This window comes from Glycine soja, chromosome 3 (genome assembly GCF_004193775.1).
Source record: "Glycine soja cultivar W05 chromosome 3, ASM419377v2, whole genome shotgun sequence".
Lineage (NCBI taxonomy): Eukaryota > Viridiplantae > Streptophyta > Magnoliopsida > Fabales > Fabaceae > Glycine > Glycine soja.
Genome location: NC_041004.1, coordinates 35,084,491 through 35,156,579, shown reverse-complemented (window position 1 = coordinate 35,156,579; position 72,089 = coordinate 35,084,491). Strand labels below are relative to the sequence as shown.

Genomic DNA, 72,089 nt, shown 5'->3' with positions numbered 1-72,089 from the left:
AAACAGATAACATTTTAGACGAGGGATATTACTAAAATCCAAACCCTTCAAAGACGAATAATTAATAATTGAGAAGAAGGAGTGAGGAAACAACGACCAATGAAGGAAAAAAGAGATGACGAATGCAATAACGCAATACTTTGAAAGCTACGTTTGGATGAAAAGGAGATACAGATGCCATTGTGCCCCACAGCTAAGCCAACTTTATCACAAAAAAACGTTTTTCGTCCAATGCGGAAGAAGAGAAAATTAGAAAAGGAAAGAAGTAAGTTGTGTATAGGTAGGATACACCCACTCATACGCTATTCCTTTCTTTTTCTTTTCCATCTCCCAAATTCTTTGCACTAATCATGCCATTTTTTTTTAGTTCAAGATCAATTGAAGATTAGTATGGGGTTGGGGTAGATAAGATAAAGGAAAATTCTACTCCTCTGTCATATTACAATGATTTGGCCTATGCTACTTTGTGGTTATATACATTATTAGAAAATATGATTTTAACATCGATTATTAATTAATATTGAAAATATCAACATTGAAAATAATACCGTTAACATCGTTTTACAAAATCGATGTTAACATAAAAATGACAACATCGGTTTTGTAAAAAATCAATGTTATATAATAAGAAAAATAAAAAAAGTCATATATATCTCCATATCAACATTGGTTTTTAGGAGAACCGATATTAGTAGTCAGCCAACAACATCGATTTTTACTAAAAATCGATATTATTTTCTGATAATCGACATCGGTTATTGGTAAAAATCGATGTTGTATGTTCACCAACAACATCAGTTCTATAGAAACTTATGTTGTGAGTAAAACTTAACATTGATTTTTTCAAAAATTGATATTAATATATACATACAACGATTTTTACTTAAAATCAATGTTGTTTTTTTCTTAATGTATTGTCTGTTTTTTTAATAACCTCAAATTAATTTGTAAATTTAAAAGCAGAACCATAGAAGAGATAATTTTTAGTCTGTTTTCAAACAAATTTTAACAGAAATTCCATAAAAAATTAAATATTTACTATGAATTAAAAGAATATTTAATGTGCATATTACATGAATTGAATTGTAAAAAATGTAAATTAGTTAAACTACAATTCTAAAATTACTTAAACACTAATTGTTTCATTTTTAACTTTCAAATAATAGGTTGTCCAGTGGATGCGAAACACCTTCAATCTCTCTGGTTCCAATAGTCTAGCATCATTAAAATACTGTATGATATAATAAAACATAAGTTAATAATATATAATACCAATCATAACAAAATGAAATATGTTTGAATTAAATAATTACCGTTTCCCAATTATTGTTGAAACTTCCTACGATTATAGTTGACATCCAGTGCGTAGCGTAATACCCACACTTAGTGCTACCTTTATGTTTATTACACTAAATACATTATGAAATTTAGATATTGAATGTTAAGTACAAATTAGTCTACACAATATTAAAATATAACTAGAAGCTCACATATTTTATGAAATCCATTTTTCCTTTCAATGCAGGTGTGGTGATCAAGAAGCTCACATGTGCATAGTATCTAATAGACTGCACATTACATACAAATGCAACAACAAAGCATAGTGACATGGAGAAACATTTGATTGAAGAATTAACAGAAGTTTTGTTGCCATAAAATAATTTGGTATCAAAGTCATTGCTTGCAAAAATGCCAATGTCACAACCCACTCTTGGGACATGACCGGCGCACAGACTATGACTTCCTTAGTCTGGCCAGCCTATCCTATACAACATAACCTGTAAAAGAACATAATATACATATATATATCTAGACAAATCCATATGCTGGTATCTCATCTCATCCATTTAATAACAAAGTGGATTATAATTACTAATCACCAAGTGTCTCAAAATATCATAAGTTCATCATCATCATATCTACAAGAGATAATCATTTACATTTCAAAATATAAGAATTCTCTCTAAATCTCCTACTACCCTCGCCCCTATAGCTGCATTATACTGGAGTTACAACCAAAATATCCATCAGACACAATGGGGACCTACCAAAAAGATAATCAAGTTCCTGGGTGTGTCAGCAAATCCCAGGAAATCGGTTACTCCACTACTGGGTACATGAGAAAAGAAGTAACATAAAGGGGTAAGTCACAAGGACTTAGTGAAAGCATAATATACTAAGCAGACATGAAAGAGAGCACCATTTAACATGAATCCTTCCATTTCAAAAGATATTAAAATGACATTTAAATAAATAATGAACGAAAGATACACTTGCTTTTAGAAATCCATGTACGCAAAGAATATACATTTCAGAACTTCTCATAACTTGGTATCCCAAAATAATTACTTTAAAATCAAGTACTTATTCTACTATGTGCACATAGACCACATTATCTCTTCGTTGTGGTGAACGGTAATTATATAATTACGACATTTAGCTCATAGGCTGCATTATCTCTTCGTTGCAACGAACGAGACATATAAATATACTATGAGAATTTAACTCATAGGCTACATTATCTCTTCATTGTAGCAAACAACATATATCATTTACTATAAAAAAAATCAACTCATAGGCTACATTATCTCTTCGTTGTAGCAAACGAAAATATAATCATTATATTATGAGAAATCAACTCATAGGCTACATTATCTCTTCGTTGTAGCAAACGACATATCCTTCATGAACTCAACATAAATAAAATTAAACAAACAGTTCAACATTCATCCTTATATATTATCAAGATCTCAAAATATATATCAAAGCTCACCAAAAACATATATTTTCGGAAGTATACTTGTTCCTCCATAAAAGAACTTTAAGGAAATCGCTAAGTATATTAGCTACTCACCTAAATAACGCAATCACTGACTTCTACCGCTGTTAGGAAGGTCAACCATTGTATTTTCCACAGAACCTAAGCATTTACATAATAGAACAAGGGATTAGACAAAATCCCCAATTTTAGCAAACCTAGGGTTTTGAGAAAATCACAATAATCTCTAATACTTGGTTTCTAACTCTTTTTCTCACAGCCCATGACTAATCAGTGCTATAACAAACTCATCTAACATAATGGGTCATAAACATTTACCTTAAAGAGATCAAACAGAAAAACCTAGAAAATGTGTAGTGTTTTCCCCTTTTTCCCGTCACCTCCTCGTGCTTGGAAAAACCCAAAGGTATAAAAAGCTTGCAAATTTCGAAACCATGGGAGGAGATAAGTGAAAAATCAAAAGATTAAATTTGGGGGGGGGGGGGGGAGAAGGGATAAGGTCAGAGAGGTGTGGCTATTGCAAGAAGAAAAAGAAAAGAAGTTTTTCGGAAATGGGGGAACTCTCGGGAGTTTAAAAAAAACTGCAGGGGAGTGGGTTTTGTTATATTATTATTATTATTATTATTCTTTCCTTTTTATTTAAACGGTGCGTTTCAGCCAATAAGTGAACTAAGAGTCATTTCTGTTGTAGCAAGAGTGGATGCCATGATATTGTTGCAGATTGTTTGAATGCCTAAAACCCCATTTTTCAAGGGATCTTGAAAACAATGCAAGGGAGTTTCTTGTGGAAAGTAAAGGTACACAAGTATCACTATCACACCATTGCTAGACAGGTGTACAGAAAGTAAAGGTAGCTTACAGGGAATTATTATGTCTTTGTCAGGACAAGTCTTTTGAAAATGTAACGCATAATATGTTGTATATGATACAACATAATAAATTTGCAGATATAATAACTATCTTGAGTTCCCAATAAATTATAATAGCCATATTTTACAGAAGAGCCTCCAAAGAAAATAATCCCAACCAACTTTCAACAAGCTAAACTCTAGTGAGATAAACAACAGAACATGGACCAATAAAAAAAGTAAGCAGAAGATTTGCTAAATTGAATTACAAAATGACTGGAACCTCAAATCCACCAATGTTTCTTTCAATAGTTTTCTAGTGACTCATTTATTGAGAATTTTTCATAGGTCAAGTCTGATTCAAATTCAAATTTTCTTTTAATGAAATTTTCCTTATTGATATTTTACTTGGCCATACTTGCAAGTTGCAACCTTTATGGATCATTTTATTTATTCTATACACAAGAAGTCGGTTTTAACTGGTTGAATTATTAAAGGTATAAGTTCATATCAACCTACACTGTCTCTGTGCCATACTTTTTCCCTACCACTAAACATTTACAAAGCAACACCTAGCTCTCCTTTTCATTCCTCAAAATCAGCCCCCCTACAACAATATGACATTTATTATTTTTTTAAGGTCATACAACAATATAACCTGACTTCTATAACCAGCATAAGCTAAAGAAATCCTTAACAGGATTTTAGTGTAGGTATGTGACAAGTGTCAGACCCTAATTTCATCCGGGTATAATGTTTTTATTCGGATATGATGTTTTGATCATTGCTAATCGAGTTACGATGTTTAACACTAGTTACAGTGCAAGACCAAAGGGTCGCATAGGGTTTTAATGGTTGTTTGTCAGTTCTAGAAACAAAAGCCACAAGGAAGGGGTAAAATGGTCATTTCCTAGAGTTTTTAAACCCTAAACTCGCCCAGGCTAGCATCTAGCTTTCCTAGGCCATGACATTTCTTTAGCCCTAAGCAAGCTACTCGCCTGGGTGAGCTTTTCCTGCACCAAATGGTTTTTTTTTTCTATAAATAGCCATGCAGAGGGAAGGGTTTAAGGGTCAGGAACTGAAGAAAACAGAGGAAAAACGCAGAAGGAAAAGAAGAAGAAGAAGAAAAGTAAAGCCGAGGTGCTGCAGAATTATGATTATGGATCATTTCCTTCGTCATTTCTCTTGTTAGCCTTGTGACCTACGCAATGATCGATTAGTTTTTCTTAAGGATCGGGTGTAATCTTTGTACCCTTATGTACCCCTCTTGATATTATATATGTAATATTTTCTACTCAAATATCACTTGAGATCGTTTCAAGGTCCAACGCCTTAATGAGTCTTTGTATGCAATTAAAATAAATCTTTTAAAAAAAACATAAAACCAATTCAACACACAAACATTCAGACTTAAAGAACTACGTAGGTTTGATTTCCTCATTGCACCTGAGGATACGTAAGAACAAGGATAACACCCTTGTCGATTAAAAAAATAATATTAAATAAATAAAAATAATATAATAAAAAAAAAGAAAAGAAAAGAAATTCATCGCTCTTGGAAAAATAATTAATTTTGTAGTCACATTATTTTTATTGTACACTCGATCAAAGGTTTTCGTTCTTCGTGACAGGTGCGTGGGGTGCTAATACCTTTCCTATGCGTAAACAACTCCCGAACCCTTATTTTCAAAATTCGCAAAACTCTTTTGATTTTTCTAACATTTTTCTTGAATAAACGTTGGTAATAACTCCCATTCGTTTTCTCCCTAGGAGACGAATGTTGCTTTCTTTAATTTGCTTTTGTCATCCTATCGTAAGGTAGGTTGCAATAGAAAGAACAAGACTAGTGTCAACTTTTATATATTACCAATGTGGATGTTCAAAGAGGGCAGAAGATGGCAAACAAAACAACGACAACATGTTTAGCATACACATAATGACTAGGTGCATGGAGACTTGTGCATCAGATCAATGACTATGAGCCTGTATGGTTCAATATATACTTTAGTAAATAACTTTGAAACATACTACAAAATCAATCCAGAGTTGATTTTTTAATAATTTAGGTAAACTACATGTCAAAGCTTTTCAAGGACGTATAATACCATATAAAGGGACATAAGCAACTGATAAATGAGCCTATAAAAGTCAGACTATAACATGGTTGAATACTTGAATATCTACTCTAGAACATCATCTAATGAAGTAGTGTTTTGTATTCATCAGTCCCTACCATGGATCTCTAGTCTCTATTAGACATTTACCAGCTACAAACAACTATTTGAACTTTTCAAAAGTAAATGTCTAATTAGATGAGATAGGATAAGTTAGCTATGTGGCCTACTAGTTAACTAAACAAAAAGGCTTAAGGAATCACTTAATACTCAATTAAAAGCCTTTAAATCATGGATTCGAGTCAAGAACAAATTCAATAAATCACTAGAAGGCACTAACAATAACAGCTATCTCTGGGAGTTACAATCTTACATTGTTTGAATTGTTATAGCTATCTCAGGGAAAAATCAATAAATTTGAAGAGAAAATGATTCAAAACTTACAGAATAAAAAATGTCCAATGGAACAACGAACTCGCGAACCTACTGGACAAGTTTTATGTTCACAACATTACCCTTCCTACAAACTCACGAACCCACGAACTAGGAGCCAAGAGTGCGTCTAGAACCTATGAAACAACGAACTCACGAACCCACTAGAAATATTAATAGCAGTGAAGAAGAAAGTCTTTACCTGATTCTTCAGCTCACCCGTGATTGATGAGCTCACTATGTTGTGTCTGTCGTTTCTTTTGCTTCAGATTTTCGATTTTTACTAAACAAAAAAAAGAGAATAGATGTTTAATGGAATGAAGAAGAAAAAATAAAACTTTTGAGACCAAGATGCATGTTTGAGCATCCAAATACCTCAATCGTGGCAGTGACAAACCCGAACTCATGGAGGAGCGCAGTTGCAGGTTGAGCGACAGTGACACGTAATACCGGTTTGCGGCAGTGACACGAACCTCAATGGCAGGTTGAGCGGCACAGTGAGGAGGAGACGACGGGGAAGAAAATTCTTTTGAGCTTGAGCGATGAGGAAGAAAGGGAGAAAGGATTTGTGAGACTGAGCGCGCGGCGGGAAAAGCATTTGGGGTTTTAACTTATGGATAACACAACATCGGTTTTTCAATAACCGATGTTAACGTTCTAAAGTTAACATCGGTTTTTTTGAAACCAATGTTAACAAATTAATGTTAACATCGAGCTTTGGCTAAACCGATGTTAACATCAACTAGTTAATATCGACTTTTCTGAAACCAATGTTAATTAACTCAACTTATTTACGAAAATGTCATTGTACTCTTGTTAACATCGATTTTTTAAGAAACCGATGTTAACCTTGTGATGTTAAATCTATAAATTCTAGTATTGATAGCATGACAATGGGTCCTATATTTGCAATATTAGTTATATTTATGTTGTATGATTGACAACAGATAATAACACCATGAAACTTTGCCATCAAAAGATTAATAATGGAAGCAAGAAGTTCTAGATTAAAGCAGGTTTGTGGGGACCCAATTGAGGCTCTTGCACGCGACATTATTCATAAGGTTATTTATATCCCAGTCCATTATTAAAAGCTTAATAAATTCATATTCATAACTAACGAACTAAATTTAATTAAGATAAAAATCGTTGCTCATTATTTTGTAATTAGTAGAATAAGTTTGTTTGGCATGATTTATTTATTATTTAAACATGCAAAACAAAATTAGAAAAAATTTATCTATTCCTTCAATTCTTTATTTTGACAGAGAGATTTGTTTGCTTAGTGACAGTCTTCATACTTCTGATGAGACCTCTTCAGTTTCAATCCGCTAAGAGCATTTTCTACCCACAAATCCACTAAAGTTTCTCTTTTATTTTTTAATAATATTTCACATTTTGTTATGATATCACAAATCCGCTAAGACCTCTACAGTTTCTCTTTTACTTTAAATAATTCAATGAAATTTTGATTCCAATCAAGCAACTCACAAAAGTTTCTCAAATGAATCACACAACAATTTATTGTATCATTTTGTTGCAAACATGACCCACTTTGTGAAAGAAAAAAATGTGCTAGCAAGGATAAACTCATTAATCAAATGGGTTGATTTCCAATGGTTTAAATTTGCATTCACGATTTGTCATACTTTGGAAGTCAAAAGAGCACTCCCCATTGAAGTTTCTCTAAGCGAAAAGAACTTCTAGCTTAGTCTCCAACTTATCACATGTCCTCTTTTGTATAAAGTTTCTCGCTAAGCGCAAGGATCACTCATTGAGCGAGCAGTCTTTAGTTCTCATTCTTTGACTCTTATTTTAGATGCACTAAGACTATGTAAAAATAGAACACAAACCTAATAAGTTTCCTAAAATTAACTACATAAAAACTAAATCCTAAAAAAAGGTAATTCTTGACTAAATGGAGCCCAACAATGCAATAAATAAGAAGAAAATAAGATAATCGTTGTAAAAATTAAGTACAAAAACAAGTATGCACAACAATTATCAAACACTCACCTAACATATAAAAATATTGTCTCTTATGTTTAGCACAAATGTTCCAATGTGGTCCCAACAACTCTTGATCAGGTTAGAGATTACTTGATTCAATTTAATAGTGATATTTTTAGAAAGTTGAAAGTCATATAAAAGGTATTCATGAGCAAACTCCATAAACATTAATTCTATGTTTCTCATTAACTTTCGTTGAGAATTAAGAAGAGGGTGTAATCTTATTTTGTCCTTGGAAAGACTTTCCTAGTATCAAAAGTCCATAAATTGCTAGGTCAAGTTAGGTGATAAGATTATCAAGTTTTTTTTTACTAGTAGTGATAGCCAGAAATATAGTAAAACCAATTATTACATAATTAGAAATATAACTCCAATTTCATGCATTGAATAAATTTTGAAGTTTGTTTTTTTTTATTGTTTCAAATTCAAAATTCAACCTAAAATTGTTAAATGGTTTGGTTTTAATTGTTCTTCATTGTGATTTTTTTAATAAAAAGGATATTATATTATAAAGTTTAATTTGCAAACTTCTTTTAGTATTCCTATGCTAAGTTATTGGTTGTTGAATCTTGGCTCATATTGTTAAATCCAAGAAATAATTGATTAATTTTCTAACATTAAAGAGAATTAACCAAGTAACAAAGTTTTCCATCACATATCCACTTACACTTATGGAATCTCAAAATCTTTGCATCATTTACATTAGCAAACAAGCATTTTAGCCTTGGTTTTGTTAAAAAAATGTTACAACCTATGTATAAAAATGTCACTACACAAGGTGTCTTACATATTTGCTTGCACAAAGGTCTCACCAATATCACGGATCATGTCCATTAATGGATCTCTTATATGTAATGATTCTCTTTAAGAAGAATTGGACTTCCCATTATGACGAGAAACATTTCTTTGAGAAGTTTTCAGAAAAATGTTTCACCTCACTCTTGTATTGGTCCGTCCCTTGTGTAACTACCATTTATTTAGGTATGATCTATAACTATCTAACAAAAATCACAAGTTGATAACATTCATTACTGGTTCATAGTGTAAACAACATGCTATTTATCACATGAATAAATAAAACAATTAACAACACATACATATGAATAAATCACCATTTTATGATGTTAAAAAAATCATATTGCTATGACTCAAAATAAAGAAATAAAAGCTACATGGTAGTTATAGCAAGAGTTTTAACACAATCTTAAAGATTTGACCTCTTTAGGTCCCAACAACCAAGTTTTTCTTCAACTTCCTTATTCAATCTCAAGTTTTCCCTGCACACATACATGCAACATAAAAAAGATGTTGCAATTTAGTCTTGAACTATAGTTGGATGCACTCAGTAATCTAAAGGTATATAAAAAAATCACCAATATGTAATTTAAGAAGGAGATGAACATGTGAGAGTCACATGTTGAGTTGAGATTGAAAAACTAATTATGAATACTGGCCAAGTTGACTTACACCATAATAGCCACTGCATAACTTGCTAAAATGACTTTTTGTCAATTATCTCAACACTTAACAAGGACATCCCAACAACATGGATCAAAATAAATAATTATAGAAATATAAAAATAGATAGTTGTTATACGATATAAAATGATAAAATAATTATATTATAACAACTAGAAACGTATTTAAACTTGTATGCATATGATTGCTATCCTTAGTCATTCAACAAAACTGTTAAAGTGCAGCAAATGCATCCGAAAGGTCCCCTTAAAAACCGATTCATAAGGGGGTGACCTACCCAGCTATATAAGCACTTATCATTTTCGTTAACCACCCGATGTGGACCACTGGGCAGAACCTAGCTCTGATAGGATGTTAAAGTGCAGCAAAGACATCCGAAAGGTCCACTTAAAAATCAGTTCATAAGGGTGTGACTTGCCCAACTATATAAACACTTATCATATTCGTTAACCACCTGATGTGAAACTCTTAACAAAAATTAATATTCTCCTTGAGAATTTGAATATAATCAAAGGTAAAAATATTGTTCCCATTCAACCAAATTTTCTTTATAAACAAGAGTTAGAATTTAAATCGTTAATCACTTAAGGGATATAAGTCCATCATCACTACTAAGATTAATTAGTTATTGATAAACATAATTAAGCCAATTTGATATTATTAGAGGCAATCTTAGCTAATTTATTATTATAATATTAATTTAGTAGTATCTCTCATACTCATATGTGATTTTTATAAACCTATTTAAATACTTCTATCAAAATTACTAAACTTATAATAAAAACTCTTTAATCAAAATTACTTCCATTTAAATATTTCTATCAATCTATCCCATATCCAACCAAACACATTCCATTGAAAGACCGATCAAGACTTTTCCAAACAATAGAAACATTGACAAATACTATTAATCAAAACAAAGTAAACTAATATTGGTTGGTTTGGTTGAAAGTCATAGAAGGTGGGCTGTACTTGATGTTACAGTGTTGTTGTCTTATGCGCTATACTCCCGCCACGGTGAGTCACCCTCACACCATTCACACGGTGACACGCCCACAGAAAAGGCTCAACGTGGATCCATGCATGATGATGCATCTGACACCGTCCAATTTCATTCGCTATTAATCAATGTGGTCAATGGACGGTGCTGCTTCATTCAATTTACAACAGTAACAATGTGACATTGTTTCGTTTCCTAGCAAAATTTGTACACACAGGGGGCCACACAAAACAAAACAGCCCACGGTTTATAATAATCAAACACTGTCTTACGGGCTTACCATTTATTTTCTCTTCAATCAAGATATTCCCATAAGGTCATAATTAAAAATAATGAAACTAATCTTTGAAAAGTAACAAAGATTATTGAAATGAATTATATATTTTTAACAAAGTCTTCTCTCTATACACACTACTATCGAATTAAATCTCAATTTTAAGAAATTCAGTCAACTATTACTTGGATTGGATTTTTTAAAAAAAATTCTCTCACTTTATCTCTTTTTGAAGAATGGAATACTTAAATATTATAATATTAATTCATGTTTAGGTTATTGCGATTTAGTTATTAAAAACATGTGTTTTTATGAATATTTTTATTTTATTTTTATGCCTTAATTAGAACATCTCGTTTAATAATTCAACTTCATCTCTATGAAAATATGAAAATAATTAGAGCAAGAGAATTGTTTATGTCTAAGACAAGACTTACGAGTAAAGTGTGATTCAATATATATTCTAAATTTTGGTTATAAGACTACGAATTCAAATCACCTTTCGCATGACATAGCTCTTGTATCTTTTTCTTTTTTTATAGCACTTCTAGATTCTTTAAAGTTGGATTTGATAATTCCAATTAAAAACAAAAAAACAAAAGGTGAGGGAGAGAGAGAGAGAGAATGAAACTATATAGCAAGTTGATTAATTTGTATTCATTTCAACATCAATAAATACTTTAATTTTTGTTTTATTGATGACTCAAATATAATATCAATATCAATATTTTAAAATTTTAATTGAACTACTGGCTTACTAATTAAACAGAACAATGAATAATTTGTTAACCGATTATATTTGATTTAATTATAATTCAATCACAAATTTAATCAGCTATATCAATCACATCATTTATTGAAAAATTTACCACTTCAATGTATATATAGTTCAATTTTTAAAACATTATAATCGAAGTTGACACATTAATGGTTTTGATTAAAATGTGTAACATTTAATTTACATTAAAGAAATCACTAGATTAAAACAAAAACTATGCTCAATCACAAAAATATATATATTATATTATGTTTTATATAGTAGGATTTTATAAGATGAATTGCTGAGCAATACTCCATCTATTAGCAAAATTGCAAAAGAAGAATGGTTAGCAATTAGTACAATCAAACTAAAAATCACGAGGAGCAAAGAATAATCTAATTGGAGAGAGAGAATGTGGGGAGTGAGTGGTGTTACATGTTGACCAAAGTTGTAAAGGTGACAATGGTTGACGTGTCATGTGTGTGACTTTTAAAGGTTATTGTCAAATGTGTCTGTCTGGGTATCTTCAACACATCCTTTGTCTCTTCATAAATGGTGTTTGACAGGTGTGCCCTCATTATCTTCCTACTTCCATTACCTCATGCTTCCTTCACCATTGCGTAATAAACCACTACCATGAAAAATATGTATTTAAAAATGAACTTTGCCTTTGGAATAGATGGAAATTAGTTCCCAACTTGCGGTACTAAATAAATACAGTAGTATCTGCTATTAGTGGGGACAAATGAATTTAATATTTTGGGAATATTTAATGGGCAATAATGATAAAAAAGAGAAACTATTCAATGTACAAAATATAATTTAATGTATGTCAAAGATCAAAATATTAAATACAGAATAAAATATTTAATGTCATATTATATTGTTATAGTATTAAAGATGAAAATATTGTAAAATATAATTTAATGGGCATTAAATATGAAAATATTAAGTGCAGAATAACATACGTTGGTACAATATTGATAAATTTTGTTATAATATAGTTTTCAATTTTAAAACTCATCTACATAATCATTTATTATATATTTTTAATAAATTCTCCAACAGTCTTGAATATAGGCGAAAAAATTAGTATAATTTTCATTTTTTAGATTTAAATACAATTTTAATTTTTCTATTTTGTTAAATTCGTAATTTTATTTTTTTATTTTAAAATAGAGATACTTAGTAATCTTATTTTAGAAAATTTGTATTTTTGGTCAAATTCTCAATTTTTGTCTTTATTTATTTTTATTTCTTATATTTTAATCAAATAAATTATTTTTTAATACCTTAAATAAATATATTTGGTTTAAAATTCGATTAAAAAACAAAGTAAAATCGAAGATTGAATCAAAATCATGAATTTTCTAAAATAAGGAGATCAATATTTCTATTTTAAAACAGAAAGAAGAAAATTAAGGATTAAAAAAAATAAAAATAACAATTATATTTAAGCTGTTTTTATTATACTATCAATAAAAAAAGTTTTTATTAACATCATAGATTTTGATGCACACATTTAATTCAATTTTATATTGAAAAGTATTCATTAGACTAAGGAAAGATTAATATTACGAAAACTTTTTTATGAAAATCTTTACATTTATTTATTTGGTTAAATTGATCTAGGGTTCTAATATTTTATCAAATTTTTAATTGGATTTCTAATTTTTTATTTTTTGATTGGTTCATGAACTCTTTTTTCAATTAGGTCCTCCGTCTAATTGTTTTTATAAAAAATTATCTACAAAAACCTAATTAGAAAGGCAGACAATCTGATATTTTTTGAAATGTATTGTAAGTACAATCAAGTCACTTGTGACAGTTATATTTTTATGTAGAAACAAATAATTATAAGAGAATAAGAGAATATCTGAGTTAAATTAACTTGTAGAGGTTGAAATCTAACATAATTAACTCAATTGTGTGAACAAGCTACAACACACTCTAATTAAGATGTTTGTGGTTAATTTTTTTTATGACAACAATTAATAGATAAGAGAATCCAATTGAAAATAACAAAATAATTTCAATTAAAATTGTGATAAAACTACAATGAAAACTAAGTTCATAAAATAGTTATTTTTTATAGGCAAATATTAGTTTTGTTAATAAAAATGATTAAATTTGTAATATTTTTTTTTATTTTCTTCTCCATTACCCATTCAACTCACCTTATATATCCTAACAAAACCCTCATGATTGATTTACTTTTCAATTGGTAACAGCTAATACTGAATAGCGAAACTATTAAAATAATTGAAAAAAAAAAGTGATACTTCAAGGTAAACTAAAACAAAAACCTCAGTTACAATATCTAATTTTCTCGTGTACTTATAAGGTGGAGAAACTTTGTTGTCTTTCACTTTCAAGTCACTTATATTATCTCATAGCTCTCAATTTTTATTTTGAACATATGTGAGGTACTGAGAGTGCACTCGAGAAATAACTTCAAAGTGTGGAATACCTAAGAAACAAACAAGCAATTTTTTTTTTTTGAAAGCACCTTCAGCAGCAACATTGACAAGGAATTATTTAGAGTACGGTTGCTTCGTTCGAGGCATTATATAGTGCATTGTTCAAAGTCTTCCGACAGAAGTTGCCTAACAAGTAACAACTTCAAATTTGACAAAACATTTTCGCACACATTGCTTTGCATTGTCCCACAGTTCAGGTGGATAGCATTACTTTATGTACCCAAAAAAATGTTTTGAGAATCAAATTGAATAATGAATTAGGAAAGCTTTCTACGTCATGATGCAATCAGTTTGCTGAGTTTAAGTTATAATTAAGTTACATTTGAATCGTATTTGTACTAAATAATATTTGAATCAGACATAACAAATTCATTATCTCACGGTTTCCCTACCCTGTTTATGTAAAAAATCAGTTAGGAGAAATCTGACCCTAAAAGTTAAAACAAATCTTAATATCATAAGAGATTAATCCTTAATTCTTGGAGAAAAAAAAGTACTCTAGGTTTATATATATATATATATATATATACTAGCGTGCACTAAATTTCTTCATTTTCTATAATTTTATTTTGTTTAAATGTTTAAAAAAAAAACTACACAAACCTTTCATTTTAATTTATAATATAAAGTCAAAAAAAATTATTCCAGTTACTGAACACTTTATTCTATATTACAATAAATTTTAATGATAAAAAATACATAACACTAAACTTAATTTTTACCATTGTTAATGTAATTGTCTAAAAAAATAAATAGTTTTACGTTTTTTGATGTGATTGTCTAAAAAAAAATTTTCTAAATTTTTTATGGTTTTTTTAATAAAAAAAATCCTATATGCTTAAAAAATCACTTGTTTAAAAATCACTTTTTTTTTATAAAAAAAATCACTTTTTTAAAGTTTAAATAAACCGGTCCATTGAAGCATTTGTAAATAGCTTTTGCATCACTCTTGACTTGTGTCATATAATTTGTTCAAGTATATACATGTTTAATGCTTGATATTCTCTAGATGAACAACAAGATAAAACACATTTTTGATAATCATACACTGGAAATCGATTTTGATTGCAAGTTTTTAAACATTGTGTGACAAAATTCAATTCGATAAAATCACGTTTCAAAATTAAGTCTACAAACACATTCATACACACATTTACTCACATCCTTTGTGAAGCCATATAAAGCAACTTATAGGTTTGGATATGGAATTTATAAACACATAACTGATGCATTTCCAAACATATGCTATAATAAGATATGTCCCCTGTTCCATTATAATTGTGGTACAACAGAAAAAAATTATCTCAAAATAATTTTCATTTTAACTTTTCAATATAATATTAATTATTTTTATCAATTATTTTCTTTATGATATTAATGGTGAACAATAAAATTTATAAATAAATTAATGATTATATAAGGTTAATTTTGTAAAATTATTATCCTCTTTTATCTATTTATTATTTTTTTATTTGTGTATAATGATTTAGAATGAAAATTATTTTGAAAGAGAATAAGTAACATGGAAAAATATGTTAAAAAGTGGGCTTTTGACCTTTTTTTCAGACTCCTAATAAAACAAGGCAACTACTTGGGACACCCTGCATTTTTGCTGGAACACTCAGCAGTTTTTCAAAATACCAAAAATAACCTTATGGGTATAAATAACAGGTTACATTTTTTCATTTCTGCAGCGCTAATTTTTTTCGTAAAACCTCACTCTCTTAGTGTAACTTGCTTCCGCTAGCCTCTTTTTTCGAGTGTTTGTTGTCTCCAGTAGTGTACGTGCATTGTTTACAGATATACAATGAAGTTTGGTGGTTTTTCATCGTCGGAAAAGAAGATATGCTTAATTTTTTTAAAAAAACATACGGATTGTAATACGGATTGTCAACCCGTATGACCATACAGATGGTTCATACGGATTGCTGATCCGAAGGGTTTTATTTTTTTTAAATTGTAAATATATTTTTCTTTTATTTTTTTTATTTTTTTGTAGTGTAATTTTTTTGTAATAGTTTTAGCAATTTTATAAATATTGATTTGGTGATATTATTTTATAGTGGTATAAAAATAATAAAAGATATTAATTTAGTAATTAGATTGGTAAAAAAATGATAATATATATAAACTTTTAAAAATTGCTAAAACTAACATTAGATTGCTAAAAAATTAATTTAGTAATTAATTGTAAATAATTTAGAAATTATATTAGATTAGTAAAAGTAACATTAAATTGCTAAAACAATTTTTTGTATACATTTAAAATATTTACTAAAGTTAATAATTAAACAATTTTGATATTTAACTGAATGTTATATTTAGATGTTTATTATGATAATTAATAGTTAAACAAATTTGATAGTTAATTAAATGATGTATTTAGATATTTATTATAATAATTAAAAATTAAACAAATATGATATTTAAGTGAATGATATATTTAGATATTTATTACAATAATTGATAATCAAACAAATTTTGTATTTTATTAAATGATGTATTTATTAGAATTTATATGATATTTACTAGTCATTTGTTTAATTATAATATTATTTTTAGTTTTTTATAATTGAATATTTTAATGAAGATATGTAGTGAAAATGTATTCTGTGGCTATATGATGTACAATAATTATTTTTTTAATTTTGTATACAACTAAATTTGTGTTGATAACAAATGAGGTGATTGTATAATTTTTTTTTAAGTTTTCTTTGTTTATCATTGAATTTGTTAAATGTTTTATTAAGATGGACGAAGAACAGTGGATGTATGATAGTATCATGTCTGAAGAAGTTGATATGAATGTTAAAAATGAGGAAGATGCTGGCGTGAAAGTAGAATACGTTGATTGTTTTGATGCCTTTAATACTTCTCAGATATTTGTCTAATTTATTGTTGGTACAGTAATTATATTACATAAATGTTAATTGATGTCAAACCTTCTTTGAATTGTGTTATAGTTATTTGCTACCCGTGATGAAGTTTTACATTGGGCTTGATTGGTGGCTCATGAAATTGGATTTGTTGTCGTGATAATAAGATCAGACACAAATACTAGTGTTAGAGGAAGGGTCTAATTTCTGTTAATAACTTGCAAAAGGAGTGGTGAGAATAGGCCTAAGAAAAATGATTTGGTTAGAACATGCATTGACAGTAGAAAATGTGGATGCCCGTTTATATTGCGTGCAAAGCCAGTTTTGAGAGGAGAAAGATGGATGGTGAAGTTAATTTGTGTGAGACTCAATCATAAAATGACAATGGATAAGAGTGTTTTTGTGGTATTTATAGATATTCAATTAGACTGCTTGTGTTATTTTTTTAAATAAATGTGTGTCACTTCCTATGTGTTGTCAAGTACAATATTGTTTCATGCTTTAATGTTGCATCAGACATGCATTGTTACTATCAGAACTAAAATAATTGAGTAGTCATTTCTATGTCAGTATGTAGGTGTAGTATTCATTTTTTTAAACACACACATGCAATTCACAGTGTGTTGTCAAGTTTGAAAATGATTTATGATGCTTAAATGTTGCAAAAAACATATATTCATAGTTTGTTAAGGACAAATTAATTTATTCCTCAAATCAATATTAACGACTAATTAACGATAAACGTATAACAAAATTTTGTATAAAATAATTAAAAACGTGTCCGTAAGTAACACATCAAAATTATAAATTAACCAAATGTTAATGTCAATAAATAAATGTACCAAATAAATAAATTATCCAAAAAATTAAAATTAACATATATATGGCAAAAAAAACTTCAATGATCGCCCGTACGCCACCTATATCTCGATCTATGACTTACAGTTGATTGGCCAATGTAGCTTCTCGCGATGCTTATATATTCTTCAGCAACAATATAGGCTTCTGTTCATTCGGTTAGGATCCTCAAGTTTAGTAACCTCTTCAATTTATCAGTAATTACTACATAACTGTCCTAGTAAGTGAAAAAACACAAACATAAAAATTATTAGTAATAAAATAAAAAATAAAACAACAAACACAAAATATGAAAAAAAATATATTTTCACTGTATGTCGAGGATGATGCACATTGACATCTACTTCATCAGGCGCCACTGTCGCCACCGGTTGCTGATGCACATCTGGTTCAACAAATGTGTCATATTATTGAACCGACAAAACTCTAGGAAGATCCCATGGCTGTGCCGAAGTCATAAACGGATGCAAAATTATGTAAAACCACTCCATGTAATTTGACGAACATTGATCAGGCACTATACAAATTTGCCCTACATGTGCAATATAGTCACTGAACTGTATCCATCTAGCATCCATTTATTCAACAGAAGCCAAAGGCGCATTGAATGTGGCGGAATGGTCTGGATATACCCAAACTGTCGTACAACTCTCTCTGGTCAATGAATGACCGTCAAGGGACCCCATCTAAGATGACAGGAAAACAAGGAGATGACCTCAAATTCTCTAAATGAACGGTGGTCACCAAACCACAAGATAATGGAGGATATACATGGAGAATAAGATGAAGAATAAGGAATTAAAGTGAATTAACCGAACAAAAAGATAGAGGAAACAAAAGAACATTACCTAGACGAAGATGCTTTGATACCACATGATGTAGCTCCATGTGGAGCCTGTAGGCCTTGGATATTCTTCATCAATGGAGTCCTTTGCTTCTTTAAGATTAATGGCAGCGGAATAGAGATGGAAGAAAGATGATTGGAGACGTCACTTCAAGAAGAAGATGAGTCAAGAAGAAGCTCACCACCATAGGAAGCCATGGATAAGAGCTTGAAGGTAAGAGAAAATGAGTGGAGGAAGAGGGAGGAGCATGAAATTTTGTGCCTCAAATGAGGTCTGAACTTTGAAGTGTAATTCACAAAACTGAAGGGAAATTGTTCGCTCTTCGACAAGTGTACCGAGTCGCACAAGTAGTATATACAGATTACTAATCCATATGGGTTTTTCTCCAAAAAAATTCCACTTTTTTCATCACCAATGCTTCAAACAACAACAATACAATGATTCAAACCCACAACGACAATAATGGAAGCAATACAATGATTCAAACAACCAACAACAAAAACAACGAATCAAGCAAAACAGTAAACAAAGAATAACTTACCTGGAAGAAGATGAACCAACAAAGAAGAAGAACAAGCGTGAACCAGGAACCATGAAGAAGATGAGGAAGCAATGAAGATGAACCATGAAGAAGAGGCGTGAACCACGAAGAACACGAACCAGGAAGAAGTGTGAACGAATGGTGGAAGAAGAAGCGTGAAAAAATGTCGAAGAAGAAAGCGTGAACGAGTGACTCGTACGGACGAGTCACTGTTTTTTTATAGTAAACAATAGATGAAAGATATTTTAGCCCTTTCACCTTGGTTGTTGGGTATCTGAGCAAAAATGTTGGGTGACCAAAGTAACTGCTATAAAACAATGGCCATGGACATTGGGTTGTTGCCCTTAAGCTCACAAAAAATAAAAACAATGGCCAAGGACGTGTTTGAGAAAAAAGTAAGGAAATAGGCTAACTCTTTAAAAGTCATGCAATTAATTTCATATCCGCCTTGATAGTTGTTCCCATGCCATGCTAGTCTTTATTAACATTGGGCCGCATGTTAATCCCTCTCTTCTATTCAAACAAAATAAAAACACTTTCCCATCATTGTTAGCCCCCATGCTCTGCTTTTATACAATTATACAAATTAAATTTAAGGTGGTTCCACAATTGGAGGTTGTTAAGAGTGTGTTTACAAGCATTTAATTTAACCTAGTTACAAACTTACAATGATACCAGCTTATGTATTGAAGAGGGGCTGTTACTTCCTGCACTTCCCAAGTTGATTCCGACACTCTTTCCAAAATATTTTTAGACCTTCCGAATTGGTCATTCTGGAAGGCAAAAAGGAAGTGCAGAGAGCAACGGGGAAGTGTAGGGAGCAATAGCCTTGAAGAGGAGGCCAAGCCTGTTAGTAGCCCAATACCACCAAACAAGGTCCAAACCCAAATAACTGTTAGACTATGAAGTTTTGTAAAATGGACTATGCTTACGCAGACAAAACCGCAGGGATAAATTTTAAAAATAAAGGGACTTAACTCAAACTAAGATCAGAATTCAACAGACCAAACCGTTGGGATAAAAAACACAATTAAACAACACAACAACAACAATAACAAAAACAACAAAAACCTCCTGTATGGTCTCAATGATATAGAATCCTAGGAAACACAAGGACGAAGCCTGCATTGATGAAAGTGCATACAAAAATTCTACATGCGAGTATTTGCAACTGCTAGTCTTAATGTTCATGTAAATTACGAAACATTTAAAATATTTGAATACAGCTCATGCAGCCTCTTTCCAAGCTCTTTATCTGAACTCTGAAGAATGATCAATGGACATAAAACTGATTAGTACTGTAAACTATTAAGGAATTACTGCAGCATTGTGTATACTCAGCAAAGCTATAAAGTAAAAAGATTGAAAACACAAAGACAACATTGTATATCCATAAGAACTATAGGATTTCTTAATAAAAAGGTAAATCTGTTAAAATCATATTAAAGGAAGGTTCTTGCTTGGCATTACAGATTGAGTCACCGAGGCAAGGTTACTAATTATTCTTTGTTGAAAGGTGGTGAACTTTATGGATATTTTAGCAAATTGTAACTTTATAATTTCCTAGGGTCTTTTGGTTTGAAAAAAAATTGTTTCATTTTCTGTTCATTTTTAATTACAGAAACACCACCTTGTTTTCATTTTATTTTTAGTTTCAAAAAAAGTTGTATAGGAAACATTCACAACTATTTAATAAAGCAGATATCCTTAGAAAGTTCTTAGGAATTTCCAATAGGTGCTTAGATAAAATAAGTTTGATTGTAGTTTTATTTAAGACAAAATTTAATGTTCAAGAATCCTTGTTCAGTTGTTCTACATTCCTCTTGGTACATGACAATGGATGTTTTTGTGTACAAATGAGGGCAAATTGACCTAATAGGGTTTATTTTACAAACAGTTTCCCAAAACGGGTCCATTTTGAAACAAATTACACACATGGTCTTTTTTACACTGGTTCTGCCAAACATGTTGGCGACAAAGTGAGTCACCATTCATGCTGGCGAGATAGCGCTGATGTGGAAGGTGTTTTGCCATTGGCATTGGCGAAACACATGAGGTAGGCATAGGTGTAGTAGGTTGCGCAGAGATCTGTCTCATCCCAAAAGATCTTTTTCTCTTTCTATATTTTTCTTTTCTTTTTCTCTCTCTATCCTCATGGCTGAGAATTTGGACGATGACGAGTTTTGGCTGTCGCCGCAATTCCTCGCCGACGATGATGTTGTCGTATTTCCGATACCCTTTGAAGCAAAGTTTTCACCTTTGTCTAACAATGCCGTTTTGTTCCCGTACAGTTCTCCCGTTGATTCCACCGTTGGTGGCTCCAGCGAGACCGAGAGCAACGAGGAAGAGCAACTTGTTGCCGAGTTAACTCGCCACTTGACTCGCTCCTCTCTTCAACCTGACACCGAGGCTGTGGTATGATATATAACTCTTGTCTTTCTTTCTCTTTTGTTTGGTGTGGGGCTCTGAGTGTTATTTCGGAGTTTTCTTTCTAATTTTTTGTAATTATTTTGGCTTTATTGCAGGGTCAGTTTGTGTCTGGTTCTCCTCAATCCACACTTTGCGCGTTTGGAAGTGAGTGTAGTTATGGCAAAGGGTCGAGCCACGGTAGCCCAGATGGTGTTTGCAAGTTGTCCTCTGTGAAGACCACTTGGGATTTGCTGCATGCGGCTACAGGGGAAGTTGAGAGGATGAGGTTGAAGCAAGAAGGTGTTTCACCATTGGCATTGGCTACACCTGCACCTGCTGCACTGCACGCCTAGCCTGCTCTACGCGCCTACCCCTGACTTGAGGTGTTTCGCCATTGGCATTGGCGAAACCCTCTCCACGTCACTGCCATGTCGCTGCTGGTATCGCCAGTTTGACTGGCGGAACACTCATGCCATTTCGCAACTGCAAATGGCGAAATCCTTTTCATGTGTCGTGTCCCATACATGTTTTGCCAGCATGCATGGCGAGTTACGTATAAAAAGGGACCCCCTCCGGAAATTGTTTCAAAACAGACCCAGATGGGGAATTAGTTTGTAAAACTAACCCCCTCTGGTCAATTTGCCTACAAATGAGTAGTTTATTGCATCTAATAAAAAAATGGAAGAGAGAACATGACAGTGCCTATTTACTAGTAACAGAAAGAAACCTTTTCTTCTTGTCTCATACCCACATGCATACTTGAATTTGTAAGGTCAAAGAGCTGGAACATAAAATTACCTATTTTGTAAGAACCTCTTTATGTGCCATAAATGAGAGAATAATATTCCACATCAAAGCAATAACATTAGCAGCAAGGACCTGAAATTATGTCCATATATTTTAAAATCAACAATAACATTAAAAAAAAAATGGAGAAGCAAATCTAAGAACTTCTAAGAAAATTGTAGATGCTATGGTCAGTGCATACTATCAACAACAAAAGCAAGCTGGGTGGTAAATTAATAAATATCCTTCTGCAAGTGTCAGCAAACATAACCAAAGATACCTCTATTTTACTGATTTCAGTGTGTGCATGTGAATGCTTGGTTTTACAAGCACGTACAAGTTAAACAATACTGTTTACACCCACCTGTTTAAGCTTGGGTACAACTTGTGATGGGCTTCCCTCCAGTGTCACCAATGTAGATAAGAAAACTCCGCTGAATATGGGTGAAAATAAGAACTGTGAAAATATTTCATAGCATTCAAAATTAAATTATTACACAAGCACAAAATCAATAATTGATACAAAGTGATAATAGACAGTGGAATGGGGGACCAATGGGAATATCCCACCTGATCAAGTACAAGCCGCAAAAGGGCACCTGATGCTCCAGGAAGTGTAACCAATTTACTCATATACAAATACCTATAGATCCAAAGCAAATGTCAGGAAAGACAAGGGAATGAGACTTAACAATTATTGAGCCTTCATTCAAACTCCTGTGACCGTGATATATGTGAAATACCTCCTAAACATACACATCATAAATATCAGAAATCAATCTTCATTGGATTCTTCTAATAATATTCATTAGGAATGAATAAATATTTACTATATTATAAAAAAAAAACTACACCCAGGACCTAAGAACATATTGCATTTATGATTACTGCCATTGGAATGTCATTACATTATTTATTATTAAAGTATTATAATTTATAAAAAAATTCATAATTAATAGACTATAAAAAAAGAGTCTACTTTCAGGCATAACAAAATAGATTCTAGAGCATTACCAGAAATGCAATGTTGGACCCACTAAAGCAAAACCAAGAAAAGTAAAGACAAATGTCCTCTTGAAATCCAGTGATGGCACTTTGTCTATCACAAGCTGCAGAAAATAAGTTTAAATTTATAAAAAAAAAATGGACATATATAAATGAATGCATAGACATACAATGCTTTGAAAAGTAAATTAAGTATTGCATGTATTGGCCTAAAATAATAATCCATTTAGAATCAAATTCAAATATAATGTCACATCAGGCTTGACGCCATAAGCAAAGAGGATAGACCAAAATGTCATGTAAGCCAGAGATAAAAATTCAAAAGAAAAAAAAGAGGAATCCCACTAATAAATTGTGAAAATAACAGAAGATACATAAGACATAGACATAAAGTAGGGCATCCAGTAACGCCCAGTTCTTTGTTGAAATTGGAGCTTAATATATTGCACGTATCTATCATCTTAAGGACTATCAGTTAGTTTGACAGTAGTTCAGCAGTCTGTCACTCCTGTTAAGTAATTTAAACCAGACGATCTTGAGCAAATGACTTGGCAGGGCTAAACATGTATGCTTTTCGTTGGAAGGTAATTAGCAGTAACATTGCACTACTTAGAGGGAATCCAAATCAATGTATTAGTAACTTGATAAGCCAACCCCACCATCAAGGCATTTCTTTTCCTGAATGTAGCTTAAACTCAATGTTCAAAATATTTTCTAACTAGCACTTTCAGTTTATGGCGAAATTATCATGAATGTTCTATATAAACAATGCAAATCTGATGTTGTTTGGATTTCTTTAAATGTTGGTTCCATAGTCTTCATTCATAATGTCACATCCTTATTCCAAACAACTCTTGATTCCACGAATTTGAGCATAATTCCATCTTCCCTGACGCTCTTAAATTCTAGGGGAAACTTTGCATAGTCCAGTTCTTTGACCACACACAAGCTGGCAAATTAACATAGAACAGAGCAGTTGAGCCATGCTCAAGTAACATAAAAATAAAATAAATACTCTATTCTACGCAAAAATTGTTTCTACGTATATCATACATTTTCAAACTGTGATGAGACATAACCAAAACATTTTGAATTAGTGTAATACCTCGCATAACAAATCTCCAATTAGATTCAAAATTGCAGATGTTAGAGCTTTCACGGCAACAGGGTGTTTTCCAAGAAGAGCCAAGTACCTGTAGTAAAACCATGTTAGATCTTCAAAAGAAAGCTATATTCAGATGTAAGTGTGTATTTGGATGGGCGTTGACCAAATGGATTTTGAAGTGACATGCTTTATGTTTGAATATTCTTGTTATAAAAATGAGTTAGTAGCAAAACTCAGTATAAGATTTTTATCAAACGCAAAAGCTACATAGAGTTGCTTCAACTCAAAATCAATTCCTTAACGAGGAATTAAAGATGTGAAAAATTACATAAAATCACGTTAACTAGTGTTTCAATTGTGAGTTCAAGGTGAAACCAAACACGCACTAAGTCTAAGGGTATGTTTTGGTTTAAAAAGTACTTTTGGATGCTGAACGTACTTTTGGACAGTAAGCTCAATTTGTGACATGTTTGGTTACCCTCAAAAGTACATTTGCATGTTAAAATTTTGCCTGGAAACTCATTTTTGTAGAAGCTAGACTTGGGTTGCTTTTGCAAAGTCAATGCATGTTTGGACTTCCGTCGCATGAACCTTGAAAGTACGTTTATAAAAAAACTCGGTGTGTATTTGTTTTTTCGTTGAACAAGCTACAAAAGTACGTTCAAGGAGAAGTAACAATTTGTTGTTTCTCACAAAATGGTGCATCGAAACACATGCTGACGGATTAAAACAGTAAAACAAACACACCCTTATTTGAGTCAAACTTAAGTTTGCAAACTTTAAACCAACCAAACATGCAAGTAAGAGTTTTGCACACACTCAAAAGAAGATAAATGGGCTTACACTAAAAAAATGAAGGACACATAATGAAAACATAACATAACCATAGAAAGTAGGGTATATATTGAGAGTTATGAATTTTTTGTTTACCATGACAAGAAGGACTACTTGTCTCCTCCATCGCCTCCGCCGCCGGAATTCGGACCGTCAGAGCCTCCGCCACCGCCACCGCCACCGCCGCCACGTGGGCCGCTTCCGCCGAAGCCGTCGTTGGGGAGGGCGGAGAGGAGGGGGAGGGTGGGTTTGAAGGGCGTGGCGGAGTTGTTGAAGTTGAAAGGAAGGGACTGAGAGTGGAGCGGAGTGAGAGTTTGAAATTGTTGAAGGCGAGTGGTGTTTTGACGGCAATGGTTGAAGGCAATGGGCAAGAGAAGGAATTTGTGCGCGTGTGGGCATAATGTTCCTCCATACGACATTTACTTTGTTCAATTCAAAAGGATTTTTTTGCTGTGTCTGTGTCTGTGAGTCGAAGGATATGTGATTTTGTGTAGACTAAACGCTACACTGACTCTGCACCTTGGTGCCAACCAGTGAACAAGCTCTATATACTATGAGAAAAATGGACATCCATTTGTAAAAACTTTTACACAGTTACTTATCGAGTCACAATTCACTAAGTTTGTTGAGTTTTTTGTTTGATCTTGATGGTAATTGAAGATGGTGTTAAAGATGTATAATAATTCATCCATTTTACTTAACCAATTAAAATAGATTATAAGTTTAAGTTTTGGTTAATTTTAAAAATAAGATGAATACTAACAATACTCTCTGTAGGCAAATTTACCTTAGGGGGTCAGTTTTAAAAACTATTTACGGATTGGGGTCTGTTTTAAAAGTATTAACGGAGGAGGTCTGTTATATGGGTGGAATCCACCATAGCCATTGGCGGCAAAGGTGAACCCGCCATAGTCACTGGCGGCATAGGTGAACCCGCCACTGGCATTGGCATCACAGGCGGAGAGAGGAAAGTGCCGCCTCCTGCATTGGTGACACAGGGGCCACGTAGGAGAGGAGAGAGGAGAGTGTCGCCTCTTGGATTGGCGACACAGTCCATGTGGGACTCGCCTACAGTGCTGGCGATACACCCCCTCCCCCATTCTGCTTTCTCTGCTGGCGATACAGGTGCTTGCAGCAGATGCTGTGCATCTCGTGATAGCTTGCAACAGATGGTAGTTTAGGGTTACAACTTTTCTAGTATTAGGGTTGCATGCATGATTGAAAACACAGAGTAGGCTTAACTTAGGTTTTTGACCGTTGCTTCTTTACATTTCCTTCTATAAAATTAACCTCCAGCATCTTAAATTTTTACGCAAACTTATCTTCTCTTCTCCAAGCTTTCTTCTTTCTCCTTTATTGAGTTTCAGTGAGTGTGAGTGAGAGTGTGTACGTGTGTGCTGCACTTCCATTGTTTTGTTGTGTATTTGTCTTCCATAATTCATTATGGTAAGTGGTTTTCTTAAATAAGATTTATATATTCTGATTTATAATTTCTGTTGTTAATATTATAAAAATATTAGGTTAGTTAGTATTAATAGGTATTGTAAATTTAGGTTAATTAGGATTAATATATATTATAAGGTTAGGTTAGTCACTATGCTGTTTTTAATTTTTATGTATTAATAGATATTTGAAGGTTAGGTTAGTTAGTTTGGTTTGTTGTATATATTTTTAGATATTATATATGTGATATAATATTATTAGCTTTAGAAATATTAGGCACATGTAATATACTTAATATTAGGGAAGCACACGTAATATATTAATATTAGCTAGCTGTAGAAATATTAGACACATGTAATATTAGGTAGTTGTAGAAATATTTTTATTCAGCCACACTTATTATTAGCTTTAGAAATACTGGGCACACATAATATACGTAATATTAGCTAGTTGTAGGAAATATTAGGCACAAGTTAATTTAAGGTTTAATTATATATTTGTAAATTTTAGGACAGGCGTAAATTTTGTGTTTTTGTAATATTAGCTAGCTGTAAAAATTTAAGCATTTCACACGTAATTCCATAATTCCTTTGCTTTTGCAGAGTTTCATTGAGTGTCTACGCTGCTGGTGCTGGTTCCTTTGCTTTTGTTCCTTTGCTTTTGCTGAGTTTTTCTCTTCCATAATTCCTGGTAAGTGATTTTCTCAAATAACATTTATATATTATGATTTATATATTCTGTTGTTAATATTATAAAAATAATAGGTTAGCTAGTATTAATAGGTATTGTAAGTTTAGGTTAATTAGGATTAATAGGTATTGTAAGGTTAGGTTAGTTAGTATGAAAAGATTATTTAGTTTGTAGTATATATTTTTAGATATTTTATATGTGATATATATATATATATATATATATATATATATATATATATATATATATATATATATATATATATATATAATACTTTAGTAAGCCACAGCCAAAGGTTCCATGAGGTTTAAAAATATTAGACACACTTAATATTAGCCTTAGAAATATTAGGCACAGGTAATATTAGGTAGCGGTAGAAATATTAGGCATAAATTAATATTAGCTTTAGGTACATATTTGTAAATTTTAGGTAGACATAAATTTGTAGTTTTTGTAAAATTAAACATTCCACACGTAAATAAATAATTGTAATATTAGAGACGTGTAAATTTGTCTTATTAGTGTTATATTTTTGTATGTTATATATAAATAGTATAGTTTTAAATAAATGAATTGATAAGTTAATATTGTTTGAGTTAATTATTTTTAGTTTTTAGTTATATATATATATATATATATATATATATATATATATATATATATATGATAAGATAGTGTTAGTTTTAGTTTGTAGGTTAATATTATTTATTTTAGGAAATTTACGTTATTAAATATATGATACATTGTACATTATTATTATTTTTGTATATATATTGTTTAAATAATTTTTTGCATTTCAATATTTGTTTGTATTATAAATAATTTGTTAGTCCATATTTTATTCAATTATTTTTTTTGTTAATTGTAGAAAAAAATTATTTATTTAAAGTTTTCTTCACATGTATTTTAATTTATCTATAGAATATATTAAAAATTGGCCATTTTGATTTTTTTTCAAATTAATTGTTATATATTTAATAATATTTTTATAAATGTGCGTAGTTTAATTTAATTTATATTATCTACAAATAATGTATAAATTGATTTGTGAATTTATTGTATTATATTTTATTTTGCAGTAGCAATGACATCTTCATCATCATCTTCATCACATATTAACATTAAGTCTGGCCTCATCGATACTGATGTATTATGGATGCAACCTAAGCATGTTTCAGAACATGTTTGGAATGGGGAAGAAGATCGGAAATTACATATCAGACGAGCTGTCCTCACGTATCAAGGGGAAGAACAAATTCCAGAGCAAATTTTCCCTTTTGCTTCTACAATCTGATTTCGCCTGGATTATCAAGATGGGGTACTTAAAAATAAATGTCTCATTAATTAGTGTTCTGATAGAAAGATGGAGGCCGGAAACACATACGTTTCACATGAGATGCAGAGAGTGTACTATTACTCTCCAAGACGTCTCTGTATTGTTAGGTATAAGTGTGGATGATTTACCATTAATCGGTCCAACAAATCTTGATTGGGCTGATTTATGTGAGGAATTATTGGGAGTCAGACCACAAGAAGGTGAAATTAAAGGTAGTGTGGTTAAATTAAGTTGGCTGGCTCACCATTTTGCACAAATAAATAACGACGACGACGAAGAACAGGTACGAAGGTTTGCCCGTACATGGATACTGAGATTCATTGGAGGTGTCTTGTTCGTTGACAAAAGCAGTAACAAAGTTTCGCTAAGGTACCTTCAATTTTTACGTGACTTTGAAGAATGTGACAGATATGCATGGGGAGCTGCCGTAGTTGGGTCAGGGATTAGTGTTCATGCCTCATCAGAAGGAGAAATTGCCACTTCATTCCCAAGAGGCCTCCACTGTGCGGAGTATGCTTTTAAGATGTGCTCATTGGTGTAAATAACATCTATATATTGGTAGTAGTTCATGCTCACGTAACCACAAGCTGCAATAATGTGTGAACATGGATAGTGAAGCGCAGAATACCTTCCGCATTGACAATAATGACCATTCAAGTTAACTGCCCATTTTTGCCCGCCACGTTGCGTTATAGGATTGAAGGTCTCCTCTACTTCAAAACTTGTCGAGTGGATATCATACACGCGAACGATGTGCGAACAAGCTTGTTCTTGATTTTTCCTAAGTTCTGTAACAAGCTTAGAACAATAAACTTGGCCTTCTCTTAATTGTCTTTGGGCTTGGCGACCACAATCAACAAAGTACTTTCGGCACCTACTACATGTTGACTTGACCAATGTTGTTATTGGAATGCTGCGACAATCTTTCAACACCTTATTCACACATTCTGATAGGTTGGTTGTCATGTGACCATATCGTCGTCCAGATGTATCGTAAGCCATGCTCCATTTTTTCTTTGAAATGCGATCAATCCATCTTGCTATGGCTGGACTCAATTCATATATTTTTTCTAAGTTTTGATCAAACACATGCTTGCAAGGAGTATATGCTGCATCAAATTTGTTATCATCAAAAGTTGTACGTAGACATGAAACTCAAATTAAATTAATGTATAAAATAAACCTTACCCAATTTCTTGAACATCTCTTTTTGTTTCGCGTTGTTGAATTTACGATTGAAATTGCTGGCTATGTGTCGGACGCAGTACACATGATAACTGTGGGGAGGTTGCCAACCAAGTGCTTCGTTAGCGACAGCAGACTTTATACTCGCGTGATGATCAGATATTAGACAAATTCCATTCTTATCTGTGACGTGTTCACGCAAGTGGGCCAAAAACCATGACCAAGCTGTTAGCGTCTCGCCTTCGACCACGGCGAATGCTAGAGGAAGAACACCACCATTTCAATCTTGCGATGTGGCCATTAACAGGGTCCCACGGTATTTGCCATATAAATGTGTGCCATCAACTTGTATGATTGGCTTACAGTACTTAAAAGCCTCTTTGCATTGACCAAATGCCCAAAATACTCTATGAAACTGACGATGTTCGCGACTCACCTTATTACCAACAATAAAATCGTCATGTAATATTTGAAAGTAAGAGCCAGGAGAATGATTTTGCATGTGTGTTAGCCATGACGAGAGTTTCGCATACGACTTTTCACAATCGCCATATTCAATTGCAATCGCCTTTTGTTTGGCCATCCATGCTTTTATGTATGAAACCTTATAGGAAAATTCATTATTTATCCTTTCTTGAATCAAAGAAATTTTTATTGATGGATCTTCTCTGATCATGCCTGTAATTCAAATAATTAAATAAAATTACAAATTAAAATAACAAATAACACAAAAGTAGGATAATATGAACATAAAAAACGTACCTACAACGCAAGTTGCAATTAAATTTGAATCAAGCTTCTCATGGTCTTGTGTCATAGTCATATTTAGACATGTGTGCGGTCCACCCCATTGTGTCACTTTCCATGCATTAGTTTTTTTGGATAAAATTGCCCTCATATAAAAGGGCAAGGAGACTCTTCGGTGTTGTTGGGGCAACAAACGATATATTTGTGTGATTTCGTTTCAACAACCTTAAAACTTTGATGCACCTTCATCACATATTGTTTCAGTGCATTTTTTACCGCATCTTTACTGTCAAAATTCATGCCAACATATAATTCTTGTCCAACATTAAAAGTCGTTGGCATGTCCAGACCACAAATGTCCTCCTCGTTCGGATGACTCCAATTGATATTATTATAATGCATAGCATCATTCCAAAATGGATTTTGAATTTCTGGTACACCTAATAATTTATAAAAAAAATCACGTCAACAAACTACTCCTATTTAGTTACCATTAAATACAATTCTCATAAAAAGATAGATGTATTCAACTAATTTTGTATTTCACAAACATTTACCTTCGCTTGGGTGAACAATTGAAACTGGTTCAACGATGTCAGTGACTTCATCGTCTATATCAGATATTCCATCATCACTATCATCTTCATCGAAAGACTCTTCAACGTATGAGTTAGATGCAAGATAATCATCATCATCATCATCATCTTCATCAACATGTAAATTGCTTATATTTCTTGGCAGTTCTGACTCATGATGAGATACATTACGTCCACATGACGTAACAGAATTTGCAACATGAAATATAGAACCACCAGCAACATCCTTTTCTACGTACAATTCTAGAACTGAAATTTGTTGTTGTTGTTGAAAACTTTCGATCATAGTTTCAACATCTTCGTCATCACAAATTTGCAACGCAACATATTTTCCTGAAACTAAAAATCTACAACTTATAGTAGAAATAATTTCATTATTTTCTAACTTTACCTTATCTCCAATTTTTTTTTCAAAGCATTGAAACTAATTCCGTGTTTAATCTGAATCGCCTTTTTACTGCCTTCAAATATTACACTATCATTGTCTTCGTATACTCTTCCGTTGAAATACAACACTGTAATAATTGAATTCATGATATACCTACATCAACAAAATTAAAAATAATTAATCATAACAACATTCTTTTTAAAATAAATAAGTGTATTTGCTTGCTGCATCTACTAAATTAAAGTTAAACTTAAACTTAAACTACAGATTAAAATTTCATTCTAACTTCAAAAAACTATAAGGGAATCATGTAATTATTTGTAACACCTGTCCACCCATTAACAAATGCTTCTAAATAATTAAACATTATTAAAAAATAACTTCAAAGTAAAAAACCTAATTACAAAAATTAATACGCTTTAACTTCACGTATTAATTTTTTGTCTAAAAAAAAATTTATTACTTCAATTAAATATTTTGTGAATGATAACAATTAATAAATGTATTTGCTTGCACTATTAAAATTTCCTTAACAAAAACATTATTTGTAAGTCAGAAAAAATTATTACTCCAATTAAATAATTCTAATAAATTATTACTCGAATTAAATATTTCTAAAAAATTTCCGTAACTTCCAAAAGTCGAAGACTCACCTCTAAATATTTGTAAGTCAGAAATAGCATCAACAAAAGCTTATAACCCGAAGGGTCACACGTCAAATTTCTAAGCCACAAAAACCATGAACAAAGACGCTTACAAATAATTACTGATAATAATTTTAAAATAACAATTCTAATTCCAAAAATTATTACACTTAAACTTTACCTTCAATTTTTAGTCTAACAAATAAATTTATTACTTCAACTAATATTTTGTCAATCATAAAAATAAAAATATTTATTTTCTTGTTCTATTAAACTTAAACTAGACATTCATATTTTATTCTAAAAAAAATTATTACACTAATTAAATAATTTTTGAAAAATTCCTCAAGTTCAAAATTTGCAACTATCACATATAAATATATTCTTAAGGCTGAAATAATTAGTGGTAATAATTTTCAAATACAAAATATAATTAAAAAATTTGTTACACTTAAATTTCAGCTTCAAATTTGATTTTAACCACAAAATTAATTACTTCAAAATAAACAATTTGTAAATGATACAAATTATTAAAAAAATTAAGTTGAAACAGCATCAAATAATGCTTCTAAAAATTTGACTCAATAAAATTTTATTCCTTAAAATAAATTAAAAAGATCCTTACTTTCAATAGAACTTTGAAGTTGAAGATGAAATGAAGTAACTTGAACCAAAAATAAACTTCTAACAAAGCGTGTGAAATTTCAGCCTTTTCTTTCTCTCTTCAAACAACCAGTATTTTTCTTTCTCCTTTATTCCTTAAAATAAATTAAAAAGATCCTTACTTTCAATAGAACTTTGAAGTTGAAGATGAAATGAAGTAACTTGAACCAAAAATAAACTTCTAACAAAGCGTGTGAAATTTGAAGTTGTATCCTACTCTATTTAAACAAAAACTACTTGTGTCTTGCCATTATTAAAAGCATGCAAAATTTTCCCCGAAGTCATACATGTGAGCCTCTGAATCTACACTGTATGCATGTGATCCTAAAACCTGCAATGCATGTGAATAATCTACAGGTGTAGCCTCTGAACCCTAACCTGCAATGCATGTGAACATCTACAGGTAGCCTTTGAACCCTAACTTGCTTTCAGACCTTAGCTTTAGTCTCGTCATGAACAGGGAGAGCATGCGTAACCAATCTCCTACGTGGAGCATCTCGCCGTTAGCACTGGCGAGATTGCCCTAGTGGTGTATGTCGCTGTTATTGCTGGCGGCATCAGTGCCTACTCAGCAAGTATCGCCAAGAAGAATGGCGGCATGAGTCCTAGGTGGAGCATCTCGCCCGTGTTGCTGGCGGGACTGCTTTCTCGCTTCTCCTGCTGGCGGCTTCACAAGGTGAATCGCTTCTCCTGCTGGCGGCATCCATGGAGTTGCTGATGCAGCTGGCGGCATCAAATGAAAAACAGACCCCCCTGCAATTTTTTTCAAAAGGGATCCTGATGCGTAAATTGTTTATAAATGTGTCCCTCTACAATAAATTTGCCACTCTCTTTAACTCTTTCCTCGTAACAAGCACTCTATGATAGGCTGATTGGCTCGAAACTAAAAGATCATGAGAATAAATAAGATGTGGGACTCATGATTTTTTTGAGTAATTTTTAAGAAATTTCAATCAATCATAAAAGAGAGTGTGTTATTAACATTTTTTTTTAGATGAGTTGTCTTAAAATAATTCAAATGATGATTTATAATTGAATAATAATATAAAACTGTTTTATAGTGTTAGTTGATAAACCTAACTATCTGATTTATGTGTATTGATTTATTCAGCAAGAAAACATTTCACAAAGAAGAATTTTTTTATACTGGAAATCATAATAAAATTTGCTTGATTTGGTTGGTTATAAATATTTTTAGCTTTTAATTGTGCGAACTTGATCTTTAAAATATGAGTAAATACCTATTTAGTCTTTGAAGGTGTGAGACAATAATTAATATATATATATATATATATATATATATATATATATTTTTCAAATGTGAAAAAAGTACAACATCCTCTGATATAATCGATCAAGAAAAATAATTATATCTTATAATAATCAAGTTGACTATGCATAGTTAAAAATAAGAGATTGAAAAAATTTGATCAAAAGCAAAAAAAAAAAATTCAATCTAAAAGCAAACTAAGCACTGATAAAGACATCAATATAAGAAACAACAAAATGTAAAGGAATTTATAAAATCAAACTTGACACTTCTTAACACACCTAAAAATAAGCAATTATAACTAATTCCATGTTTAAACTTTTTTTTAGAAAAATGGGTGATACTTATCTATACCAGAGTAATCTGACTGAAACAAAGAAAAGCATAACATCAACTTTATTTTAATATTACAATACAAAAAGAAATGTCTTCCATTTCAACAACATGGGAGTCATTTATTTTAGCTACAAATCAAATGATGGGAATAGAAAGTAGTAAAAATGTAATATCATGTTTTTTCTAGAATTGTCACTCCTAATTATTTAATTTTATGTACACACATTTTTAAGTAAATTTTGTGAGAAATATAAATTCATAATTTTTAATTCAAGGGTCATTTGAGAGTATTTAAACAATAAACCAAACGCACTAAGTAGGATGTTTGGAATTTGAATCCCCACTCTTTCTCTCTAATTATACTACCATTACCAATGGACCAAATTTTAGTTTAATATATAAATTAAAATTATGCTATTTGTAACTTATATTGGAGTCCGAAATTTCACATATGCTTATTACTACTAAATAGATTATTTATCACAATGAAATAAATATGCAACTTAAAAGTACTGATGTCGAACTTAAAAAAAAAATTCTATACTTTCTTTATCAATGTATACAAATTAATATTAATATTACATCAGAGCTACTTGAAATGATCAATGATGGACTTTTTTTAACAATTCAAACGTCATGATAACTAAAAGTCTACATAAACCGAAAAACCTCCTATTATTTTCCCCCTAACAACAATACAACAACGTCAATCAGATGGAGAGTAGGCCAGATGGAGAGAAGACAAACAATTCGAGGCAGAAGACCCAAAAAGACTATAAGAGAGGTTATCAAAAAGACTATATATATATATTAGTTTAGCAGCCAACTTCTTCATGCAAGCCATTTTCTCTTTATATAAAATTGTTTCCTGATGTGCAAATTTTCGCTTCCGCATCTCTCATAAAACTCCACAGCAATGACTACCTATGTTTTTATACACATTTTATAACTTTTGGTAATACGTTTATACGCATTTTCACTATTACTTTTAATAGTGTTTGGTTTCCGAATAGTAGCAAAGACATACATAATGGCCCAGTCGGATATGTCTGGAAGTTGAGTTTTAAAAGAAAATAAAGGAGGTAACAAATATTCTAAAATGATGAGAAAACTATATGATATTTATAAAATAAATTAACACATTAAGGATCCGTTTTGTTTGTAGTAAAAAAAAGTTGAAAAGAAATTAATAGTAAAATAAAGTGAGACTCTCACTTTTAATTAAAAACTTTCATCTCAATTAACTTTCATTCCATTTCATTTTATTCTATCCAAGGGACCCTAAGTTTATGTTAATATATTATTTTTTATTTTAAAAATATCAAATTAAAAAATATTTGTTAGAAAATTTAGATCGTCCTCTCCTTTCCCTTTTAAAAGTTAAACCCTCATAAATACCCTAAGAACACCTTGATCTACAATAAGAATGTAACTTGAACGGATCAAAGTGCAAATCAGTGATGTTACCGGAGACATCTAATCCAATCTACAATTTACAATCTACAATTAAATACATATGCATCCTAGTCACAGCATAAGCACTTCACATTCAAAATACAAGGAGAGAAAGAGAAGAAAACCTTCATAAACTATCATAGCCATAGGCTTCTTCAGATATTATTTGCTAGTTGCATTGCACCATCATTTCTTAGTGCTCTTATCATATTCATTAATCATTATCATACATGCTGAAACATAGGTCCTAGCATGATTGTACACAATCAAGCTAACTAGAAGCACAGGCATGAGTCCCAGATGCTTGCCTAAGCTTCAAGAAAATAAAGGTTCTAAAGTGAGTTTATCTAAACTTTGGTCAGCATCAGGCTGCTTGGGAGAGCAATGGTAACACCATTCAATTTAACAAGTGTCTTTGCAAACACCCTACACTTCCTCAGGTCATCTTAACTCCATCGCTCCACTTACCACCTTTTAGAGAATCCCGCTGGAAGATGAAATAATCAATTCTAAAGTAAATTGATATACAACAGTGATTAACAGTTAAAATTTTACTTCAACCGACGTAACGGAATCCAGATCATTTGTCATCTCAAAATTCAGGTTCCATTAATATTGTTCAAAGATGATCAGATAAAAATATCCAATTAAGGGAGCATACTTTTCTTTTTGTAAGTGCTGTTCAACTATAAACAATTTTAGGGTGAGGCTGGGGTGATTCTGTTGTATTATACTACTCAAGCTATTCAACACGAACATAGGGAAATGATATTAAAATTACCATGTCCTCCAGTTTGTGCTGTTACCAGCAGCATGAACTTCTTCAATGTACTCTCCAAATCCAAGAACCAGATAAAAAGGACATGTGCAAATTAATAAATAAAAAACAAATCAGGAATATTTAAAAATATCCAATATACCCATTCTTGACAATCTTCGCTACCTGTAAATGCTCAAAATAAGCAAACAAATCCATGCTTTTTGGACATTAGACCCATTATCCAGCATTTTCAGTTATGTAACGGAAAATGCTGGATATTTAGAATTCCAAGATTAAAAAGTTCACTCGTTTCAACATTTTTTTATAAATAAACCTATACTAATTGTTCATAAATAATTTTTTTTTATAAAAATTACACTGAAACAGTATATGGCCAAGACAGCTAACCTGACAAAAGGCAACTCCTTAAAAAGTAGGCATTGAGCTTAATGAATGCTTCCTCCCATCCATTATACAATTTAAATGTCCTTGATCCCCAAATAGATTTAAAATATCCTTAAGGAGACATAATATGTTACCAGTATGTCAGTAACACATCATCTGATAAACAAAATTTGGGTACAGCTCTGAACACACAGAAACTTCTTACCCAAGCTTTAGGCCAAGCCACTAAAGCAAAAGCTCTAATAACATGACATGTTAACATGATAACATCACCATAAGACTATTTAACAATAAATGTGAGTTCAAAATGCCTCACAACAGAAAGACAACTTGGAGCACTAAGCTAACCAACTGGCAGATAACATAACACCATGAAATTTCTGAAATTCCACACTTTTCAACATGTTAAGAGTTGGCCTTAATTTTTCATCTGCATAATATTAGAAGACAAGTTCAATATCTGATGAAGCAAAGGCTATTTGAAGTTGAAAGTCTTAAACAGAATCAAGAATTAAATATTATCCTGTAGGAAGTATAATGTGACACTAACATCAACATTATTGTTGAAAGACTTTAAAATCACAAGTACTGAAGTGTGTAAAAGGAGATTTCACTCATGGATAAGTTGATTTGAAGCGATGAAATCACTTAAGAATCACTAAGAAAAAAAAATTGATACCTATAATGCTAATAGCTAAGGTCTTTCAACATTTATCAGCTCTTAGTGTGTACACTGTTAAATACTTAATGTACTTTATTATTTATCAGCTTTAGAATGAATTAGTCCTTTGGCCCAAAGGCCTAAATCAGAACAGAAAATAGGTTTTTCAGCTAACTGGCATCCACTTTCACTAGGTCATTTAATTTCAAAAAGGATGAATTAATTGTAATTAGCAGAAAATAATGAATACAAATGGAACAAATTTGATGGACAAATGAGGAGAATGGCTAAATGATAACAATATCTGTGATGACTCAAACTCTAACCATGAGGTTAATAAAATGTTCAAAGAACTGATCAGAATCTAGTCCAATAGATAAATAAGCAAGGGGAAGCATAAGGCTACATAATCCCTCGAATATTGAGTAATTCACCTATTAATACAACAGGAAAGACAAAATTGAACATCATTATATCATAATCGTTTGGTCCAACAAGTTTGAGTTAGTAGAATATCAACCAAAGACAAAAACATTGGGTAAAATATTGCTGTATAGGTGCATAGTGCATAACCTGTTCTGCAGTGAAGAGGTAAAAAAGTCTGAAGTCCCTCTTTCTTCTTGAGAAGATTTTCAGCACACTTGTTCTTCCTGATGTTCTAAGCCTCTTGTGCAAGAAACTCCATGAACATAAAAACTCTATAGCTCTTGCACAGGATGATTCACAATTTGAAATTGAATCAAAGGTAAAAAGAAAAAAGTGGAGCTACAAAAAGTAGAGTATACGAGCGGAGCCATGGGTCCTGCGAGAGAGAACCAACTGGGCAGGTGTAAAATGCCTTGATGGTAAATGTTTGTTATTTGAGAGCTAGTATGCATGGAGAACATGCAACAATCAGGAGATTTCACATGGCAAGTGATATATCATGATCAACAGAATGCAAATAAAACATTGCACAGGGTAACAAAAGCAGAAGGCAATGAACTCAATAAGTCATGTTAACAATTTCACCAAATGATCAAGGGGATCTATTCTCTTCACAATTCTCCAAGAAAGGAATCACCCAATCTCCTTGCCTTTCACCTTCCTCATTCACTTCACATACTACAGCATTACTCTCTTCCTTATTAGACTCATCATCACAAGCCAACAATTGTCTGGTTTTCCTATACCCTAACAACACAAGATCCAACATATTCCTTCATGCCTCATACACGGGATTTGGCTTAACCAACCCCCCTTTCCCATAAGCTTCCCTAAGAAAAACAGTTAGAGTCTTCCCTTTAGTAGACAAGTAAAATATACCAGGATGCCTCAGCAGCAATTCGCGCACATTAACTTCGATACCAAAGTCCCTCCAAAATGAGCCAGCCGATCAACCTCAACCATCTTCTCCACAGTCAAGCTCAGCAGCTCATGAAGAACAGCCACAGCCCTCTTCTCATACCACTCGATCCCTCCACACGTCCTCACCCGAACAACCTCGTTCCTCTTGTAAGGCATGGTGTAAGGAAGCCTCTGCCAATTCCTCAGCCTCTCCTTAAACCCTCTCTCAAACATAAACCCGGTTGGGAAGCTAACGGGGAATGCGAACTTGGTCTCGAACTCACTCAACCACTTTTCAGTGTACTCCCTCACCCTCCATTCCTCAACCCGAGCCACCGCAAATTCGGCGTCCCAATCAACCAATGCCACAACCTCCAAATCAACCAATCTGAAATCTCGATCATACCTTCCAATAATGGAGTCTCTGAAATCCTCAGGGAGACCCAATTCTCTTTTAATCAACCTTAAGGCGTGCAAACGAAGCGTGCCATTCACGGACATCATCAGCAGCTTCTTCACCCTCTTCACAGCTTCTGTTCCATTCTGCTTAACCACCACCCCTTCGAGAAAGGTCAATTCTTTCATCCTTTTGGTGACCCTGCAGCACGTGTTTTTTCTGAAGGGGTGGACGAACACGTGGAAGACGTGGGGGTATTTGTGGAGGAATGGGCCCACGGGGACGGTGAGTCCGAGGATGTTTCGCCAGCGGGAGAGGAGGGTGAGAGAGATGAAAGGACCGCGCTTGCGCGCGGGCATGAGATTGTGGGTGGGTTTTGAGGACAAGGTCGAGTCTTTTGAGGTGGGAAGCGAGTTTGTCGAAGTGGGGTTCTCGGACTCTGTCTACTAAGCGGGTTTGGGCGGAGACGGTGGGTTTCTTCCATCGCCGTTGGATGAAGAGGTTGAAGGGGGAGCGGGGTGGAGGGAAGATTTTGTGTCTGAGGATGCACGAGAGGGTCATGGGATTCAAATTATGCAGCGGTGAAACGTGGACTCATGGTTGTTGATGCATTGCGCTTATACTGTGTCGGAAAATGTTTTGCTTTGAAAGTTGCAGAAGACGCTGGTGTAATGGAAGGGAAGGCCAAGAAAGAAACAAAGAGAAAAAAATGGACTCAAGAGTTTTTTATTTCCCCAACAAATAACGAATATGCTTTAAAAAAAATGTAGTCACATGCAAGGAACACCAAAATATAGTGACTGTTTTTTCAACATCAATACTTGTCCTAGAAAATCAAATGGTTTTAGTAACTAAGTTCGATGAATAAAAACTATATTTATCCTAAAAATTGCTCTATATATACTACATACATTTTGATTAATTTTTTACTTGGTCTATAATGTTTGAACTAGAAGTAAAATACTAAACTTATGTTGATCTGAATTAAAGAAGAAAAAGCGGGAAAACGAATAAGAATTTTATGCCGAATCAGTGAATCCATTTTAAAGCTAAATAAAACCCTCCTCTCTTTCTCTGTCTCTCTAACGGGAACCAAACATGGCTTCCTTCCCTCCTCTAGGTTCACTCACTCTCTGCGAAGTCAATCGTGACCTAAGTAAGTAACTCTCTCTCTCTCTCTCTCTCTCTCTCTCTCTCTCTCTACCGCTTTGCTTCTCTAACTCTGAATTTCTCTCTCCAAATCTGCAGTCACTGTCGACGCCCTCTCTGACGATCGAGCCAACCAAACCTACGGAAAAATCCTCGTAACTATTCGCATCAATACACATTCCCCAATTCCCACGATTTTCCACTCACTTCCCGATTTTATTTTTTTATTTTATTATTTATCAATTTATTGATATTAGGGTTTGGTGTTCAGTCCCGTCCCGTTTCACAATCTGGAGAACGACGCTTCCGATCAGGATGGTGCAACGACGACGGCGACAACCGCCGGAGAAAGCGTTCGGAGGAAAAGCCCGGTGGCACTCTTGCAAGGGTTTATGAACAGCTATCTCGGACGCCTCTTTTACCCTGATGATGTATGCTATGCTTAATTCACATCACTGCTTGCATTACAGTGTAATTTATTGTGATTTTATAGTGTATTGTTAATTAGATGTTAATTGTTGTGCTGTGTGTAGGTGCATTTGTTGCCGGAGGTTGATCTCCAAGGAGTAAGCTGGCACCCTAATAAGCATATAATTGCTTTTATCTCTGCCCCAACACAAGTCTTAGTTCGTGATTACCAAGAGTCTGGTACTTGTTATGATCATGAGACATGTTACTGGCAACTTACTTTACGTCCTGTTTGGATAAATTTAATCAACAAAGCACTTATAGAAGACAGAAAATAAGAAAGTTAAATAAAGTAACCTTCTCCTATAAGTTAAAATTAGCTTACGGATAAGCTAATTCATAGAAGTTAAAAGACAGAACTTCTGGGGAAGGAACTTACGGATAAGCTAATTTTAACTTATGGGAGGAACTTATTTTAACTTATTGAAAAACTTATCCAAATGAGGCTTAGTTATTGTTATTTTTGTTGTTGTTGTGTTATGATAGGGGTTTATGTTTAGTAAATGATGATTGGTACTTTGACATTATAAATAGAGGGGAAGGATCCGAGTATTTTGACAAATGAGTCGCAGAGAGATGCTAGAGTGCTGGAGTGGAGGCCCAATGGTGGGAAAATGCTTGCTGTGGGTTGCAAGTGAGGTTTTGTCTTTCTTGTGTGTGGTTGTTATGGCAAATGCAATGTCAATTGGTTGACAATATGCTTTCTTGTTTACTGGAATATGGTGTACTGTTGCAGGGGTGGAATTTGCATGTGGGCTGCTTCTTATCCTGGAAATGCTGCATCTGTTAGATCTGGAGCTGCTTCCTTTTTAGGAGGTTTGTCCAGAAGCTCAGGGAATCGGTATATCCTGGTCGATTTTCTTCGTAGTCCATATGATGAGCATGTTAGTGCTCTCACTTGGAGTCCAGATGGAAGATATCCTTATTAATGTCAAAAAGTGCTTCTTATTGTCGGGTTTTGCTACATGTTTCCCAAATATAAATGTTGCTGTTCTGTTTCTTTCTTTTGTAAGAGAGGCTGCTGTATGATTGTAAATTGCTTTTCACAGTAAGTACATAAAAAATATTAGCCATGGTTGCCAAATTTACAAGTTTAAGGCATAAACTTGAGTGGTGACAATGATGGGCAATTTGAAAATGCTGCACAATTTTATTTTATTTTTCACTTTTTATGTTGTGCTTTTGATTACTTATGTGTGAATATGACAGTATAATACCCCCTCCCCCTCCTTTCCTGTCATTAAATCATGAATTTGTGGCTTGTGTTGCTTGATATGGATCTATTATAAGTTTTTTTTTTCTTTTTTTTTTAAAATTGTCATAATTTTTTAAGAATATAAATACATGGATTCTTAGTTAGCTATTTATGGAAGTAGGTATTAGGCAAAGTCAATGATTTTTTGAGACAAGTTTACTCTCTCCACAATTTCACTTCAACTTTGAGTTTGACAAACTTAATCTATATAAATTTTCAATTTTTGGATGTCTATAAAGACTGTGCAAGATTCAGTTGAAACTTTATTGGTATTTTATCTATGATTATGACCAACAGAAAGAATATATTTAAGTTTTTTTTTAATTTTAAATTGCTATTACACAACCGTTCTTTCTTAACCTATTTTTACATACTTAGCTTCTGCTTCATATGAAAGCTCCTCGTTCTCTGTATGGGATTTTGCTCAAGGTACAAAGATCTTTGCCCCCTTAAGTTGTTTTCACTTTACTTTGTAATATCCATTTGAATTTCAGGTTGTTTTCCATATTATTTATAGGTGTGGGAACACCCATTCGACGTGGATTAGGAGGCATATCAATGCTGAAGTGGTCACCTACTGGAGATTACTTCTTTGCTTCAAAATTGTAATGCAAAATGCTAAATATGAATTATTTATTGAACATGTACTGTTTATTCACAACCTCATTATTATGTTCTCATACAGTGATGGAACATTTTATCTTTGGGAAACAAACACATGGACATCAGAACAATGGTCATCAACTAGTGGTTTTGTCAAGGTATATGTAGTTTACATTCATGTATAGATGCTCTTTGATGACCTATTTATATTTATAATAAGATGACATTTAGTCCTTAACCTTTGCCTGTGTTTTGACATGTTTGACAATATGTTGATACCGTAAAAAGAAGTATCTTCAATAGTATGCAGCGCTAAAATTCTTCAGTTGGTGTTTAAAATGTAAGAGCTTTCCAGTAATATACTTTTTTTTTTTTTTATTTAGACTTTGGGACAATAATGTTGTTTTTGTAACTAAAGATGAATTTATTACCAAGAAAGAAAGTCCATGGTGGGATGATGGGATTTTAGGGATATCCTCTTCCTTAGAAGAAACCATGGAGAAGATCATTGATTAATAAAGTGTTAGGAGCTGAATTAACATAGAAGAAAAGAACAATCTTCCTCTAACAAACTCGTATTTATAATAACTGTATAGCTATAACAGCTCTGACTACGTAACTTCCTCCTGATGTTTCTTTAGTTTCTGGTCCACTTAAATTGGGCCCAGCATAAAGCCCTTCAATTCCCCCACATAGCATAGGAATTCTTTAAATAAACTCATGCAACGAACAACATAGAAACCAATTAAAAATCATATTTTATAGCACATCAAATGAAAACTTGTTTTTGAAAAACAAACACTTATTCTTACCACCTTTCCACCCCACCCCCCAAAGAAAAAAAATTACTATTTGTATTAATGAACTTCTTAAGAAATGTATTTCCACAAACTTTGCTTTGTTAGCCTGTATGGTACTACCAAAACCTGTAAATCTAGTTGCTGTTGAATGTATTAGTAGAATCAAAGAGTTCAAACCCTCCTATCAGGACACAGATAGATTCAAGATTCAGAACTTCTAATGTAAGTGGCAATAAGTGTTGAAATTTTGTATCACATTGTGGTGCCGTAAAAGAGAGGTGATTGATCTTCCCAGAGAGAAGCTTCTAGAGCATGATGCTAGAACCATCACCCACTTTAAGACAAACATGGAATAAAAAAATTTATCCAGGGAATTGATCTTCACATATGTCTTTTTATCTTCTGAGTTATTTTCTTAGCCTTCTAGATTTATAACCTAACATTTTTTTACAACAAATAAAGCATTTCCTCCCAGGAGGTTGTGGATAAGAAATTCTCAGAATTGGGAAATGTACAAGGAACGAGAAAAACTAAGGGTCTGTTTGGTGAATGTGAAAATACTTGTATAAATATTTTAACGGAGGTAATTCTCAAATAATACTTGTATTGATCTGGACTGCATAAATATTTTAACGGAGGTAGTGTAATTTTTCTTGTCTGATAGTTATCAAATAATACTTGTATTGATCTGGTTTCTACTTTCAATTGTGTGATCAGGGTGCAACATGGGATCCAGATGGGCGTATGATACTTCTTGCATTTTCTGAATCGTCAACTTTGGGATCTATTCACTTTGCATCAAAGCCTCCGTCATTAGGTATGTGACCTTTTCATTCAAAGATCTTATGTTAATTTGTTTATTGTTTTTGTATCTTGCTATGTTAATACTGGAAAAATGAAAATGGGGCATTGAAATACAGGAGCTAAATCGAAAAGGGAAAATAGAGAGAGAGGCATATGATATAGAATATATTTATTATTAAGGTCTGGTATAAATGTGACAAAATCTCCGAACTAACAAGTCTATTTATAGTGAATGCTGACCACAAAAAAGCCGACAGCAAAGACCATGACGAATAGTACTGGCTGTACTGCTCTTTTACCATAATAAATTTTGAGTTGGATTGAAAAGGGAAAAGAGTGATTGAGATGGAACAATGTAAAATATATTTCCCAAATGTGTTGTCTGATTGTAACCAAAAATCTCCATGCTAAAAACTATGACCAAGCACATATGCCCTCTACTTTGGGTGCACTGCAAGTAATGCATACTCTACTAGAGAACTTCTCAGAACACAGAATTCATTATATTTATCAACAGAAACTGTTAAGTTGATTGGATTAGTGGACTGTTGATATTTGAGATGTGGATTTATTATTAAAATTTGTATAACTTTTGGCATACATGTATTAGGAGAGTGAAACACTGTAAAAATTATGTCAGGTGTGAAGAAGGAAAGTTATAATTGGTTCATGGTCTACCACTGAAATGTTCCCTGTAACGGAGTTTCAGGAAACTCATTTGCAAGGATATTAGGGAGCTTGCACATAATATTAGTCTGCTAACTTAATGGAAGCATGCAATAAAATTTTGATCTGGTTATTCTTACGACTGTTTGAAGTCCTAGTATTAACTTAAATTCATACTTCCCTGTTCTGTTCATTTTTAATATGTGGTTGTAACATTCATGGTTTGCAATTTTTCAAATATTTTGGATTTTTTTTCTTCTGAAATCTGATATATTGATAATTACTCATTGTTGACTTTTCAGATGCACATTTGTTACCTGTTGATTTGCCGGAAATATTATCATTGACAGGCAGGTAGAGATGAATTTATGTTTTTATCTTCAATAATTCTTTGAATGTTTGTGATCCTAAAGTCTTATTATTATTTAAAATTCCTTCTGATCATTTTCTTAGGACTGGAATAAAAGACTGTAATAACATTTTTCATCACCAGCTGTTTTAGTCTTTTCTCCTCCTGGTCTATGATAATGCAATTCTGATTTGTATGCTTGAATTAAAGTGGGGTTGCAGATCTTGATTTTAGATTTTGTACTATATGTACATGTGTGTGTATTGGTCCTATTGTTGGATTTCTCGAGCAAATTTAAGTTAATTGTTGCTTGGTTGGTGGCCATTTTCATTTATATTAAAAATAGAAAAAAGGTGACAACATGATTGGCCTGGTTGTAATTGTTTACTATCTAGAGTGAATTCTGAATATTTTTATCTTATATTAATTGACCTTGTGCTAAGCTTTCGTTTTTGAGGGAAGCAAACTGGCAAGTATTGCTCCAGCAAAGTATGATTTCAATTATGGAATCTTCTGGTTGAAGCTGAAGACCCTTGACATTGTGCCTTCGATCTGACAGAGGAATTCATGAATGTTCTTCTGTGATGGACCAATTTACATATGCTCTGTAGCTCTGGAATGTGATTGGCTGCATTTTTTTTGTCTTTCGTAAATTAAATTGGTACATGAAGCCAAGTCTTGTGACCTGGAGGTTACGAGCTCAAATCCTAGAATCAGCCTCTTTGCTTACACAAATTAAATTGGCTAAAGGAATTCATTTCTTTTTAACTTTTTTTATTTATTTACTTTCATTTTCCCACTCCCACACTTAACAAATACACCTAAGGTATCCTTTGTGTTGTGTTCTTGACTAGATTCGTCATCTTCCTTTCTTGTTTTAATGAATATGGGAATTATGTTATGGTGAGGAATGAGTATTGGGAATTATGTCATGTCTTAAATGCAATGTAATTTTTTTAGAAAGTAGCCATCAGACAACGGTGTTGTGTTATCTTTTCAAATAATGACTTGAGGTCTTTGGATCTGCATGATATGGTTATCATGTTTGCTATTGTTGGAAAATGGAAACTATGTGGTTATTGATTATCTTATATTATTTCATTCAGTCAGGGAATTGAAAAGATAGCATGGGATAATTCAGGGGAACGATTGGCCGTGTCTTTTAAAGGTGGAGAGGATATATACAGGGGTCTGATCGCCGTATATGATACAAGAAGGACTCCTCTTATATCTACATCATTAATGTGAGTTCATGGTTGAAAATGGTCCAATTACTGGTCTCTCTGTTATTTTGTCCCATTTTTCTTTGATTGTTATGATGTTGGATTTTTTTTTTAAAATTAAGCATTCTATTATTTTGCCAAATACTATTTTGAAGATATTAATTATTTGACATGATTTCCCACCAATTATATGTTTTAGAGGATTTATAAGAGGGCCTGGAGACAATCCAAAGCCAATCTCGTTTTTATTTCACGGGAAGTTTAAGCAGGGACCATTGCTTTCTGTGGTGAGTTTCACTGCTTTCTTCTTTATTTCTATTTTCTTTTTCAAATCAGTTATCTACAATAGAAATATACCTGTGATATCATAATTAATTATAGATGTCGTTCTATTCTATGACATTTTTCCTCTACAAAAGAAAAAAAAAAGATCATCTGATTGAAGTATTAAGTTTTGTATTTTTTTTTCTGCAGTGCTGGAGCAGCGGGTTTTGTTGCACTTATCCCCTCTTATTTCGCTCTCATATGCTTCCATAAGAAGGATTTCTGTGAAATTTTGATGTTTGTATACGATTGGGGGGAGCAAGTTGACTTTGATGTTAATGTTATTTATTCAATTTTTTTTGGATTACTTTATGGTCTTCTTTACCATCAAAATAGGATGGTAACTGGATTCTGACTAAATGGGTATCGTAATCTTCCATAATGGATGGGGTATTTATTCATCACATGTCTTTGGGTTTGAGATAGGTAATTTACCCACGTAATTTTGTAGAGTATCATACCATCCAATTCTATCTATATTCGTATAATATATTTATAATTAAAATTTGAAAGCCTCAAATAATTTAATAGTTTAATTTATGAGAAAAATGTTTAACTGTGTAAGATATATTTATATAAGCATCCAATAGAAATTTATTATGAATAATTTTTTAATCAAATTAAAGAATAACCATTATAAATCAATTTTTACGTATAAAATATATGAAAAATTTGTAACAAAAAGTATATTTTAACTTTTTTATTTATAGTATCTACAGTTTCAATCTCACCTACCATGCTAATAATTTTTCTTTTTCAGCAAAATTAATTTCATTCTAAACTTGAAGAAGTCTAGTGATACTCTCTTTTTAATATTTTTTCTTTAATTAGTTGAAATTTGTTGAAAAGCACTCACTTGATTTCATTTAAATTAAAAGATAAAATCATAAATAATAAGTCTAACTCACTAAAATAATTGTTGATTTTCAATTTAAAGTCATCATATAGAAAATATTGGAAAAAGAAGGTCATTAGATTTTTTAAACTTTTATTTACAATTTTTATTTTTTTAAGCATATTATTTTTTTATTAAAAAAAAACTAATCTAAACACTAAACAAAAACAACAACTAATCTAAACACTAAACAGTCTTAAAGTTCAAAATTGTAATCCCAAACATGTAACCATCCATACGAAACAAAGAGTTAACTCATTGATGATTATTTTTGTTGATAGAGAGAGGGGTGTGGGTGAAGAGCACACCCACACATCACATCAACATGGCATAGCTTATCCTTAAATCCCAATTCTAATTCTCTTCTTCATTTCCTTTCCCCAAACAAACATGGCTCTTCTCTCTTTCAATTCCTTCACACTCTCCCCTCTCCATTCACCATTACTCCCCTCTTCTTCCACTTTTGCTCTTCCCACCACCTCTGGTACCTAACTCTACCCTTCCACTCTTTCAATTTCTTTCATTTTGATGTTTTTTTTTTATTCTTAATTTTCTCGAACTGTGACAGCTTCAAGAGCAAACGTGATTCTGCCCCCGAAGCCCTTGAATGGAGTTCGAATCTCGACACCCAAAAGGAGGACTGAGTCGGTGATTGTCTCCGCCGCCGCGGAGGACGCGAGTTCGGCTGTGGAGGGTGGGTCGCCGCCGCCTCCTCCGGCGGAGAGCGAGAAAGAGAGCGGCGCCTCCGTGGAGAAGCTTCCGTTGGAGTCGAAGGTGAAGGAGAGAGAGGAGCAAAAGCTGAGGATGAAGCTGGCGAAGAAGATAAGGTTGAGGCGGAAAAGGCTTCTTCGGAAACGCAAGTTGAGAAAGAAGGGTAGATGGCCACCTTCTAAGATGAAGAAGTTGAAGAATGTATGATTGTCAATTTCAATGTGCTTTTTTTTTTTGCAGGTTTATTTAAGCTTCATTGTTCATTTTCTCATTTTATTTTCAAATTAATGTGTATTGTGTATTGTGTATTTTGATAATTTCCTTAATTTTCGATCAAGGATGCTGTCCCCAATTTGGTGAATAAGGGTTTTGATTTGGAATCCATGTTAACATGATTGCCATATCACCAAAATGGATGGAACTTAATATGAACACAAAATGGATGATCAAATGCCCCCTTTATGAAATCCCTGGTGTTTTAGATTGCTTGGGAATTTGTTTTCAAGAGTTATTTGCAGGTTAAGTAATGGAAACAAAGAGTTTAATTGATGTACAATGTTTAAATTGTTGACTAGTAATTAGAAAAGTATGGCATGAATGACTTTTGAGCTAGTTATTTTGAAACTCAACAAATTTAGTGTACATTATACTTTGTGATGAACCCATGTCACCTAGTGGATAAGACTTTATTATTATTGTTGATACTTTGTAAGCAAATCAGTAAAGAACAGACAATGTCATTTAATTGAGAAGGAAGTTGAGGAATGGAACAAGTTATAATGCCAGTGTATTGATGATTTAGTGTGTTTGGAAAACAGTTCTCCCCAACTTAAACTGACATTATACTCTCAATGACACTACATTTTCGCTTCTCTGTTTACGGTATCAGAAAGTGTGAACAAATGGGAATTCAAATGCCTATCCAAACACTCCTTTTATGTCAATCCCACTTTCCTAGGTCGTTGGAGTTTAACACGAGCAAATGCAAATTCAAAAACAGCTTACTCTGGCTTGTTTTTCCCAAATGTAATAATGCCCATTCTTTTTCTTTATTCAAATTTCTGGAGTGAATTTAAGCAGAACTGCAGAACCGAATTCTTGTTATCTCATTTTCGTTTGGGGCTGATACGAATTTATTGTGACATAATGCTTTGGTAAATAACTTAATTAAGGATTTATTAAATATATACTTATTATATAAAACGAAAATAGAATAATTTTTTTTTTTACATAAGTTGTAAGTTATTTTCGTTAGTTATTCTGAATTAGTTATTGAAATAAACTGAATAATTCATGGACATATAAACTATTTTCATAAAGTCTCAAATGCAATATCCATATGTTCATCAAAATCTTTAAGTGAATCTAAGGAAAACCAAATATTAAGTTCCTTATTTTCAAAATTTTGGGAGCTAGTAGAAGAGTTAGTGTTTCACGTTTGTCTCTGCCGATCTGTGTCAATTTTTTGCTCGGCACATAGTACTCGATCCTTGTTTTGGAATCAAAATTCTGCACTCACCAATTGGCAGGGCAATGCATTCCAAAACAAACACATGCTGTAGACTTCGTTAACTTAGTTCACAATCGAATGACCGAGTACAAAACATCTAATGGTACTTAAAGGCCAAACGGAAAAATTAGTTTAAGGTTGGTTCCTAACCACCCTTTTCCCATTGGCATCCCACTATTATCTTTCTAGGTTTAAGGGTATAACGTATGCGTCTCTAATTTATTTGATGGTGGAGGTGGGCAAAGTACTCGAACAAAAAAGGATTTCTGTACAGAAAAATTGTTTTTATAAAACCCCTAGTAAGTACAAATTAAGGGGAGACCTTCTCCACCGTCCAACAATATATGCATACCCCATCATAAAATTAAGAACATTTTGTACTAAAAGATGTAAGAGCTTTATGGAAACTAATCCTAAGACTAGAACCCAGTAAAAGCTGAAGGGGTGGAGATGTCCTTTTCTTTTCTACTTATTACTAGTCAGCAGAGTATCAAATGTTCTGGCTCTCCAAGGTCAAGTTTGTTTTGAGCGATAATGCACCTCACCGTTGTTCAATCTTTATCTCAGAAAGTTCAAACCAATGTATCACCTCTAAGGATATTAAATTTGCAGAGCGGGCAAGTTGCTTTTGTCTGAAGCCAACGGCCGATGCATTCGCAATGAAAATGGTGCGTACAGGGAAGGCGATACAGTTCTGCTCCTTCAACATACGGACAAAGGCAGATACAGCATTCCTACAACATAATCCGAAGCAGTTCAGTTATCTTTCAGCAGTTGCACGATGCATTTCAACTGTATGCAAAGCAACAAAGAATCAGGGCAAGTAGGTTTCATGTTGTAACAAGTTTACGCCAATTTTCACTTCAATTTTCATTATGCATTTCAGGTTGCAACCAAGTTCACTTTCGAAAGAATCCATTACCAAGAATCCTTGAACATCAGTTACATAATTCACAGAGCCTTTGTTTACAATTTGGAAGCTTTCTAGTGCATAGAGAATGGTTCAGACATGAGTTACATCACTAATGCCTATCCTCTACCAGAAGAATATTGCAATTGCTAATTGAATGGCTCTGAATCAGACAGCAGAGAAAAGTGAGGAAAGTCTTATTAATTTGAAAAAAGTGTCATTGCTATCGGTTTATAAATATAAAGTAATACTAAGAAATGCATATTGATATTTTAACATGAAGCCTTGTGAGAGATGATGAAGCTCAGAAACTTAAAGCAAAATTCCAGTTTCCGTTAAAAAAAAACTTGTGCATGAATACATTAGATGCACTGGACAAAGAAAAAATGCAATGCAATTGAGTAACTACTAATTAAAGAAGGATAGATCAGACCAAATACAAGAAAATAACAAGACATTTAAATTTAACATGGAAAGACATCAGTTACAAGGTACAAACAACAAAATGATATTAGCACCAAATAATTACTACATGGGAGATATGAGAACACAGTCAGCACTCACAGAATCATCTGGATGGAGAGAAAGCGCACTCATATGGCTTCCATTGCATGAATCTACTCTTCCTTTAATAAGTTGCTTCTTGTTGTCATCAACCATCACCAATGAATTTGACTGACTAAACCTATACATAGGAAGTGACAAGATATCTTCTTCTGATGCACCTTCTCTGATTCTCATAGCATAAGCTAGTGCTATTATTGGGATGATGCAGAAGAGGGCAAAGAAAACTATACATGCCATCCCAATGCAAAAGATAATAAAAAATACGTCAAAGGCTAGAAAGACCACTGTTAACCTGCACAAATGTGATAATACATTATTGAGCATTCCATACACCCAATACATAATTTGAAAACATAACACTAAAGAACTACATTAGAAGATGAAGTAAGCAAACAGGTAGTGAATTAGTTATATATCTACTAATAAACTATATTACTTATTCTGGCTGGAGCTGACGATTTTTGACTAAGTCTGAAGCAACAGGCTCAATGAGATGCCTAATCCCAATAAAACAGAGTCAAGCATACAGGTTGGACAGTTACAGATCTAGTTTGAAATAGTAATAGTAACTACAACTCCTCAAGAGCCCACTTTTTGATCAAAATTTATCTCAAAAAAGAAATTGGGAGCCTTTACCGAAAAGACTCCTATATGCAGTTATGCACAGTGCCATGGAAAAGGTAACTCCAAATTTCCAGTGTAAGAATTAAAATGCAAAATTTCAACATAATGAAGCTTGTTACTCCTAAGTCCTAACCATGGCTCATATCATTGAACTACTTATTTAGTTAAACCAATAGGAATATTTTATTTCATCAATTGTTTCAAGATTGGAAAAGCAAGAAAAATGTAAATTATCTGGCTGTCTAGAGAGAATTGAGAAATAATAATGATTTTCCAAAACAATAAAGGATCTTGTTTAACTCCATCTCAATTCCCCCAAAATTCAAAAGAAATTAAAGAGAAAGTTAGAACAAAAGCTTAGATTATACTAACAGAACCTGAAATGCAGAGTATAATTTTTCTAACAAAGGAAGCTTAAATCATACAACAGAAGAGAATCCTGTATAGACTAGAAGCAACAAACAAGAAAGATAGACAAGAACAGAGCACTAAGAAGCTGCAATAAGCAGCCCTTCAAAGGCCACCCAGGTTCCCACAGCCAATGCCAAATTCTATGATATGCCCCCTCTTCTCTGTACCACTCATATATACAATTTGCGTTCTTTTCCCCCATGATTGCCAAATCCACTGCCACATTTATCAAATGCCACCAGTCCTTGCTACTATATTCTTCCCTCTCCTAGTCCTATCCTATCAATTCCTTCCACTCCCTTGCTCCTTTCATTGATTAGATTCATACCTCAATTGCCTGCCCCCTGCCCCTGGTACAATCATTTCCATCCTCTGATACATGTGCTGGGCATTATCATTGTTAGGCATGTTCTACAGACAGTCACTCCCTTTCCTTCTTTTATACATGAGAGTCAAAGGCCCATTAAATTACAAAGTTATCCCATTTGATTTGAAGTAACACATCAAGACAAATTAATCAAGGGCAGACATATGACAATTAAGTTTTCTCTTCATTTCACTCCACTCATTTATATAATTATATGGCATCCAATTGAAGACTGAAAATTCTACAATAATCTCCTTTTCCAAAAAATTTAAGTATAATCTTCATTTCTATCTAATCTTGCTAAGGAGTCAAGTAAGGAGGAACTTTTGAGAAGTAAAATTCTTGTTTACTTTTCAAACTATTGTTTAACATAAAGAAAAGAAAAAACAAAAAAAAGGTTACCAATTGTACAAATCTTGAGTAGTTCTATTATGCTTTCTTGGCACACATAATTACTTTTGTTATCTACCCCCCTCCCCCACCCCAAAAAACAAGAAATGCTATAGCAAAACAAAATCCAAATTAAGGTTCTTACTCACCAGTAGAGACGTGGAGAATCTTCCAAAAGTGCTTGGTCACCCACAACAATCCAATAAAATCCAAAGATCCACCAAACAGATGATGCCAGAGTGTTCATAGGCTCTAGCTTCTTCACAATACTAAAAAAAAAAGAAAGTGAAATGAGAGTAAGTTCAATTATCTTCCAATGCAAAGGAATAGAAAGGAAAACACACATGACTACAGAAGACCTTTATTACTCTAAAGACAGTGTGAAGGAGGTAAGAATCTTATAAAATAGCACATTTAGTTCATCACTACGAGGCGAACAAGTCTCAATATCTGATTCAGAAACAGCCCCAAGTAAAACAAAAGCACTTCCCTTTCCACCAATTCCCCAAAATTAAGCAACCATAATGGAAAAGCAAGTAAGCTTCACGAATCATGGCCAATCAGCTCCTCCCAATACACAATAATAATCCATGACCAATTTTAAAAAAGCAATAGCTATTCTAATAACTATAATTATAATTATAACCGTGACTAACACCTTATTAGTATAATAATTATAATTATACCCTCCCAACCTTAGACACACAATTCAGCATACACACTCCCTAACTTAAATTTCACTCATTACTAGCAATGAATTATCACCGCACCACCAATTCAACACCATCATCACAGAGCTCCTCATCATAGTTCACAGTTTTCAAACACGCGATTTCAATTTTTTATATAAAAAAACACATTAAAATTAAAGGACGAAATACACTAAAATTTCTGCGAGATTCATGAAAGAAAGCAAATTAAAATAATCAATTATTGACAGAAATTGCAAAAGAAAGTAGTGCTAGTGAAGTAGAGTATTAGATACCTCTGTAAACAAAAAAAAAAAAAAAACTAAACGACGAAATACACTAAAATTTCCGGGGGAGTGATGAAAGAAAACAAAATTAAAATCAAAATAATCAATTATTGACACAGAAATTGCAAAAAAAAAAAAAGTAGTGCTAGTGAAGTAGAGTTTACTTAGTTACCTATAGGCAGTGTGAGAGAAGGAGTCGCGAATTCCGGTTCGGAACTCAAAGTAGACGAAGGCCATGTGAAGGACGCACTCGAAGGCGTAGCCGCAGAGCCAGAGCCTCAGCGGCGTCGACGGCCGCTCGCGGAGCGTGGAGAGGAGGACGCCGGCGGCGACGACGACGAAGGCGAGGTTCCAGACCATGTCGAGCACGAGCACCGCCCGCGAGTACGCGCACTCGCCGGAGTCGCCGTCACCATCTCCGTCGTCGTCGGATCGGCGGTCGGCGCAGTCGGAGAGGAAGAGGCGGCGGCGGGAGGCGGCGACGAGGCGCGCGAAGGGGAGGGGGCGCACCGTGGGGAAGCGGAGCACGGGATTAGTAGTTCCGCTGCTGACGTGGCGCTGCTGTTGGTCCATGTTAGAGAAGAGGGGGAGAGTTTAGGTTTGTGTTATTAAAAAAGGGGTTAGAAAATGAATGGAATAGGAGGTGTAATAAGTGGTGGTGATTCTGGGAAAGGTGTGGGTTTGGGAGTGAAACGACGTCACATCGAGATGAGGACGTGAACGGGGTTTGTTTGGTTTAGTTTAAGTGGAGCGTGGCTAGTTACTAGTTAGTGATAATCATTGGCTCAGATGAATTCAATTCAATCCAATCAGTGTTAAGTGAAAGGGAAAGGGAAAGTGAAAGTGCGAGTGTTAGTGCTGGTGCATTAGCCACTCTTGTTGACTCTTGCTTTAACTACTACTACTACTACTCCTCTGTTCACAGTTCCCACTCTTTTCTATCATCACGATCATCATTCAATTTTAATCAATGCTTTTCGATTTCTATTAAATTTTTAAAGGATAAATAATCTTTGAATCTTGTTAAGCAGAGTGTTGTTAAAGTATTAATTAACAAATTAAAAGAAGACTTATTAAAAAAAAAACTAAAAGAAAGATGTATCTATAGTAAAAGATTTGTAAAAAGTAAAAAAATAAATATAAACAACATAATTTTATACATTTTAATGAAAATATTTATTTTTTAGTGTCTTAATCAAAACCGATTAACATTTCTCACGATGTTTTAGTCTTCTAACTCTTACTAACTTTTGTTTTCAATCCTTGGATTAAGTTTGTGATTGTCTTGAAAAAAAAATAATTATTCATAATTTTATTAACTTTCACTAAACAAAGTTTTATTTCATTAAATTTTAAATTATATTAACTAAGTTCTAATTTTGATAAGTTGGATCTTTATGGTATCACCCTTTATTAGATTATTATCAAACCACATGTAGATGTTTAGTCACGCAAATTTCACCTCAAGATATTTAATTTTGAGGGTGATGAGTGTGTTAAAAATTCTACATCAATTAGTGATTTGATTTAAATAAATTATATAAGTGAAGTGTAAATTTTACCTTACAAGTTGATGTTGTAGAGTTGAATTAAATTTATAACCTAAATTAAGATAGCATTAGAGTCTATTTTAAATCTATTAACATGCCACATCAAAAGTTGTTGACATGAGAAGGTGTATTAAAAAAAAACTTAAGTTTCACATTCTAAAACTTACACATCAATATCTAGGTCATACTTCTTACTTTTTAAACTTCATCCTCTCCTAGTTTAACCTATTTCTTTTCATTTTTATTTTATAATTCACAATCACAATTCTTTATAGGTTAAATTAGTTTTTTTGTTTTCTAATTTATTATTTACATTCAATTTGATCCTCTAATTTTAAAATTATTTTTTTGAGAAATATGTATTTTGTAACGGTTTAAAACCATTAAGTGACGGTTTTAAACGGCCACAAAGTATAATTTTTTACAATTTAATCTGAATCATCAAATTAAATCAATTTAAAAAATTAGATAATCAAATTAAACCTAAAAAATAAAAAAAATCAAATTAAATCTAAAAAATAAATTAAAGGACTAAAAAACTAATTTCATATTTTTTTTTATCAAAGTACCATAAGTGTGTGTTTTGGTTTTGATTAGATTTTAGATTTTTAAAATTCTCTTACTAATGTTTTGATTATGGACCTATTGTTACAATTTTTTTAAAAAGTGATTTTTATGTAAAATGATCTAGTGATGATTTTTTAAAGATTTAAAGAATAATGCATAAGCGAATTTATATTTGTAAAATTACTGTGAAAATCAATTGGTTTTTATAATTTATGAAAAAATAATCTTATTATAGTAAGATTTTAGATACTTTTTTTCACCTTTTGATTATTTTTTAAAAAATACTTTATTGAAAATTTTATCACCAACTTTAATTATATCACAAATTTTACTGCTTAAGTTCTTTTTCGTAAATTTTATTACTCAATTTTCATTATTTTATAAATTTTATCATCCAAGTTTTCAATTTTTATATATTTTATCATCATGTTAGTAATAAAACAACATCTATTTACAAAAATATAATAACTTTCATTTGGTGGCACATTAGTGATGATAAAATGTGTAAAAATTAAAATCTATGTGGTAAAGTTCGCCAAAAAGAAACTTAAGTGGTAAAATTTATAAAAATAATAAAAGTTGGATGATAAAATTTATAATTAAGATTTGAAAAATTGGAACGAACACTTGAAACGGAAAAAAAAATTAAAGAGTATTTTTTTTCTTCTAAAATGTAACAAACATGCCTACAATTCAACATTAAATAAGTTAGATTAAACTCAGACTGTGATCTACATTATTAACAATAAAAATAAAAAGATTACGTACGGGGCCTAAGGTTACAAAAATGGCCACCCGTATAACAACTCTCAACTTGACATATATAACCCTAGCAAAAGCTTGGCAATAGATGTCGCTTTAAGAGCATGTTATAATTGGTTGTGTAAACTAAAATTAAGATCTATAGCTGCGTCATCCCTCATTCTTGTTTTATGATCTTCTAATCATTCATTTTTTAATAAATCAAATACCGTCAATGAAACTGGAGGAAGTATGTCATTTATCTCGTTGTTAGCACTCTGAAGTGGACTTCGCTTTGGTACTATCTGTGTACAAAACAAACATATAAACATTAGATGTTAGCTTAGTTAATTATTATATGTATTGTTAGTTTATAATAAAAGAAAGAGAATAAAAGAAGTTATATGAACATTTGTTGGGTTTGCGAGGCTATTCTCATCTAATGCATTCTTAGATGTGAGCACTGTCTTTGTTGCCTTAGTTGCATTTGAGCTCTCAAATCCGTTTAGAGAAATCTTGAAATTTATTTGGTTGCTCCCCACGTTTGCAACCTAGACAAGTCAAATTGCTTTAAGGTCATGACATTTCTAGTAAAAGCAATTGCAACAAATTAATAACAAATCTATTAAGACCAAAATATAGAAAGGTATAGTAATTTAATTGCCCCTATAATTCCTTTTTTTTTTATTTTTCTTTGATTGGTATTTTTTTTTCTTCTAATCATAGTTGTCTGACTAGCTCTCAAATAAGTAGTGATTAAATAAACCCTTTTGTAAGTCAGATTCTAAGAATCTAATCCCATCCCATTGTAGGTAAAGTTTGTCTAAGATCATTTTCTGCTTCCACAGCAACCAATCATAGTTGGGCATCTAGCACCTTAAGAAAACAAATATAAATAACTAAAGCAAAGAGTATGAATCACCTTTATTTTTAAGTAAGTTTTTTTATCTTGGAGATTTTTCCAAAGAATTGCAGATGCAGCAACTGAATCAGGGTCAGGCGTTTGAAGTTGTGATTTTAAAAATGTTGCTCCATTTGACTCTCTAAACATAAACTGCACCCAATAGCTGGGAGTTCCATAAACCTGATTGGAATTAAAAACAATTGCAGCTGGGCTCCACCTATAAAGAAAAAAAAAATGATACATCTCAATGTGGCCATCATAAGCAATTGTTTTACTTAATTTTTAAATCCTCTTATCTTTGGCATTTGAATTGGACATTTGAGTGTCTTTTTATAAACGTACCATTCGTGTATTTCCCAGCTTCATAATATTATTTTTAATAATTTCACAAAAAGAGCATACCACTTATGTCTTATCTATAGGTTTATGAATAAAGAGGGATAGATGATAGAAATTTTATGGTAAAAGCACATACATCCTGTCATTTGCATTTACAAAAAGTGGCGCATAGCTAGCCATTATCACATGATCACTGCATCAGAAATGGAAATGGTGAGCACAAAACTAGTGTGATTATATTCGAAAGAACAAAGTAATTGAATCTCATTAATTTAAGCTATTCCTTGTGCTATTTTTACGAACATAAAAAACAAGCATAAGCCTCATTTGCTAGTAGCAAGGTATCCGCATTGTTAAAAATTACTAGACAAATCCTCGGTGCCTAGAGATCATTAAAATGAGTTTTATTTCTCTCTCAACAAAGACTTTTTCATACATATGATCAGAGAATTAAATTCATATCTACATGCTTATGAAAGTCAACCATCTAAGATCTTATTGGTCAAATATAAGTCTCATAAAAGAAATTATTAACATATTTTGATTTTTTTATAATAATAATTATTTAAGCACATCCTTCATTCATCTCAATTTTGGATGATTCATCTTCAAACACAACAGCAATAATTACAAGAGTATCAATTACTATAAATTAAGCTACAATTAACCTGTTTCTTTCTAATCCAATAAGGAATCCAGCTTCGGACACAGCTCCCAAAAGGGTTCCATGCTTAGCTTGTATGTCTCCAATTAGAGCATATTCACTCACAAAAGCCTGTATGGTATTCAAATCATTCAATTCAATAATTCAAGTATCAAATGCATACATAATATAAACAAACACCGATAAAGAAAGAAGAAAGTTCAGTGTGGATCACAAAACCTTTGGACCGTTTCGTGGTGTCTTATCAAACACATGAGCGTTATTAAACATTTTTATAGCTTCATGAGGATAAGTCTGGATAGAAAGTTAGAGTATATGAGAAAGGATAAAACAAAGAGAAAAACCAAAAATATACACATTATTTTTCAAAGTAAATGAAACTATGAAATAAGGAATGTTAATTGTAAGAGATAGGATATTACGTGATAATCATACATATCAGCTGGGTGATCTAACGGTTTAGACGAAGCATCACAATTTGAAATCATTTGAATATCCGGATAAGCATGTCGTATTGCCTCGTAGAAAGCTAGGTAGTTTCCTAAATGTTTTAAAAAAGATTAGACAAACCCTTTAACATTTATTTCTCAGTAACGAAAATTTTGAAATAAAATAAAGAGAATAAACTAAAAGAATTATTATTAATATGAAACTAAAAGTCACATGGTGGTGTTAGTGTGGTCATACACTATGAGTGTGTTGGGATACACATCCAAACCACATTCATTAGAGAATTCTCGTGTTTCGATGCAAAAATCCTAAAGCAACTTGGGGTTGCTTCCAGTGACGTGAAATATTATGTTGTGGGAGTAATACTCATATACAAAATTTTGTGTGAGCAATACTTATATTATAAATTAAATTTTTATATTGAATTCCATATTAAAAGAATAAATTATAATTACACTTGTATATTACATTAAGAGGATTTTAAAAACTTGTGGGAGTAATTGCTCCCATTATGTCTCAAGATAATATGTCCTTTAAACATATGATATGTATTTGTTAAAACTCTTAAATAGATTTTATTATTTGAGAGGCTAATATCTCACTCTTAATTAGTAAATACTTTGTGTTCACTCAAAAAAGTCACTCAATGTAAATACTTAAAAAAGGAAAAAGAAAAAGGAGAGCATGCCTTGGTAGTTTGTCTTCCCACAATCTTCATTTCCAATAGCAACATATTTTAGGTCAAAAGGCTTTGGGTGCCCCATAGATGCTCTAAGGGAACCCCATTTTGAAGTAGCCTCACCTCTGGCAAACTCAATACCATCAAGGGCTTCCTACAATTAGGTAAATTAACAGACATGACATTGTGAGGAAAATATTTATTCCATTGTTTCATAAAAGAAGAAGCGACAACAATATGGCATTAGGGAAGAAACAAGAGTAAGAAAATATACTTTCACAAAAGGTGTGATGACGCTTGTATCTACTTGATCAGTATGGCTGATGCCTGTATTATTGAATTAAACATACACAAAAGGACAAATTCAGCAATGGTCCTTACACCGTATTAAAAAGAAAAAAAGCATAGCATATAGGATCAAATCTGAAAATACCGTTGTTAAATACCCACAATGGCCTTGCACCAATGTCCTCTGCTAGCTACACACACAAAAAATGGCTTATTATGATTGAATTTCACAATAACAACAAAATGTGATTGTTATCATAATAAATGGACTTACTTGAAGACCCTCAAAATAACCAAATCCTTCATCTGTCCAATAACTCCAAACATCACCAAAGTGACCAGGTCTCTCTTCCCAGGGTCCAACACTATCTTTCCACCGAAATGCATTTCTTAATGTTTGTCCTTCAACAAAACAGCCACCTCTTGAAAGATAAAAAATTGCATTAAATTTGGAAGTTATTTGAACGCTTGATGACATAAAGACAAATTCGAGGAAGAAATTGGAAAAAAGATGGATCATGTAAAACAAAATGATATGATGTCTTTTAAAAATCCTTACAAATAACATGATCTCGGTATCCCAACCAAGAAATAAAAAGATAGGACAATGCTACATATCCAGAATGAAATCTACCCTAAATTTATCAACACTTACAAAAATAATGACAACTCTTTTTCACATAGATTTGGCGAAAAATATTTTAATGATCTATGATTTTTTGACATAAAATATCTTTACTTCAGTTAATGCATACCTGGAAATCTGAAAAAGGTTGGTTTCAACTCTAATAACATGTTAACTAAGTCACCTCGAAAACCATGTCCCTGTGATAAGACAAGTTTGGAGATTTACTAATAAAAAAATGAATATAATGAAATTGAGCATTGCCAACAATGAGAGTTTGACATTTATGATTTATTTTAATAAACTTCCCCACAAGTAATTGGAGGAAAAAAAATAAGAAAATAAATAAAGTGAACTTTTCTATAAGAAAATTAATTTATAGAAAATTAAAAAATTATCTTTTAGAGAAGTTAATATGAAAAAATTCTATAAATTAACTTATGCAAAAGTTAATTTTAGCTAAAAAAAGAAATTTATTTTATTTTTTCTCTTATTTTCTTTTCTTAGAAGTGTTTATGGAAAAAATTATCAGTCCAAAAGCTAGAAAAGTTTCATCATATAACAATAAATCTATGAAGGAACACACCTTATATGTGTCCAAAGGCATAGCAGACACTTGGTCCAGCAATATCACCCCTTTTTTGGTTGTTGTTAAATACAAAGATGAATTGGAACTTGATGTATCAGCTACCAATGTAGTCTCTATCCTTTTCCATTTTGAAACTTCTGATTCAGAAGCACTAAAGATCAATGCATTAATATAATGTCCATACACATAAGATACTTTTTATACGCCTTTTGAGCATAGTCTCTCAAGAATGTTGAAACAAAGTGCTCACTCGATATTGCTTGAAGCCAATATCCCTCCACCTTCAGTTTTTCTGAATGATACCGTCATATAAAGTGGTCCTTCTGATCTAACAAAGAAGACAATTTTGTATTTATTCCCTTGCACAATGTTCTGAAACAAAATTTCATGTTAGAAGATGCAAATCTTTTTCAATTCTGGCAAAAAAGAAAAAACAACTTCATAAAAAATGTTTTTTTCTTGAAAATAAATGACATAGAGTTAATTTTAAGTAATTCATTACTCCCTTGTCTCAAAATAAGTATTATCTTATTTATCTTGTTTTACACAAACCAATAAAAGATAATAAATAAATAAAAGAGGATAATAGTTTTATACAAAATTAACCTAATCAAATAGATGAAAGAGAGTACTATTGATCTTAGATTGAAAGATTAAAGTAATATTTATTGTGGGCATGGGTGGAAAAGAACAATAAATATAATATTAAAAAAATTAAATACAACACTTATTTTGGGATAAATTTTTTTTCCTTAAATTGAGACTTATTTTGAAATCAAGAATATATCATACAAAGAAGGGAAAGGAACATAGAAATAAGAGTTCATATGAGACACATTATTTATTATTCTCACCATGCCCCAAAAACCCGGGTTAGAGACACCAACACCATCAGAAGGGCAATTGTCACACAGCACATCCATTCTTAATGCTACCTTGTTGCGTTCGAAGCAAGAACTAAGCTCAGTTTGTAGTAAAATAGCTGATTCTTGTCCTACTATAGTCCAAGGTGCAATATTTGATGGAACTTGTGTGCCCCCAGCTTCAAAACCTGAATCACAAATTAATATATGAATGGAAAACATTCTATCACCACAGCAATGTAATGAAAACACTGTGTACTTAAAACATCATCTCCTATATAAAGTATAATGTGTAATAGTAATTTAGTGAAATCCTTAGTTATGTAAAGTTTAGGTGAGTTAAATTCTGAGAACTTATCAGGAGTCTCTTGACTTAATAAGACAGACAGAAATACTACTTGTATTTCAATAGTGTAAATCAAACTCATATTTTTGTGATGATGAGTTTATTTCTTATCAATTGGATTAATTTTTATTGATAGCAATATAGTGCAATTACTTGAATTTATAGTTTTTCTTTTAGACTTTTGCAAAGGCTCAAAAGAGGTGCTATCTAATTAAGTGTTACATGTTTTGGTGGTTTAGAAGAAGAATATAGAAATGGCGTCTAAGAATATTAGTACATAAATTCAAAAGAATTATGTGAAACATATTTTTGTGTTTGCATTTTTTATCATTTAAAAGTTTTAGAGAAATTGTAATGGAAATTAATGACCTCTGTTGTTAACAAGCTCTGCCCACAATCCACCAGCACCGGCATGGTTGATCTCCTGCACAAGTTTAAAACTTTGATCACTTTTGAAACATTTTAACAATAATAAAAAAAGATATCATCTAGTTAAAAATAACCATGCATTGTGAAAGGAAACTCAAAATGTTCTAAGAATTTTCAATAACCCTTAACATTGTGATATTAAAAAAATTTGTTACATTTAATCCTTAGCTAGACCTAGCACCATAATCCTTTCCCACCTCAAAGAATATTCCGAAAAGTGTGTCAGGAATTTGCCTTCCAGATTTAGAAGCATCTACAACCAGAGTTGTTGAAGTCTGGTTTGCATAGGCACAGCACTGTAAAACAAGACAAGCCACTATAACGAGGTAGAGCCCAAGAAAACTACAAGACTTTGAGAAAATCATTGCTTCTTTATTTTCACACGTTCAGTGTGATATAACACAAGTATATATATAAGCCAACACTTATATAGTTTTGATTTTTTTTTGGCTTGTATTTATTAAACTAATTAAACTAGGAGTAGGAACATTCCCAATAGATTTACTCTGGTCAACATACACTGGAGATCCGAATCTCAAGAATATTTGAGTGAAACCGAGTTATCGTAGCTCACACAAGTTGCGGAAGATGTTTACTTCTACGGATTGTCGGATTGTTATAAGCACATTGACTAAAACATTAGGCTTTATATTAGTGTTAGTTTTTTTTTTTTTTGATAGTGACGATTCTAGACAGCATTAAATTGTTCATATAGAGCTACAATACAATCATAATTTTCTTTTAAACATTGGACTTGATACTATTGTGTATTTTTTTTTCTTAGTAGTGACAAATATTGACAGAATCAATTTATTCAGGGAACTGCTATTGGCGCTATCTGTTTTTGCTAATGACACTATCCTGTGGGTGTTTTTTTACCCATATTTCAAAACTGCCCTCTAAAAAATTGTAACTGGGGTGAAATTGGAAACTTTCATTATGCAATTGGAGCACAAAAAAAAAAAAATACACACAGTGGAAGGACCTTTTGGTTGTGCCGAACGGAAGTAATTAATATGTTAATTTATATTATTATGAAAAAGGCTTTTATTGGCAGTTAAAAAGAAACATTACAACACCTCTACGTAGTACGTACATTAGCAATCGTAACTGCCAATTATGTTACCGCTAATAATAAAGGCTGGAATATGGAAACATACGTTAATTAGCAATATTCCATATTGAAACCGTTGTGAAACATTAGGAATTGTAACTTCTAATTATGTTAGCATTAATAAAGGTTGGAAACATATTTATTCCATATTCAAACCATTATCAAAATGTAGTGCTCAGAAAGCATCATGATGCGGGGAGAAACAAAATTTAATAAATTAATTGAGTCTCGGGGCCAACTTAATTTAAAGTCATGAAAAATCTTCATTTTGATGAAAATTGTCTTAAATAAAGAGAGAGTAGATCAGAGTCTATATATATATATATATATATATATATATATATATATATATATATATATATATATATATATATAAGATTTGGCAGTCAAATTATGGGAAGGGTTGAAACTGAATTCTACTATATGAAGGTTTCCTTTAATTAATTGTATAAATTACTGTTAAATCTTAAATTAAAATTCTAGACACTCAAGTACATGCAGACAACAAATCATAACATAATAATTAAAAAAATCATAACATATCTACCAAATAAATATAAAGATCATGTGCTCTGGAATCATATTAAACTTGTGCAAGGATGTATCATTAGTTCAGCGGTGGGAGGTTTGAAGTAATATACACCAGGTTCTAGTTAGAACGATCATTGTAAGAAAAAAAGAAAAAAAACTCGGACAAGGAATGACATTTTATTTATAAATTGGTACGCTTCTTCCATTGTAATTCCAAAACATCAAGTGAAAGAGACAAAGAAGATATAACTTGGAGCATGCTACAAGCATCTGACAACAAGGCAAGATTAAGGAAAGGAGGGCACTTATCCATCAAAGAAAAACATCTTTTATCAAGAACATTCACACAAATGTTACCCACTCTCACAATAAGTGTGTTGGACATAAATTCCAACCCCTGTTGTTAATATATTAATATAATTCTTAGTATATCAGGTAAATCAAGTCAAAATTATTTTATTGAATGACAAAACATTTCGAAATATTTATAAACTAACACTACTAGAAATATGACTTTTTACGACAGTCATTCTATGACGGTTCTTTTAGAATCGCCAACGAATCGGTGATATTTTTATAATTATCTTAATAAAAAAGGCTTGTACGACATACATTCTAAGACGGTTATTGAAAACCGCCTTAGAATGTGTGTTGGTGATAAAAATTACGACGGGTTTTATTAAAACACCGTCGTTATCTTAATTGATATCCAGACTCTTGGTCTTCAACCTGCTTGTTTTAAACCCTTGACTCACTCACTCACTCATGTCTATCACTTCCCTCACCATGGCCGAGTCCTGCCTCCTCTCTTCTCCCTCCTCACATTCCATGACAACTCCCTCGTCTACCAGTCCAATGCTGACCCTGACCTCCTCGCCGCCTTTGAGACCGGCGACGCCGAGCTACTCTACGAGATCCGCCTCCTTAGCGCCTCGCAGCGCGTTGCCGCTGCACGCTTCCTCGTCGAGAATCGGTGCGACGGGAAGGTCGCGTAGGAGCTCACACGTGCAATGAAGGATTTCCCTAATAAGGGGAGGGAGAGTTTCAACTACACTCTCCCCGAAGATTGTCTTTCTTTTATGTATTACTGGTAGAGTAGGGAGCATAGGAACTCGTCGGAACAAAGGACTTCGATGTTGGGCATGGCGGAGACAAAGGCGACGACAAATGTGATTTTGGAGGAGTTGGAGGGGAAGGGTGAGGAGGGAGATACGGTGGGTGAAGGGGAGGCTGCGACGCGTGTTCCGGTGGTGAGGCTGAGGATTGGGGAGGTGGCGAAGGTGAGTTCAATGGTGTTGTTGTCGGTCTTCGCGACGGAGGAGAAGGAGATTTTGGAGGCATGCATAATAAGGTTCTATTAATTTGGGATTACATGCAATTTTCTCTTGTTTTCCATACTTAATAGAAAAGGATTTAATTGTTTTTGTAATGCTTATATTTGCTAATTTGATGAATTATGCTTAGTCTCTTACCTCCTTTAGGTTTTATGAAATTCCTAGGCTCCCTAGTAATTCTGGAAATTACTGTTAATGCCCCTAATTTTAATTTTCAGCAGACAAATATCCCTTTGGATTAGACCCCCTCCATACAGCCTTTTGTACGGCTCTATATTGGTGATAAATACACATAGTAGACAATACAGAGACAAAGAAGCTCCAGAATTACCTGAAAGTGGTTTCCAATTTTTGGTATGTGTCAAAGTATTTATAAGCTAATTGTATTTAATGTATAATGCATTCTCCTAAATATAAAGATTGTTCCTTGTAAACTACAGCTGATGGATACAAATGCACAACTTTGGTACATCATCAAAGAATATATCTCTAATTTTGAGGTAGCTCTAACTTTTTTTTTAATAATATTTTTTCCATTTGTTTTCTTGTGCTCTTCATCATCCAATTTGATGCAGGATAGAGGTGTTGATGCAGCTGACCTTATCTCATTCATGCTAGAATCAGTTTTCATGACATAGGGTGGCTTATTCTTGTCCTCCCATTTCCTTCTTTCCTTCTAATAAAATTTACTCTTTAAAAAAAGGTAAACTTTGAAAACTGATTTAGATGTTCCTTTAAAATGTATCTGCTTATGCACATGTGTTTGTATTTGTATATGGTTTAGATAACCTTTTGGGTTATACTCCATAGTTTGCAACTTGTGTCAAAGAAAGCCTCTAGTCTTTCCTCATTTTTTTCCTACCATTTGTGTTACATGATTTTTTTTATATTCTTTATTTGTGACCTATAAATTGTAAATTGATTACATGAAATGAAAAATAATTTTTTATTAATAAAGAATTATTTGTTGGGGTGGTGATTTTTGCTTACAAAGAGGAGGATAATGAGTTTTGTTAAAATTCAGTCAATTTTCCTTTTATATAAATGATGGTTACTTTGCTTTCTGTCATGAGCTTTTTTGTGGCAATTACATAATTTTGATGAAAGGAGATTTACAACTTTCCTATATTGAGGGTTGTGGTTTTAGCTTCATCCTCATGCTAACGTATACCTGCATAACTAATTGTATAACATATTTTCCTCCCCTTCCAATTAAACATCATATCTTGAACTAGAAAGAATATGAATTTGAATAGTCTGCTTTTTTTTTTGTTACTTTTCTCCTCCTTCCATAGGTTTTATCTTCCTGGATTAAATCAATACTCTTAGCACTTAGTGTTAATTAATTATTAAAATGTATAGCTTATGCCAAGCCAGTCTGTTTCAATTTCCACCTAGAATTTATAATTGCTTATATGTGATAATAAGAAATTATTTTTATAAGCCTTTTCACGTTAAGGATTTTATCCTTGCTATCAAGTGTCTATAGAGTAGGCTTGTTCTATTTCTTAATCTTTGTTTAAAACAGTCCTCTTTAAAATCCAATTGGTGATTAAAACTTAATTGACCCATTTTTGGTAAAAACAACTTTCATGTTTCTATCATTTGTAAATGCTCAAAATCATTGTCCTCTCTTATTTGGTTAGCAAGTTCGTAAATCCAGACTTAAGAGCAGCTGGAATGAGTTCTATAGCATGTCAATGAAGGCTAAATTTGTTTACTCAGTTTTTTTGGGTGTTTGTTTTGCAGCCTTTTCAATTCATATAATCCAAATTTGTTGATGTCAACCACATATTACAGAATGGATCTATATACCAACGCCATTTAGAGGAGGTAATAAAATTATGGACATATTTTAAATCTTTTACTCTTTTTTTTTTGGTAAATTTATTGTTTGTGTTAAGGAATCTAGTTTCCTAAGGTTAAAATTAGTCTGCTAGTTCTTGAACTATTTGAGAATTTTTAAATTGGTCTCTATACCTTCAAAAGTTTGTAATAGGGTCCTTGAACTTTTAAATTATTTTTAATTGGATCCCTAGGTTAGGGTTCCATTAATTAAATTGAACAGAATATGTTTGATCCCGACCAAACACTACCTTATAATAACATATAACTGGTTTTGTTTCAAAATAGAAATTCAATCCAATCCAATCCAAATTTTGACTATCCAAATTCATGAAATAAAAGTCATAACTAATTATCAATTTTATAGCATATATACAAATTCAATCAAGGAAATTAAATTTGGTGTACAACATGATAGGAATGATATTCTCAGCAATGCAAATACTTTTGAAAGCATCGTTATGTAGAAATATCCCCAGTATAGTGTTAGACAACTATGGAGCGTTATTCTCAGCAATGCAAATACTTTTGAAAGCATCGATATTTTGGTGTGCTATGGATTACTTTTAATGCTTCCTTTGTTGATATTTTCCACATGGCTATCAAAGTAAATGATTGGGGAAACATTCCATAATTTTTTAGCAGTGTAGAGACATACATTTCTTGATTTCTTTGATGCTGCTATGTGCCACTGTTGCTTGAAATGCAATTTCACCCAAAAAAGAAGATTATTGGCTGCATAATATGAGGGGCAAACTACTGAGAGAGCTACTTCATAGTTGTTGCCTATCAGTTGTATTATTCTATTAGCCATTGTTTTTTGCCATGGTGCAGTTCATTCTGGTAGCCATTGGTATTTGCATGCTGCCGCTGTCATGTTTTGCTTTGTATTTTGATGGTTATGATTATGGTTGTAAACTGTATTACGTTGATGTCCAACATTGGAACATTGTTCTTTTAAGAACTCGAAAATGAATATGTTTGATCATTTTATCTATTTGTACAATAAACATTGTATTTTCACCCTTGTAAAACATATTTACTTGTAGATATCTATTACATGTGATGAATGTGGCAACTCCAACAAAAATATGGAAAAAAGAAACAGTTTTTTGATATTCTTTATGTTACATGACTTTTTTTTTTAATTTCTTCATTTTTCTTCACTTACCTATGGTGGTTTTCTTGTAGATATCTATTACATGTGATGAGTGTGGCAACTCCAACCAAGGACTGCCTAAAGCTTGGGAGAGAGTTGCTAGAACCCCTCATAAAGGCCAGAAGTGAGAGGAGCCTGACCAGGCAGGAGGTAAGTCATATATTGCTCTCTTTCCCATTGCAGTAACTTACCATATCTTGTACTTTGGATTGCTTAATCTTATGTTGTTCCAGCTTCTCATAATTTTAATATTCTATGTCAATGACATTAGTTTAGAGTTCAGACCACCTTAATACTTGTCATACATATCTAGAGTAAAAGTTCTCCAAGTATGAGCAATTGCTTGTATTTTTGTTGTCCAAGTACCTTCAGCATATATTTTCAAGGCAGTTGGCTATAACAACTCTCTTTAGCAAGTTGACAATACAGTTAACAGTGCATACAATTTGCAATTCAATTCTCACACATAATTATAATGAGGGGATTATATTTATCTTTTTTACATCCCCTACATGGGAGATGCAATTGGTCTTTATTTAATTTAAACATTCTACAACTTTCAATTGGCTTAACAAAATGTTATTTTCTCTTGTTTGAGTTAGAGTTTTTCATTATCAACATCTGAACCCATACATCCAATGATAGCATTACTTAAATTCTCTCGTTATTTTTCTCTGAACATTTTAATTCTGGTTCATCATAGATTTTCTGATTCTATTTTCCCATTTTCAGTTCAATTGACCTGACAAACATCACAACAACAATTTATAGCACAGAGCTGTGTAAGAGACTGAGGTTTATTTTGTTAAAATATGCTTTGTTTTTATGTGTTTTAGTGATTATTTTGTATACAGAATTGCAATGATTTGTTTTAAGGCTTAATGAATTGGCCTCAACAAAAGCAAATAAGATTAAAAAAATGAGAATTAAAAAAAAAATCTTTCTAAGGAGGTTCTTCTTAGAACCGATGTAGAAAGCCTTAGAATGTAGTACATTCTAAGACAATCGTTGAAGCGACTACTTTCTAAGGCGGTTCTTTGTTGGACCGATGTAGAAAGCACTATGTTCTAAGACGATCCCCTCTAAGCACACGTCTTAAAGTGTACTACATTCTAAGATGGTCATAGCAGCGACCGTCTTAGAATATATCTACATTCTAAGATGGTCCCCATGAACCGTCGTAGTTGTCCCACCAACTTTTTACAACACACGCTACAACGATGTCGCGTAATCGATGTAGAATGTAAAAAATAACCGATGTAAAAAGCGCTTTGTATAGTAGTGTAAGTAAATAGGATATAGTCCTCAATCCATTTATTTACCTAGAGAATTTCAAACTAGATAGCAATAAAAATCAATATTTACCAACTAGAAAATCGGCTAGAATCACGATGATCTTGCCTGTATCTTCCACATTATGGTTAACAAGAAGACATAGGTTGAATCAGTAGCCTTTGTGTCACAATCTTCTTTGATCACAATATTAATATTGCACCGTTGGATCTCATGTTGACATAATTTCCAGAAATGTAAGACTGTTTAACCCTAATGAGGGAAAGCAACACATTGGTGTAATCCAATTTAATGACATACCAATATCTATAGCTTCAGCTTCACCAGATAATGAGTATAGAATGTTGCCACAAATGTCAAGCTTGGTGTGTTTAACAAAAGAATGAATCATTTTGTTATTTCCCCTATAATCTTACTATACACAAGTCAAGGATGATATGTTAGGAATTTTATAATTCCTAATTAATTAATATGAGCTACATATTATATTATAACATTTATATTAGTTATTTACATTTAGATGAGTTCAATATAAAGTGATCTAATTCAATGAGCTCATTAGACTGCCAACAGAAAATTGATATGAGCTTAATGAGCATGGAAACCAGTTTGGCCCATTAGGGGATAATGAGAACCCTAATAGGTTAAAATCTAAGGCATGGTTATGGTCCCCAATACACCAAATCAAGAAACAGTTTCTCCTCCCCTCATCTGAAGAGAAAACGAAGGTCCTATAAGGAAGAACGTGATTTGGTTGAGGAAGGTCATTAAACCAATTGTTCGTGACCGCTGTAAGATTCTACTGCGTGTTGATCAAGCTCTACGGATCCAAGTATTCCTTAAAACCCTTGATAATCTGACGTAATATTTTTTGGTGTTCATTTAGTATTTTATAAAGTTTATTAAAAATTCCAACATGATACACTTGTCTGGAATTGCAACAAGGACGACTCCTATATTGTCAAAAGCGTATACCATATCATCATGGAAGACATCCTCCAAACGGACCACTTAATTAAAGGTACCTGAAAATTGGATCC

The 72,089-nt window shown here is 32.5% G+C and overlaps 5 protein-coding genes and 1 pseudogene across 8 annotated transcripts; 2 read left to right on the top strand and 4 right to left on the bottom strand.

The window, feature by feature from the left end:
- Positions 1–22,503: 22,503 nt before the first annotated feature.
- Positions 22,504–25,854, bottom strand: LOC114405212 (protein sym-1-like). Its single transcript, XM_028367840.1, has 6 exons — positions 25,587–25,854; positions 24,602–24,711; positions 23,506–23,600; positions 23,062–23,134; positions 22,856–22,948; positions 22,504–22,584 (listed from the first exon to the last, which is right to left on the bottom strand). The coding sequence occupies exons 1-6, from the start codon at positions 25,852–25,854 to the stop codon at positions 22,504–22,506; spliced, it is 720 nt and encodes a 239-aa protein (XP_028223641.1).
- A 10,468-nt stretch (positions 25,855–36,322) lies between these two features.
- Positions 36,323–40,490, bottom strand: LOC114406580 (annotated as a pseudogene).
- A 216-nt stretch (positions 40,491–40,706) lies between these two features.
- Positions 40,707–47,784, top strand: LOC114406579 (aladin-like). 3 transcript variants are annotated; one of them, XM_028369328.1, is made up of 14 exons: positions 40,715–40,893; positions 40,986–41,041; positions 41,144–41,317; positions 41,420–41,534; positions 41,889–41,988; positions 42,091–42,270; positions 42,980–43,038; positions 43,127–43,214; positions 43,295–43,370; positions 44,730–44,829; positions 45,785–45,836; positions 46,938–47,075; positions 47,254–47,341; positions 47,529–47,784. In XM_028369328.1, exons 1-14 carry the CDS (start codon positions 40,836–40,838, stop codon positions 47,589–47,591), a joined length of 1,347 nt encoding a protein of 448 aa, XP_028225129.1. In that variant the 5' UTR covers positions 40,715–40,835; the 3' UTR covers positions 47,592–47,784. The 3 variants fall into 3 exon arrangements, with proteins under 3 accessions (XP_028225130.1, XP_028225129.1, XP_028225131.1); XM_028369330.1 differs by having other exon boundaries at positions 40,821–40,893; positions 41,158–41,317; XM_028369329.1 differs by lacking the exons at positions 46,938–47,075; positions 47,254–47,341; positions 47,529–47,784 and adding an exon at positions 46,289–46,630 and having other exon boundaries at positions 40,707–40,893.
- Positions 47,785–48,578: 794 nt separating this feature from the next.
- LOC114406578 (50S ribosomal protein 5, chloroplastic-like) lies at positions 48,579–49,468 on the top strand. The gene is made up of 2 exons (XM_028369327.1): positions 48,579–48,757; positions 48,842–49,468. Exons 1-2 carry the CDS (start codon positions 48,664–48,666, stop codon positions 49,189–49,191), a joined length of 444 nt encoding a protein of 147 aa, XP_028225128.1. The 5' UTR covers positions 48,579–48,663; the 3' UTR covers positions 49,192–49,468.
- A 1,054-nt stretch (positions 49,469–50,522) lies between these two features.
- Positions 50,523–55,480, bottom strand: LOC114406577 (E3 ubiquitin-protein ligase At4g11680-like). Of its 2 annotated transcripts, none has more exons than XM_028369325.1 (4): positions 54,912–55,468; positions 53,913–54,032; positions 51,969–52,263; positions 50,523–51,228 (listed from the first exon to the last, which is right to left on the bottom strand). In XM_028369325.1, the coding sequence occupies exons 1-4, from the start codon at positions 55,310–55,312 to the stop codon at positions 51,067–51,069; spliced, it is 978 nt and encodes a 325-aa protein (XP_028225126.1). In that variant the 5' UTR covers positions 55,313–55,468; the 3' UTR covers positions 50,523–51,066. The 2 variants fall into 2 exon arrangements, with proteins under 2 accessions (XP_028225126.1, XP_028225127.1); XM_028369326.1 differs by having other exon boundaries at positions 51,162–51,286; positions 54,912–55,480.
- A 2,320-nt stretch (positions 55,481–57,800) lies between these two features.
- LOC114405211 (alpha-L-arabinofuranosidase 1-like) lies at positions 57,801–64,138 on the bottom strand. Its single transcript, XM_028367839.1, has 17 exons — positions 63,971–64,138; positions 63,714–63,768; positions 62,990–63,186; positions 62,386–62,507; positions 62,133–62,286; positions 61,677–61,746; positions 61,196–61,341; positions 61,067–61,112; positions 60,908–60,960; positions 60,643–60,787; positions 59,927–60,045; positions 59,724–59,798; positions 59,509–59,615; positions 58,977–59,033; positions 58,520–58,718; positions 58,008–58,148; positions 57,801–57,902 (listed from the first exon to the last, which is right to left on the bottom strand). Exons 1-17 carry the CDS (start codon positions 64,136–64,138, stop codon positions 57,801–57,803), a joined length of 1,956 nt encoding a protein of 651 aa, XP_028223640.1.
- Positions 64,139–72,089: the final 7,951 nt, after the last annotated feature.

Coding starts and splice junctions, on each gene's coding strand:
- LOC114405211 (XM_028367839.1), bottom strand. CDS start 64,138: ATGATTTTCTCAAAGTCTTGTAGTTTTCTTGGGCTCTACCTCGTTATA. Junction 61,113..61,195: donor GTTATTTTGAGGGTCTTCAA/GTAAGTCCATTT, acceptor TTGTGTGTGTAG/CTAGCAGAGGACATTGGTGC. Junction 59,799..59,926: donor CTGATATGTATGATTATCAC/GTAATATCCTAT, acceptor CTTTCTATCCAG/ACTTATCCTCATGAAGCTAT.
- LOC114406577 (XM_028369325.1), bottom strand. CDS start 55,312: ATGGACCAACAGCAGCGCCACGTCAGCAGCGGAACTACTAATCCCGTG. Junction 54,033..54,911: donor TTCTCTCACACTGCCTATAG/GTAACTAAGTAA, acceptor TTTTTTTTTTAG/TATTGTGAAGAAGCTAGAGC. Junction 52,264..53,912: donor GATTCTCCACGTCTCTACTG/GTGAGTAAGAAC, acceptor ACATTTGTGCAG/GTTAACAGTGGTCTTTCTAG.
- LOC114405212 (XM_028367840.1), bottom strand. CDS start 25,854: ATGTCGTATGGAGGAACATTATGCCCACACGCGCACAAATTCCTTCTC. Junction 24,712..25,586: donor CGGTGGCGGAGGCTCTGACG/GTCCGAATTCCG, acceptor TTTCTTTTGAAG/ATCTAACATGGTTTTACTAC. Junction 22,585..22,855: donor TTGTACCCAAGCTTAAACAG/GTGGGTGTAAAC, acceptor ACATAATTTCAG/GTCCTTGCTGCTAATGTTAT.
- LOC114406579 (XM_028369328.1), top strand. CDS start 40,836: ATGGCTTCCTTCCCTCCTCTAGGTTCACTCACTCTCTGCGAAGTCAAT. Junction 42,271..42,979: donor ACTTGGAGTCCAGATGGAAG/ATATCCTTATTA, acceptor ACCTATTTTTAC/ATACTTAGCTTCTGCTTCAT. Junction 47,342..47,528: donor AGGGACCATTGCTTTCTGTG/GTGAGTTTCACT, acceptor TTTTTTCTGCAG/TGCTGGAGCAGCGGGTTTTG.
- LOC114406578 (XM_028369327.1), top strand. CDS start 48,664: ATGGCTCTTCTCTCTTTCAATTCCTTCACACTCTCCCCTCTCCATTCA. Junction 48,758..48,841: donor TGCTCTTCCCACCACCTCTG/GTACCTAACTCT, acceptor GAACTGTGACAG/CTTCAAGAGCAAACGTGATT.